Source organism: Bos indicus, chromosome 17 (genome assembly GCF_029378745.1).
Source record: "Bos indicus isolate NIAB-ARS_2022 breed Sahiwal x Tharparkar chromosome 17, NIAB-ARS_B.indTharparkar_mat_pri_1.0, whole genome shotgun sequence".
NCBI lineage: Eukaryota > Metazoa > Chordata > Mammalia > Artiodactyla > Bovidae > Bos > Bos indicus.
In genome coordinates, this window is record NC_091776.1 from 56,787,791 (window position 1) to 56,859,879 (window position 72,089).

Below are 72,089 nucleotides of genomic sequence, written 5' to 3' on the forward strand. Positions count from 1 at the left end.
TTTATATTTCCAGATATTAAAAAATGTGATGAAGTTACAGTAATTAAGACAGTGAGGTAATGGTGCAAGGTTAGATGAATAGATCAGTAGACGAGAATACAGTCCGGAAACAGAGCTATTAATACATAGTTACTTAATTTATGACCAAGTGACCACTGTAGTGTGGCAGAGAAAGATAAGATTTTTCAAAACTGGGGCTCAGTCAATGGAAATCCACATGGAAAAAAGAAAGTATCTTGCTTCACACTATATATAAAATCAATTCAAGGGGGATGGTAGACCTTAAACATAAGGATATAAAAATAAATAAATAAATAAAGCTTCTGAAAGACAAATATAGAATAAGCAAAGATATGTTTCAATAGGACCTAGAAAACACTCACTAATTGAAACAATTATAGATTTCATTAAAATTGAGAACTTCTATTGTTAAATTCATCCATAAGATACTAAGGAACTGCCAAACTGTTTTCTACAATATTTGCACCATTTTATATCCCGGCCAGCAATGTAAAAGGGTTCCAGTTTCTCAACATCCTCTCCAATACTTGTTACTTTTCTTTCTTATTTTTAAAATATGACCATACTAATGGACATGAAGTGGTATATCATTGTGGTTTTGATTTGCATTTTTCTAATGATTCATAAAAACAAATAAAATACTAATATATACTACAACTTAGATAAACCTTGAAAGCAGTGAGCTAAGTGAAAGAAGCCAGGCACAAAAGGCCATTTATTGTATGACTCTCTTTACATGAAATGTCCAAAATAGGCAATTCTATAGAGAAAGCAAGGGAATTCCAGAAAAACACCTACTTCTGCTTCATTGATGGTGTGGATCACAACGAACTGTGAAGAATTCTAAAAGAGAAAGGAGTAAGAGACCACCTTACTTGTCTCCTAAGAGACCTGTATGTGGTTCAAGAAGCAACAGTTAGAACTGGACATGGAACAACAGACTCGTTAAAAATTGGGAAAGAAGTACAACAAGGCTGTGTACTCTCACCTTGCTTATTTAACTTCTATGCAGAGTACATCATGCAAAATACCAGGCTAGATGAATTACAAACTGAAATCAACATTTCTGGGAGAAATACCAACAACCTCAGATATGAACTGTGCTATTGGAGAAGACTCTTGAGAGTCCCTTGGATGGCAAGGAGATCAAACCAGTCAATCCTAAAGGAAACCAGTCCTGAATATTCATTAGGAGGACTAATGCTGAAGCTGAAATTCCAATACTTTGGCCACCTGATGCGAAGAACTGACTTGTGGGAAAAGACCCTGATGCTGGGAAAGATTGAAAGCAGTAGGAGAAGGGGATGACAGAGGATGAGATGGTTGGATGACATCACCAACTTGATGGACATGAGTTTGAGCAATCTCCAGGAATTGGTGATGGACAGGGAACCCTGGTGTGCTGCAGTCCTTGGGGTAGCAAAGAGTCGGACATGACTGAGCGACTGAACTGAACTGAACAGAACCACTCAAATGGTAAAAAGTCAAGAGGAACTAAAGAGCTTCTTGATGAGGATGAAAGAGGAGAGTGAAAAAGCTGGCTTAAAACTCAACATTCAAAAAACTAAGATCATGGCATCTGGTCCCAGCACTTCGTGGCAAATAAAAGACAAAAAGTGGAAACAGTGACAGAGTTTATTTTCTTGGGCTCCAAAATCACTGTAGACGGTGACAGCAGCCATGAAATTAAAACACACTTGCTCCTTGGAAGGAAAGCTATGATAAACCTAGATAGTATATTAAAAAGCAGAGACATCATTTTGCCAACAAATATCTATTTAGTCAAAGCTGTGGCTTTTTCAGTAGTCATATACGGATGTGAGAGTTGGACCATACAGAAGGCAGTGCAGTACTCAGTCAAGTCCGACTCTGCAACCCCAAGGATTGCAGCCCACCAGGCTCCTCTATTCATGGGGATTCTCCAGGCAAGAGTACTGAAGTGGGTTGCCATGCCCTCCTCCAGGAGATCGTCCCAACCCAGGGATCGAACCCAGGTCTACTGCATTGCAGGTGAATTCCTTACCTACTGAACCACCAGGGAATCCCAAAGAAGGCAGAGTGCTGAAGAACTGATACTTTTGAATTGTGGAGCTGGAGAAGACTCTTGAGAGTCCCTTGGACTTTAAATAGATCAAACCAGTCAATCCTAAAGGAAATCACCCCTAAATATTCACTGGAAGGACTGTTGCTGAAGCTGAAGCTCCAATACTTTGCCCACCTGATGCAAAGAGCCAACTCACTGGAAAAGACCCTGATGCTGGGAAAGACTGAAGGCAAAATGAGAAGGGGGAGGCAGAAGATGAGATGGTTAGATAGCATCACCAACTCAATGGACATGAATTTGAGTAAACTCTGGGAGATAGTGGAGGACAAAGGAGCCTGGCACGCTGCAGCCCATGGGGTCCCAAAGAGTTGGACATCACCACCAACAACAAATATGAGCTCACTGTTCAGTCAATTTTGTCTGCTTGCTCTCACCTGATATTCATTGTCTGTAGAATCCTTAAAGATATTTTGGTTATTTTACTCCTTAATAAATTACACGTGTTTATTCTTCTATAATAAATCAGTTTGCAAATGACCAAAGGGATTTAAAAAATATATAGGTCTTGCCTTTAAGAGAATTTTGTAAGTGTCCATTGATGTTTTAAATAATTGAAAATAGTTTTAAAATAATATTAACCAAAAATATGTATGACAAAACCATTTCAGTTCAGTTCAGTTCAGTCACTCAGTTGTGTCTGATACTTTGCAACCCCATGAACCACAGCACACCAGGCCTCCCTGTCCATCACCAACTCCCAGAACCTACCCAAGCTCATGTTCATTGAGTCGGTGATGCCATCCAACCATCTCATCCTCTGTCTTCCCCTTCTTCTCCTGCCCTCAATCTTTCCCAGCATCAGGGTCTTTTCAAGTGAGTCAGCTCTTCGCATCAGTGGTCCAAGTATTGGAGTGTCAGCTTCAACTTCAGTTCTTCGAATGAACACCCAGGACTGATCTCCTTTAGGATGGACTTGTTGGATCTATTTGCAGTCCAAGGGACTCTCAAGTGTCTTCTCCAAAACCACAGTTCAAAAGCATTAATTTCTCTGTGCTCAGCTTTCTTTATAGTCCAACTCTCGTGTCTATACATGACTACTGGAAAAACCACAGCCTTGACTAGACGGATCTTTGTTGGCAAAGTAATGTTTCTGCTTTCTAATATGCTGTCTAGGTTGGTCATAACTTTCCTTCCAAGGAGTAAGTGTCTTTTAATTTCATGGCTGCAGTCACCATCTGCAGTGATTTTAGAGCCCCAAAAAATAAAGTCAGCCACTGTTTCCACTGTTTCCCCATCTATTTGCCATGAAGTGATGGGACCAGATGCCATGATCTTAGTTTTCTGAATGTTGAGCTTTAAGCCAACTCTTTCACTCTCCTCTTTCACTTTCATCAAGAGGCTCTGTAGTTCTTCTTCACTTTCTGCCAAAAAAAAAAAAAACCATTTAGTGGTGGTTAATCTGAAAAAAAAAAAAAAGATTTAAAATCATATAATGGGACTTCCCTGGTGGTACAGCGGATAGGAATCTACCTGCCAAATGCAGAGGACAGGGGTTCAATCCTGGTCTAAGAAGATTCCACATACCTCGGGCAACTAAAGTCCCTAAGCCACAACTACTGAGCTCCAGAACCCGAGAGCCTCAACTACTGAGCCTTTGTGCTGCAACTGCTGAAGCCCTGTGTGCCTAGACTGTTCCACAAGAAGAGAAGCCACCACAGTGAGAAGCCCATGCACCGCAAGGAAGAGTAGCCCCTGCTCACCACAACTAGAGAAAGCCCACACACAGCAATGAAGACAGAGGACAACCAAAAATAAATTATTTTTTAAAAAATCATAAAGTGGCACTTAATTGACCTGCAATAACTGGCTTGTCGGATCCAAATTAAATCATTATCTGAGGCTCTTATCTGGAGCTCTTTTTTTTTGTTTTTTTTAAAGTAGAGTTCCTAAAGATTATCAGGAAAAAAATATTAGTAAAGTCCAAGAAACAGCAATGAGAGTTGGATACTGAGCCCATTGTTGAAGAAGCCTAAAAGCTTTTTCATGACTCACATGCCCAGTGTGGTTTAATGAAAACTTACTGAGCACTTTTTATGTACTAGGCATTGTGGTGAATGCTGGAAGCACAGCATGAAGTAAGGAGACAGGTGTCTCCCCTCCTGGACCACACAGTCTAGCCACTGGCACTACCCAACAGAAGAGAATATTACCCACATCTGTAATTTTAAATTTTCCACTGGCCACCTTAAAGAATCAAGAAGAAATAGTTGAACTTCATTTCAATGTATATGTATGGCTGAATCCCTTCACTGTTCACTTGAAACTATCACAGCATTTTTTGTTAATCAGCTATACCCCAATACAAAACAAAAGGTTCAAAAAATTTTAAAAAGAATACTGGGGTGGGTAACCTATCCCTTCTCCAGCGGATCTTCCCAACCCAGGAATCAAACCAATGTCTCCCAAATTGCAGGTGGATTCTTTACCAACTGAGCTATCAGAGAAGCCCAAAAAATGTCTTAAATAATAATTTATTTCATTTACCCCACTATGTCCCAAATGTAATTCCATCAAGTTACAATATAAAGAATTATAAATGAAGTATTTCACAGTCTTTTCTTCATGCTAAATCTTTGAAAACCAGTGTGTAATTTACAAGTAAGGCACATTTCAGGTCAGACTGGTCACATTTCATGGGTTCAACAGCACATGAAATGTGACTAGTGGCTAACGCGTTAGTACAGTTCTAGGTGTATTACCAAATCATTTTTGTTTTTTTCCTTTTTCATCCTATTTTCTCTAGTTTTCTCAGTATGTCATTTGGACCTGGCTTTGAGTTAGAATTAATATGGAAAATAGGGCCTAGCATATGAAAAAGTCCATACTGTCATTAAAACTTTTTAAGAAAAATACTGTAGCAGTATTGTCACAAAATATACTCATTTAATTGCCCTATCTTTGGTATCTGGTTGGCTGCTTCATTTTTGGTACCAGGCACACAACAGGTGTTATGTAAAAAAAAATGCTTATTGAATGGGTACTGGCCTAGTAAGTGTTGTGAGTTCCCAAGTAGGAGGAATCTTTGGAGCTAGAAGGGACTGAGAAGACTTCTTGAAGCGTTTATTCATTCATTCAACAAATATTTTTTTGAGCAGTCACCACGATGGGTTTGAAATGGGTCCTGATATACCAACAGGACTGGAACAATATAAGTCATACTGACTAGTTGGTTCACCATGTTGACCCAACCATTGCTTCATAGAATTCAGTCCTTTTTTAAGAACCTTAACAATTTTCACCAAAACCCAAGGCACTATTGTGTATCTTCTTAAACTGCCTCACATCATTTGAATTAGGAAAATTCTCACATATGAACTCTAGCATATAACATAAATGTAAAACCACCCTCCCTTGTCAAACAGACAACAGTAAAACAAAACAAAACAAAAAAACATAACCAGTGCTACTTAATTTGCTAAAGGTACCGTTGCATGCTAGAGACTCTCAGGCAATGGCCTTGTTTTTCTTGTTCAAAGGTAGATTAGCCAACACTAGAGAGGTGTTAGAAACGTATTAGTACCAAGTGAATACTGTCTCCCTGCCATAATCAGTGGAGAAGGCAATGGCAACCCACTCCAGTACTCTTACCTGGAAAATCCCATGGACGGAGGGGTCTGGTGGGCTTCTGTCTAGGGGGTCGCACAGAGTTGGACACGACTGAAGCGACTTAGCAGCAGCAGCCATAATCAATAGGAAGACATTTGAAAAAAGAATAGCAATGTGATTCAACTGTATGCAATGTTCAGTGCTGCCTAAAGTCATCTTGTGCGTAACCAGTGGTACCCGTACCAGACTCTGTTCAAAGAACACGAGTGGCTTCCAGAAGGAGGCCAGGCAGGGGGCCTGTTTTATGAGTCAGTGAAAATGCCACACTTGCTTGTAAACCAGACTCTCGATGACATCCTGTTTCCAAAGATGGAACATCCTGTTTCCAAAGTGAGCACACTCTCCTCTCTTCCTCTGCAGTTGGAGGATATGCCAATATTCACAGTGCAGAATATCCATAAACCATATTCCTAATGTGAAGTCTTGCTAGAGCTTGTTGTTTAAGGGAAGCAATACCGTGTGATGGTTTAAAGTTCAGGCTTTAGAGTCAGATAGACGCAGGCTGGCATCAGGCTCTGCATCTCTATGATGGCAGTCAAGTGACTTAACTTCATTAAGCCTGTGCACCTCCTATGTAAAAGGGGAATAATAGCCCTTGCTTATAGAATTATTGTGGGAGGATTAAATAAGTTGGTATGCCTAAAGTACTTGGCACAGTCCTGACAGTTAAAAAATATTCCATGTTTCTTACTGTTGCTGCAATTGCTGCTGTTATTGAGATGGAAATTCTTTTGTATCAACCAGAGAAGCAAAACCACTAGCACACAGATAGATGGATTTGTTGCTGTTGTTGTTCAGTCACTAAGTTGAGTCCAACTCTTTTGTGACCCCATGGACTGTAGCCCACCAAGCTCTTCTGTCCGTAGAGTTTCCCAGGCAAGAATACTGGAATGGATTGCCATTTCCTTCTCCGTGGGATCTTCCTGACCCAGGGATCAAACCCGTGTCTCCTACATTTGCAGGCGGATTTTTTATCCACATATCCAGATATGTGGATAGATACATACAAATATACATACACACATATATACATACATTTTCATATATTTAAAACACATGTTATTTTACATATAACATTTTAAATATATATTCTATATCTCTATGAAGCTATATATAAATATATGCAAAACAAAAGGAATTTGTTACAGTAAATTGGCTTTATGCAACTGTGGGAGCTCATTAAGCAGTCTCTGAAGGGCTGTTGTCTTCACATCTGATGCTGCAGCTTGACTGACGTCCTTGGGACAGGCAGTTGAAAAGGAAAGGGGGGCACAAGGTGGGGAGAATGTGCTGGAACACCACAAAACCCATGACCATTCCCACTGTCCCTGTTATTAGTGCTCTGACTGTTCTGAGGAAGCTGGGCCCTTAGTCACAGAGCTGCACATAGACACACACCCAGCCTGAGAGTCAGAGGTACTGAAAGGGGAGCCATCCACTGCTCACCATGTCCCCAAGATGATCAAGCAGATTAGCAAGAACACGCGTAAGCTACAAATTGGCTGCTGTTCCCCTGTGCCCTCCAGATCTCCCAAGAACTGCCCTGGTGGCTCACCCTAATTGGAAACACACAAGAAAATGATTGCGGGGATTGCAGTTCATACGAGCCACGTTGATGGGATGCATTACAAGGCCACTCCGCCGTCCAAAAACAAAAGAATTCCCATGAATGAATTTTCATGCTAGAAGGGGTTTTCACAGGGGAGTGCCAAGGAATGTTATTTACACCGCTATGGAACACTCTTTATGGGCATAACTGACAAGAATCTTTCTCTCCCTCTCCTTCTCTCTCTGTCATGTATCATTCATGAATCTCTATGCACTGACATGGAAAGATCTCTGAGACCCCTTGTTAAGTGAAAACAGCTTGTCATAAAGCAATATGCATAAGAAAATCCCCCAGAGGTTAAACATACACGTGCACACATACACACACCAAAAAACAAAGCCGTGTATGTGTGCTTAGTGTCTGTAAGTTCACAGAAAATGAAAGGTCCAGAATGATACATATGTGACTTACAGTGTTCATTTCTGGACAGGAGAGGAAAATTGAGTTGGTGGTGAAGGGGAAATTTCCCTTTCCCAAACGATTGATCCACAAACATTTTATTTGTACTAAACAGGTTGGGTTATTTTTTAAATTAGTTTACAACATTTAGAAATTACAAGACTTCACATAAAAATCTCCAGTTCTGGGTTTTTTCTAAAATTACAAGTCTTGGGATTTCCCTGGTGGTCTAGTGGTTAAGAATCTGCCTGCCAATGCAGGGGCACAGGGTTTGATCCTTGGTCTGGGAAGACTCTACATGCCTTGGAGCTACTAAGCCTACGTGTCACAACTACTGAAGCCCGAGCACCTAGAGCCCATGCTCCACAACAAGAGAAGTCACAGCAGTGAGAACCCGTGCACCACAACAAAGAGCAACCCCCCACCCCCCACCACCACTCCGCCTGCACCTGCGCAACTAGAGAAGGCCCGTGCTCAGCAACGAAGACCCAGCACGGCCAATACATGAATAAGTGAAAGATCTCATCTCTGTTGGCTCACTGTCCGCTGTCCAAATACATGCAACGTTTTTTCAAAATAAAATTACAAGTTCTGGTAACACTAGGCCCCTCCCATATGGCAACACTGGGCTGGAGCTGAGCTGATACCCTGGACAGAGCCCAGGTGCTCCAGGTCCCCACGGTGGCCAAAATTTGCTGCCTAACCCATTGCCCTCCCATCTCTTGTTACCAGAACCCTGATTTTGTTCATCTGTTGAACAGTCATGGGCCCCAGGAGAGCTTCTCCAGTCCTGGATGCAGGTGTAAATCTTGACTGGCCTACATCAATTGCAGAGTGCACATGTCTCTGGCTGGGACTTAGCTCAGGCTTAGACATGTGATATAATCCTGGCCAACAGGCTTGGGTGTGGAGCTTCTGGGAAATATTTCCCTTACTGATTACAAAAAATAAATCAATGGAAGAAGGAGACTTCACTGGCAGTCCAGTGGTTAAGACTCCATGCTTCCAATTCAGGGTGCACAGGTTCAATTCCTAGTCAGGGAACTAAGAGCCTACATGCCACATAGTGTAGCAAAAAAAAAAAAAAAATTAAATTAAAAAAAAAGAAGAAGAAGACACAACCGCATATTCATTCACTGGAAAGGCAATGTGAGGAAAAGCTGACTTTTTTTCTTGCTGCTGAATTAGCCATTCTGGAGTTACTTCCCTCCAGAGTTCTCATGATGCAACATAATTTTTTCCTGACATTTGAACCTCTTTTGGTATGGCTTTCTTTTACTCATAAGCCAAAACACCCTAACTGATATAAACTTAGTCTCAACCTCACCTGAATCACTGGGTACACAACTCATGTCCCTCTAGACATGCCACCAACATCCTCATCTTTGTGTTCTTATTCTACTTTAAATATCCTTCCCTCCAGGCCCCCATCTCAGATTCCTGGCTGGCAGGTTCTTGGTCACCCCTAAAAGCCCAAGTTAATTACTACTCTTTCTCCTATAGCTTCTTCAATCCTTGACTTCAGATGAACTTAATTTCTCCTCTTCCATGTTCCCAAAAACCGCTCCCCAAATCTCCATTTTTAGCTCTATCTTCCTGGAACTTCATTTGTGAGTCTATCTTCCCAGCTGTATGCTCCACACACACAAACTGTATCCTAGTTCCTAGATTCCCAGGGATCTCTGATTTTCCAGCAGAGGTTTGCAGAAGTCAATCAGTGTCTTGGTCATTGTCCATGACCTCCAGCCTCCCCACCTGTTAAAGAATCCTGAGTAGAATTCAGTCTAGAGACAGAAAGAGGGATTTAAGGACCTTTTGAACCTCCTTCTAGCTCTGTGAAAATTTTAAGACTCCCAGATCATAGGAAGCAAAATAATAAAAACTGTCTGAAGATTGTTTGCTAATGATCCAGAGAGCTACATTCACTTATTTATTCATTTATCTCTATAGCAACTTACTGTGTATTTACTACTCTGTGCCAGGCATTGTGCTAAGCATTAGGATTATCATGGAAAACAAGACAATTGGCCAAACCTTCATGAAACTCAACCACTGATGGGGAAGAGAGATCCCCCAAAAACATGTGATAAATACTATGAAAAGCTAGGAGCATATACTCAGAAGTGGAATTGCTAGATCATAAGGTAGTTCTATTCTTAATTTTTTGAGGAACCTCTATACTGTTTTTCTTAGTGGCTGTACTAATTCACATTCCCACCAACAGCACACAAGGAAATGTTCCTTTTCACCCACATCCTCCCCAACGCTTGTTCTCCTTGTCTTTATGATAACAGTCATCTTAACAGGTATGAGGCGTTATCTCATTGTGGTTTGGATTTGCATTTCCCTGATGATTAGTGACACTGAGCAGCATTTCATATACCTGTTGGCCATTTGTATGTCTTCTTTTAATAAATATCTATTCAGGTCCCTTGGCCATTTTTTAAATTGGACTATTTGGGGTTTTGCTACTGAGTTGTATGAGTTCCTTATATATTGTGAAATACATGGTTGGCAAATAGTTTCTCCCATTCTGTAGGTTGCCTTTCACTCTTTCACTCTGCTGACTATTTTCTTTGCTGTGCAGGAGTTTCTTAGTTGAATGCAATCTCACTTGTCTATTTTGGTTTTTGTTGCCTGAGCTTCTGGTATCACATCGAAAATATCATTGCTTAGACCTGAGCTTGATTGTAGTGATTATTTCACAATGTACCATATATCAGAATATCAAGTTGTAGGGAATTTCCTGGCAGTCCAGTGGTTAAGACTCTGCGCTTTCACTGCCAAGGACATGGGTTCAATCCCTGGTGGGGAAACTAAAATCCCACAAGCTGTGAGGCACAGTCCAAAAAAAAAAAAAAATCTAATCAAATTGTACAACTATATATATACAATTTCTATTTGTCAACTATATGTCAATAAAGCTGGAGGGAAAAGAAGCTACGGGGACCATGAGCACAAATAGAGTTGCCTAGCCCAAGCATAAGAAGTCAAGAGATTGCTCACAAAGGGATACTATACGAGATAATACTCAAAGGTTGTAGAAAGCAGCTTAGGAAGTATTCCAGGTAGAAGGAAGAGAGTGTGCAAAAGCACAGAGGTGAAAGAGCATAAGAAGCTTTAAAAAGTTCGGTTTAACTAGAACACAGAGCTCAAAGGTGGCTGGGAAGGTAGCAGAAAGTCACATTACAAAGCATATGGTGAAGCCATAGCAAAGCATTTGGTATTCATCCTGAAGGCAATGGGGAGCCATTTAAAGTTCCAGGCAGGAGAGTGCTACCGATTTTCCTATTAGCTCTCTCTAACTTGGTGTAGGGATAAGCTTCGGTTAGCCTGGAGGCAGGAATACTAGCTAGATGGAAGAGGATGGTGGTGAAGTATTTGAAGGTGGAAAGAACAGAAGCCCACAGCACATCCACCAGAATTTAGAACACTGCAAAAACACTTATAAGTCACTTTCCATACCTGGGCAGACATAAGCACACACACGAGATTCTATACTCTAACTAACGATAGTCTTACTCAAAGAAAGTTTCAAGAACCTTGCCACATGTTCCAAGGGGCAGTTAGAATTATTGTACTTGATCAAATACATTTAGAAATACTGGGTTAGCCAAAATGAAGCAGATCTCTTTACTGCAGGCCATCTGAAAACCTTTGATATGCGACTGTGAATTTGCTAAAAAGAAGATACAATACATGACATTTTTCACACGTAGTTGAATATGAACTGCTTCTTCTTCAATCTTTCCCACCTCAGGAGATGGTGCCTTAATCCATTCAGACCAAAATTCCTCTTTTCCTCATCCAACACCACAAGTCCTGTAGGCTCAACTTTCAAAACAGATGCCAAATGCAACCACTTCTAGCCACCTTCATTGCAACCCTCTGGTTCAAACCACCATCATATCTCCCCTGGATTCTTTCAACACTTTGTAAGTCAGCTCCAGGCTCCCACTCCTGCTCCCTACAGTCTATTCTACCCACAGCAACCAGAGTGATCCTTCTGAAATGTAAGTTGGATCATGTCATTTTCCTGATTAAAACCACCCAACAGCTTCTTATCTCATTCAAATGAACATTCCGATGCTTTATTGTGGCTCCTGAACACTGTGAGATCCGGCCCTGCCACTTCGCTGACCCTCTCTCTCTGCTTAAGCCACTGGGAACCACATTCCCCACTCCTGCTCCATGAATCCACCAAGCGCATTCCCATCTCAGGGTTCACTTGCTGGTGCCTCTGCATGGCAGACTCTTTCTCCAGATATACACAGGACTTGTTTCTTCTCATCATTCAGGTCACCACAGACAGAGGGAATTTGCCTCATTTTTTACTGGGTCCTCATCATTTAGAATAGTGCCAGGCACATGACAGGAGCTCAGAAAGTACTGAATTGAATGAGTAAATTTATATTTGAATAGCATGGCACCCAACGACTCACGATTTCAGGAACATATTTGGCTAGTTAATGTGATAAAATTTCTTTCCTCTTGACATTTCCCAGGTAAGAAGAAAAAAGAACCCAAATAAATAAAAACAAGTCACCATTCTTCCCTTTGATGTGCTGAAACTATTTCTTCACAACAGCTTCAGTTCATTTTACAGGGAGAAAAGAGAACAGCCTGACTTCTGCAGGTTAATTCAAAGCTCCAATATTGGATGACAAATGATGGATGCTACATAACAGCCCTTGTCTGGCTTGTGTCTTTGGCACAAAGCTCAATAAATATTGGCGGGAAGGGACAGGAAGGGAGGGAGAGCTGATCTTTCAGTAAAAAGGTCTTGGTTATTGGCTGTAAAGTCCACTCCTTGGTCCCAGCTGCTTCATCCCAACCCTCAGTAGATCAGATTGGTCAGTCCTAAAGGAAATCAAGAGTACTGGAGTGGGTTGCCATTTCCTTCTCCAGAGGATCTTCCCAACCCAGGGATCGAACCTGGGTCTCCTGCACTGTAGACAGACACTTTACCATCTGAGCCACCAGATAAGTCCAAAAGGAAATCAACTCTGAATATTCATTGGAAGGACAGATGCTGAAGCTGAAGCTCCAATACCTTGGCCACCTGATTCGAAGAGCCGACTCACTGGAAAAGACCCTGATGCTGGGAAAGATTAAAGGCAGGAGGAGAAGGGGATGACAGAGCATGACATGGTTGGATGGCATCACCAACTCAATGGACATGAGTTTGAGCAAACTCCAGATGGTGAAGGAGAGGGAGCCTGGTGAGCTGCAGTCCATGGGGTCACAAAAAGTCAGACATGACTTATCGACTGGACAGCAATAACAACCCTCAGTATTTTCCAGGTGCCTGTGAAGATTCCAGCACCATGCTAAGCCCAAAAGAACACAGGAAAATACAAAGAGAAGATCCTCAAGGAACATACAAGTTGGATCAGGCATCAGGCAGAGGTTAGAAGCAAAATTCAAATCCCAACACAGTCTGATCCTAATCTAAGCACAGTCATCTCTCTCCTGTGAATGATATCTTGTTAGTTTGGAAGGCTTTGGGCTAATTAGAATCTTTTTGAGCTTTGTTTGTTTATCTGTAAGAGGAAAATACTAACCTTTGGCTCAAAAACTCATTGCAAAAATTTAATACGCACAAATATCACTGTGCTTAGCATAATTTGGCACATAATAAGTTTCAAAATGATCAGCTATTAACATTAATAACAGTATGGATGTCCAAAGCCTCAGTTTTACCTTTAACATGGGGGTAGTGGGTTGTTCATGGGTTTTTTATGGATATTAAGTAAGTAGTTCTCAATCTTTGCTACATCTTAGAATCATCTTTGGTTTTGTTCAGTCACTAAGTTGTGTCTGATTCTGCAACGCCATGGATCTACAGCATGCCAGGCTCTCTTGTCCTCCACTATCTCCAGGAGTTTGCTCAAATTCATGTCCATTGAGTCAGTGATGCCATTTAACCATCTCATCCTCTGCCGCCCTCTTCTCCTTTTGCCTTCAATCTTTCCCAGCATCAGGGTCTTTTCCAATGAGACAGATGTTCAGCTTCAGCAAAGCTCCTGACCCACTAGGCTGCCACCCCTACCCCCATTACCCCTAATTGTATCATAATGTCTGAGGGTGGGGATCAGGCATCAGTATTGTTTAGTTCCCTATGCAATTACAGTGTGCAGCCAAATATGAGAACCAGTGGACTAAATTAGCAAAATCACATTTGTAAGCACATGGTAGATGTTAAATGTCTCTTTCTTCTACTCCAATGACTCTGGGAGAATGAGTTCCTCACGAGATCTGAAATCTTTGCCACTTCTATGATAATATAAACAGAAATGACAAAGCTTTTAGAAATCAAATAAGATATAAATGCATAAACCAAGATAGGTTATGTAAATTATATTCAAATCAACAGCTAGTTATGCAAATGCTCTTGTGGCCCTTCTAACTATGTTATAAGCCCAGATGAAGCCCCAGGAAGACTGTGGTGGAAATACACGCCTTAAATGACAGATACAAAGAAAGAAAGCTACTGTCTCAATAGCAGATGTTCCCAAAACAAGGCAGCTTGCCTGAGAACGAAGAAAACAGCCTTGGGAAAGAGAAGAAAGGGTAGGTTTTGGCTCTAATCAAGTAGATGATCTTTAGTAGTTGTGTTAGTCGTGTCCGACACTTTGCGACCCCATGGACTGTAGCCCACCAGGCTCCTCTGTCCACAGGATTCTCCAGGCAAGAATACTGGAGTGGATTGCCATTCCTTTCTCCAGGGGATCTTCCTGACCCAGGGCTTGAAACCATGTCTCCTGCATTGCAGCAGATTCTTTACCATCAGAACTATAGGCAAGTCCAGATGATCTTTATTGGGGTTTAATGATCTTAAAACTAGACACTATCTCTTCCTGTTTCAAGAAACACATTTGCAAGGTCAGCTGCAGGGGGAAAGTAATTGAGCAATACCAATAATACAGGTATTTTTACCTTGCTTTTCTTATGTGGCTTTAGAGGTACTTTATAAATATTAGTTAATTAGGCCACCAACAGATTTACAAAGAATATACTATCATCCTCATCCTTCAGATGGATGAAACCATCCTTAATGAAAGACAGGGCTAATCCATTATCCCAGGGCTAGTCTTGGCAATTCTCACAGTTGAATGGATGCAGTTGGTAAGGGGGCTCACTTCCTCTGCTTTCATTTATTCAGTCATTCATCCTGCAGGCATTCCTTGAGGGCCTACTAAGGGAAATGGTGGGGTGGAGATAAAACCACCTACTGGGCTTAGTGGGGAAATACTAGACTCTGAAGACAAGGATCCTGTCTTAAGATCTAGAGCAGTGCCAAGCACATAGTAAGTGTTCACTGCACATGGGTTTAAAAATGAAATGAACAAAAATGAGTGAGATACAAGTCCTGCTAAACACACACAGTCTGAGGAAGGATGGAAGGGGGGGATCCATGTTTCATGCCTTACTCCCCCTCCCTTAATAATAACAACTGCTAGTTATTCTATGCCAGGGACCAGGATAAGTGTTTTAGACACAACAGCTCAATGAACCCTAAGAAAAACCCTAAAAGGCCAGAACTGTTAGTCCCATTGGAGAGAAGAAGGAATTGAGACCTAAAGAGGTATTGATGGAAGACAGTAGGGAATCATAATTTCAAACCATGGGCTCTAGAATCCCAGCTCTGCTCCAAATACTAAGCCCTGATACCAGTGACTGTGAACTTACTTGGAAATAGAGTCTTTGCTTGGAAATAGAGTCTTTTAATTTAAAAAAATTAAATTAAGGATCTCCAGATGACATCATCCCGGAGTTAGGCTGTGACTGAAATCCTCGTAAGAGATCGGAGAGGGAGACTGGAGACACAGAGAAGAAGTCATGTGAAGACAGGGACGGAGCCTGGAGTGATAAGCCCCCCACCCCACCCCCACACCAAAGGAAAGGCAAGGAATACTAGCAGTCATAAGAAGCTAGAGAGAGGCTCAGAGCCTTCAGGAAGAACAAACCCTAAGGACACCTTGATTTCATCCTGTGTGTGTGCTCAGTCACTCACTTGTATCTGACAGTTGTATCTGTCCATAGGGCAACCCTATGGACTGTAGTCCACCAGTCTCCTCTGTCCATCAGATTTCTCCAGCCAAGAATATTGGAGTGGGTTGCCATTTCCTCCTCCAGGGGATCTTCCCAACCCGGAGATCGAACTTGCATCACCTGCACCTCCTGCACTGGCAGGCAGATTCTTTACCACTGAGCCACGTGGGAAGCCCCTCGATTTCAGACTTCTGGCCTAAGCAACTGTGCAAGAATAAATTTCTGTTGTCCTCAGCCACCAAGTTTTTAGTAATGTGTTATTACAGCAGCCCTGAGAAACTAACAAAAATCCCCACAAACTTCAACTCAAGCACTTTCTCCTTTCTTTTTCTTTTTAAGATTTTAATTATTACAAAATGCCTCTAGCCTATTAAAAGAAAAAAAGAAAAAACGACAGACACCAAAATAATGAGCACCATGGACTCATCACCCACCTTGGGAAATGAAGCTGTACATATACTAATGAAGCCCCAAAGGCACCTCCACCCAAGTCCACTCTCTCCCAACAGGAAATCAGTCCCCTGAATTTGGAGTTAATCATTCCTTTATGCACTTTTATACCTTTACTACATATGTATGAATTCCTAAATAACAAATGGAATTATTTTGCCTGTTTCTAAACAGTCTCTAAAATGGTGTCCTAGAACACATATACTTCAACTTGAATTTTAACTCAACCTTGTTTTTGAGATACATGTTGATTCATGTGGTTCAAATTCACTTATTTTCACCGCTCCACTGTATGCATATATCATAAATGCACTGATACATTCTCATGTGGATAGGTCTTTAGAGTTGCTATTTTTGCTTTTGTTCTGTTTTTTCCAAAAAAAATTTTTTTGTTGTTATTACAAACAATGCATCAGTGAGCCTTCCTGCTTCCTTGTGTGTAAGAATTTCTCCAGGGTTCTGTTTCTCAAAGTGTGGCTGGAGACCCACCAGTGAATAATGAAATCATTTCAGTGGCTTTGTGGTCAACACAGCTATTTTTTTTTCTTTTTTGGCAGAAAACAAAATATTAAAGTGCATCATATGGCAAGAATAAGTATTGCTTCATAAAACTTCTGCTTCAATTATAGATAACTGTATACTGGGTTGCCATTTGAAATGTGTTATTTTACTGGCAGAGCCTAGAAAGTTCAGAAAGCCGTTCCCTTGGGCCTTGCTACTCAAAGTGTGGCCTAAGCATCAGTACCACCTGGGGGCCAGCCAGGTTAAAAGAACCACAGGCCCCATTCAGGATCCTTTGAGCTCTGCATTTTGATAAGATCCCCAGGTTCTTCATTGCTCCAGTAAAGTCTGAGGAGCAATTCTCTAGGGATAGACCAACAAGGACAGCAGTCCCCAACCTTTTGGGCACCAGGGACCGGAAGACAATTTTTTCATGGACTGGTAGGAGGTGTGGTTCAGGCAGTAATTCCAGTGGGGAGCAGCAAACGAAGCTTCACTAGCTCACTCCCCCTACCCTCAGAGCCACTCACCTCCTGCTGTGCAGTCCAGTTCCTAACAGGCCATGAGACCAGTACAGGTCCTCGGCCCGAGGGTTGGGGACCTCTGAACAAGGGGACCAGATGAATCATAGACTGTGCCATGTTTATTTAGCTTTACTAGATATTGCAAAAACGCTATCCAAAGCATTGATATTAAGAAGCACCTTTAAAGATCTGCTTTCTGTGGTAGAGTTCCTAGTAAGTCTTCATTTGATCAAAGCATTCTTCAGCTACAAATTTTTATTTCCTAAATCACAATCCGTTGCTGCTTTCCTGCAACTTCCTTCTTCTCCATCCCTCCTGGCTGCCTACAGAGGACTGAGGGAAGTCTGGATAAACAAGGCCCCCTTCTGGGAGAACAGGGCTTCACTTGAAGACAGAGCAAGAGGGACAGCTGCCAACACATGGAACCACCTGAGATGTTTACACGTCACATCCTGGAGGGACACCAGCCCCAGGAGAACACTACAGGCCCCACCTTGGCAGCTTCCAGCTTTCCTGAGGCTAAGGGAAGGCTGCAGCATTTTTCAGTGAAGCTGACACTGTTCCCTGGCTACAGCAGCCCTGCTCCCGGATGCAAAGTTTAATATGATTTTTTCACTCGAGTAACCAAAGCATTTCTGATGCATTGCTTTTCATGAGGTGCTGGCAGTGTTATCAGCTGAGCCATTTCCTGAGGCCTCTCCTACTTTCTGCTCCGGTTCACACTTCCTTTTCCTGGGGTTTCAATGCCTCACTCACTACCCAGCATCCGCTTCCTTATGCAGAGTAGATATAATAATATACCTCTGTGCTGACAGCCATGCTCACTGAGGGTCCATCATAAGCCTGGAGCTGTGCTGGGGACCTCCCCCACCCCACGGAGACAAAATTATCCCCATTTTACGCCTGAGATCATCATTCCAAGATGTACATTGTCAGACTGATGGAACTGGAGTGGGTTCTGGAATCGATGGCATCTCAGTGCCATGTGACAGATGGCAGTGATGGGCATCCCCTGAGAATGAGAGAACTTGGTCGGTTTTCCTAACGGTCTGAACAGACAACTGCAGCTTCTCAGTATTGCAGTCAGCCTGTCCCATCGGAATGACACGTATATAAGCAAGGAATATGAGTCCTGGCTGTCATCTGAGGATCTTCCTTTGGTACTTTCTGGTAAGACCAAGAAAGCACCAGAACTAAAACTTGCAGAATGGGGTTCAGGGTCTTGAATGAAAACCATGGAGTCCTCCTTAAGAACTGCTCTTGACAGAAGGACCTGGTTACTATTGAGCATAACAAAGCCCCCCAAGCAGTACTTAAAACAGCAGCAATCTTTTACTTTGCTCCTGAATCTGTGGGTGGGCTGGGCTCGTCCAGGCAGCTTTCTCTTGGGAATATTTCATGCCCTTGTATTCATTGTAGCTGACACCTGGTCAGCTCAGAGGTTTCTTCACTCACACATCAAGCACCTAGGCTGGAAGACTCAGACAACTGAGGGCAGAAACACCTCTTCTTCTAGATGTGGTCCCTCTACATGGTACCTGCAGGATGGCCATACTTGGGGAAGAAAGTTCCCAGACTGAGTATCCCAAGAGAAACCAGCAGAGGTTGCCTTTCTGTTCTAACCTAACCTTGGAAGTCTCAGTGTCACCTCCACTGCATTCTGCTTACCCAGCAACCACAAAGGCCCACCCAGAAGAAAGGGCAGGAAACAGAGTGCTCCTCTTGAAAGAAGGTGTCAAATCATGTGTGGACATGTTTTAAAACCCCTACAGTCTGCTTGCATGGCACAAATTATACACATACAGCACAAACCTACCCACTCCTAATGACTCCTGAAAGTCTCTCCTAGAAGCATTAAACTCAGCTCAGGATCCTGTCGGGCTTCCCCAATGGCTCAGAGGTAAAGAACCACCTGCAATGCAGGACACAGGTTCAATCCTTGGTTAGGACGATCCCCTGGAGTAGAAAATGGCACCCTACTCCAGTACTCTTGCCTGGAAAATTCCATGGATAGAGAAGCCTGGCAGGCTACAGTCCATGGGGTCACAAAGAGTCAGACATGACTGAGCATGCATGCACGTGTTCACGCAGGATGCTGTCATCTAAATTAAGTCTAAGTGTGGGTCCAACTTCTTGCATGAAATTCAACAAGTATACTTTCTCTTTATCTGAAGACCTGTGGACTAAAAAGACAGAGTATCTTCCCTCAACACACCCAACCCACCACAGTGAGCCAAGCAGACTGCTATAGACCGTACCACTAAAGGAAGTGGGAGCCACTCAATAGTCCACAGAAATTCTGAAACCCAATAGGGTGTATGTTGCCAGTGCCTTGATTAGGGCTCAGTCCAACTGCCTGGAATGTACCCAGTCAGGATCATGTGTTTTACTGGGGCTCCCAGAAACTCTGCCCCCCAAAACTGCCCAAGTCAGCAAGTTCCATAGGAGTCTATCAGTGAGATCACCTTCCTGCCCAAGCACAGTCTTTAGTGATAATTATCATTCTCCTTTTCATTTCTAATGTTTTTTAGTACATTTTCCCTAAAATCCACATTGTGATTTTTTTTCAGTTGTATCACAAAGGTTGGGACACACCCCTAGTGGTTGGTTAACAGTAGCAAGAAGCAGAATGAATGAGATCATTGAGGGATCATTCACTGGTGAATTGGGAGGGTGACAGGAAGATTGAGGGTAACAAAATTTTGCACAGTACCTACTATGGGCCAGGCGAATGAACCAGTACACAGCACAATGTTTAGCATGTAATAGGTATTCAAAAATTTTTATTAAAAGAAGGAAGAAAGGGAGGGAGGGAATGAGGAAGGAAGAGAGGGAGAGAGGGAGTTGGGAGGGAGCCCATGCCCTCAGGGAAAAACAGACTTATAAATATATCTTTGCAATAGCATAGAGGAGGGGGCACCTAATTTAGCATGAAAGAAAAGTTACAACAAACAGAAGGAACAGCAGATGCGGAGGCATTTTCACATCCAGTTATCCACCCTATGAGGTAAGCAGAGGGCATGTCATTCTGCTCCATACATAGATGAGGAAACTGGGGTTCAGAGTCACTTCTTGCTCAAGGACACATATCCAACAACTGGCAGCCCAGAAGTAGGATTCATGCCTCTTGACTTCTAATCCAAGGCTTGCTCCCAATAAATGAATCAATATTTATTGCTACAAGCAATGCCACAACCCGTCAGAGATCCCAAGAACTCTGAGATCCCAAGAGGAGCCATCTCCTCTCTCATCAAAGCAGCACCCAAGGATAGTAGTCAAGAGCTCAGACCCCAGAATCAGACTGTCACTTACGAGATGTGTGGTGTTGAGATCATTATTTCATCTGTCTGAACCTCAGTTTTAAATGTATGAAACAGGACAGTAATAACATAAACCCGTAGTAGACCTCTCACCTTTTATTTCTCCTTTCCAGGACTCAGTCCCCCTCTTCTGGTACGAATATGTACTTTTTTCTTTTGGAAAATCACTTCCCCATTCTCAGTCTCTATGTTTCAGATGAAGTTAAACACACTCCCAGCTCCAGATGTGGGCACACGACCAAGGTCTGGCCAATCAGAGTAGTTCACCCCTGAGCACATGAATCAGAACCAGGCCACAGTGATTGGTTTAGAAACTAACATAGGACCTCAGTTGGTCTAACCAGACACGATTACAGTATGGACCACTGGAAAAGAGAACCTCTCTTCCAAATGGGTTTGCTGAGCTGATCACTGGCACCTCTGTAACTTTTAGAAGGTCAATCGGCCATCGCTGAAGGAAAAGGAACAGAGAAGCTGCTTGAGAGTGAAGCCAACACAGAAGAAAACAGTGGAAAAGATGGACAGAAACCACTGACATTATATAAACTCCTAGATCCACGCTGTGCCTGATTCCCCCTCAACTTTGTCATTTCCTGAGCCAAAAAGTTATTTTCCCCTCAAGTTGTGTTGCCTTGGTTTTTCTGTTACTTGTTTAAAAAAAAAAAAAAAAGGAATCTTAGGATATGATAACAGAAGACAATCTTCATGGGCACTTAGCACAGAGTCTTGCACATAGCAAGTGCTCAATAAATAACTCATTATTTTATTATTCCCGGACTGAATAAATCCATCACCCTCAAAATAATTAGCAGAGCAGTGGCCATGACCCTGAGGATGGAGCTACTGACTTAGCCTGTGCCTTCACTTCCTTCTCCCTCACTGCCTCTCAGCTCCCTGTGCAGAAAGCCCCAGTGCCAGATGGCTTGGGAAGATAGTGACAGATGCAAGCTGGTGCAGCAAAGGTGGGTAGCAGCTCCTGATGAATAGAGAGGCCATCGGAGGGGTGAGAGATGGGTAGAGAGGAGGCAGTTAGAGACTAAATGAGCCCAAGGGACTTCTGAACCTCCAGACCTCCAGCTGCTGGCGAGTCATTCTTGGCATGGGCATGTATCCAGGACTCTCTGGAACCAGTGACCTCATGCCAACCTCATCCATCTAGCAGGAGCCTGAGGCAGCCCCTTTGGCATCCCTGCTGCTTGTGCTCTGTGCCGAATCACCTCCTCACTTGTTTCTGCACAGTGAAGTTTCAGAACATTGCTGAGGGCTGTAAGGACATTGCCATGATAGCTACTGTCTGGGCGGAAAAACACAGAAGGTGTGGAAGACTGCATCTTGGTTTCTCCTCCTCAATCCTGACCAGGATAAGAACAGGTGCCCATGCTTGCCCTTGCCCTTGCTCCCTCTCCTTCACACCTCCTTCACCTCCTTTTGCTCCAGACAGCTGTTATTGTCCCCCACTATAATGGGCCCTAGATCCCCTTGCATCCCTTTTACCACTCCTGTACATCCCTGAGCTTCTGTGCTGCCAGAGCCCCACACACATGACCTTCAGAGCTCTGTCCTTGAGCAACTGTTGCTGTGTTCCCCATTTAGAGATCCAGAAGTCCCTGGGGATTCACACCCATGGAAGCCCATGGCCAGTGGCTGGTTCATGGGTACAAACATCCAATTCCTGTGCCCGAGGTAGGATATACCCCACAGTGTAATTTACATCCAGAGTTTCCCATAGGATCAGGTTAAGGCTAGGACCTCACCTCAAATCCCACCCGTAGCTGACTTCGTTCCTCTTTCCTTAGCCTGATTTCCTCACTCCCTCACCAGTTTCTCCTATAAGCATTTCTTAATAAATTACTCACACACAAATCCTCATCTCTAGGCTGCTCATGGGAGAACACATCTGTCCAGCACTCATTCCCCTTCTTCTAATAAAAGGACATAGATTTTCCTTTAGAGAAATCACCCTTTCCCACTCTTAGTTCCTATAGTTTGTTTAAAGCTGATGACCTCGCCTCCCAGCTTAATGGACAGACATGCCCCAGACTGGGAAATTCAAGTTATTTCATTCTCTCATGACCTCAGTGATTGTTTCAAGGACGGGCACGTAACCCAAGTTGGTTCAGTGGGACTCAAGACCATAGATTTTGCTGTAACTATAAAGGAAAAAGATCTTGTTCTACTAGGTTTGTGAGTAGTATATGAGTTTTGAGCTACTGGGGACTATCTTGTCATCAGGAGAAGTGGGCCCTCATGGGAGTGAAGTCAACATGAAAGAAAGCAGAGATGAGAGGAGTACAGAATGGGACCAGGTCATGAGCTCATACAAACACCTGGATCCAGCTGTACCTGAGGACCTAACTGATGGATTTTAAGTTTCTGAGGTTTCAGAGTCTTAATCTGTACCCTATACTGCTTTGGGAATAACCTTCATTTACTGAGCACCAAGAGGTACCAGGCACCATGCTAAGTACTTTCCACACATCATTTCTAATTCTCACAAGACCACTCCAGAGATTATTTCCCATCTACAGAAGCAGAAACTGAGGATATTATTATTTCCTGCAGATATTATTATTTCAGATATTATTATTTCCCATCTACAGAAGCAGTTGCACTTCAGAAAAGTGCAACATCTGTCCCAAAGTCACATGCCTATCATGTGGCAGAGCTCGGACTTGAATCCAGGTCTGCGCAGTCTACCAAGTCAATATTCAATCAATGCTCTTTGATTTAAATCAACTTAATTTTCCAACCTCTCCAAAACAAACATGTAGGACATGGATAGAGTAAGTTTGGTCCACCCGACAGTGAAGGTTATCATCTCCTCAGAATTACGTCAGCAACACTGACCTAAGCACACCCTTCTGCTCCGAAAACACCTTCTACCTCATTCCTCGCAGCGCCCATATATCTGCCCTGGAGGCTGATCCTTTCCTTGACTCTCAAATGCTTTTTGCTCTCCACACAATCCCTATGAAATAGGAGCCATTATCATCCCAATCATTCAGATGAGGACACTAGGGTTCAGGGAGGGGAAGTCACTTGTTCCAGATCACACAGGTGCTTTAACAAAAATCAAGATCCTGGAGAAAAGAAACTGACTGGGACTGTGTCTTCATCCCCTTCAGACTTACAGCAAAGGAAACAGTAAATGCTTGCATATGTGTGCATGCACGAGTGAATGGGACGGAAGGAAGAGCAAACATGTAGTTTCCTACTTTCAGTACTTTTTAGAAGGTGAGAGATGGTCTTGACTGATGAGCAATAAGCCTTTTAATCAATAGTTTCTTTACATGAAGCTCTAAGGAAAGGGACGGGGGACTGACTTGGTCTGTGAGCCAAGAGAATTAGGATCTGACTGTGCCTTTATTTCCACAACAGCGCATTTAGTGATGCAATGGAGAAAACAAAGACTGTGGAGATAAATCCAGAGTCAAATCCATAGTCTACCAATTATTAACTGTGACCTTGAACAAGTCACTTAGCCTCTCTGAGCCCATTTTTCTCATCCATAAAAAAAGGACAATTCACAGATGCCCCTCCCAGGGTTGATAAGATGCACAGAGTAGAAATTCATTAAATACCATCTCCCTTTAGCATTTCTCTTTATTCTCCCATAATTCAGTACTCCTACATTTAAGACAGAGATGACTGTAGTCCTTACTATCTGAAGAGAATTGAATAGTTGCCAAAGCCCTTTCACATAATAGCCAGCAGCTGCCTCCTTGGGGAACTGGAGGCTTAAATGGGACATTGCGTATGAAATGCTTTGCAGGCCTTGGAAGAAAAGGGACAAGAGAAACCGGAGGGTTATTATTAGACATGGAAACGGGAGAGCAGGAGCCCACACATGCCTCTCGTATAATCAAACTGACATTGAGGTTTACAGTGCATTGAACACTGCGTTCCAGTCCGGGGAGCTAAAAATGGAAACCTGTGAAAACAGCAGCTGGGTTAAAAAGAGAGCAGGCCTGGAGCGGAGGGCGCTGAGCGGGCTCCCACCAGCCAGAGAGCAGAAAGGACACCGGTCTTCGCCACCTGAGCTGAGACAGCAGCGGACCGTGTGCTGGCTGGAACATGTGCTTCACTTGTCACGGACCTCCAAATGGGCCATGACCTTGCAGGACTCCTGAAAATAGCCAAGTCAGGGCTATAGCCTGTCCTTGGGTAAGACAGCTCACTGCTTGGGGCCTTGGTTTCCCCAGCTGCACAATGGAGATATTACAAGGGCTGTTATCAGGATTTAGTTAATACACAAAAGAGCTTCTCAGAGTGACATGGTGCAGAGTAAACTTCATCAGCCATTAGCTTATATTCTGTGGGCCTTGTCTGTCCTGCCTCTTAGCCTTTACTTATGCCATGTCCCCCACCTGAATCATCCCCTCCTTCTAATCTCACTTATTTCTTCCTAACTAAATCCTGTCCATCCTATAAACCTAAGTTCAAATTCCATTTTCTGGTTAAAAACTACCCATGTGCCAGAAATTCATTTATTCATTCATTATATACCTACTGTGTGCCAGTAGCTGTCCAAGGTGCTGAGTCTACAGCCCTGAACTGGGCAAAAGTCACTGCATTCGTGAATCTCCATTTTGTGTATATATAGTTATATTTTGTTCTTCCAATTATTTTACTATAACTACATAACAATGAACATTTTTGTGTCCTTGAACATTTCAGAATCAACTCATGTACTGTGGGGCTTCCCAGGTGGCTCAGTGGTAAAGAATCCACCTGCCAAGCAGGAGATGCAGAAGACACAGGTTCAATCCTTGGGTTGCGAAGATCCCCTGAAGGAGGAAATGGCAACCCACTCCAGTATTCTTGCCTGGAAAATCCCATGGACAGAGGAGCCTGGTGGGCCACAGTCCGTAGGGCTGCAGAGTCAGATGTGACTTAGCAACTAAATCACCATGTACTACGAGAATCAATGCACTGATGCTTCAGATACACAAACCTTCCCACAAAACAGACAGCTGAGCTGCTGCAGAGCAAGGTGGGCCCAGCTGTCTCCCTGGAACACTCAGCTGGTCACTTTTCTGGAGGAAAAAAAAAAGTCTGGCTGCCTTGAGTCGAGAAGTCAGGCATGCATACCTCACATTTCTCTCCCCATTTATCCCAAATAACACCAGATTATGCTAAAATAATCCTTTGTACAAACTAGCCTCTCTGCCTGCATTTCCCGTTACTCCACACCTCAGATGACCTTTCAGCAGCCTGCTCAGCTGTGTCCAGATCTCTCCCCAGAGAGCAAGAGCAAGAGGCTGCTCTCAGAGTCTGGCAGCACCTGGCTCGGGTACGTGTCCTCAGACAGAACTGGCCTTGGGGACCCGAGGGCAGATGTTCTAATTGAACGGCACCCAACTGCCTGCAGTCATCTTGGTCTTTTCTAACCCAGAGACCCTCTAATCCCTGGCGGGAAGGAGTCCACAGCAAGCCTCTCAGCCCTGCAGGAAGGGAGGCTGGGAGGCCCCAGATCTGCTGACAGATGCAAAGAGTGTCAGAGCCAGTGACCCTCAAACCTTCTCAAGGGGACATTCTTCATCCTCCCACACAGCATAGCAGAAGCCATGTAACAGCCTCGGGTGGGGTTGGTGGGGCACAGGGTCAGAAGATAAGATCTTCCATCTAATACACTGACCACCAACCACAGGAAAGTCATTAGCCTTTCTGAACCTTGCTCTACCCATCTATAAAGTGGGAACCAAAAACATCCCCCCGACTAATCTTACAGCTTTCCCTGAGAGGAATTGAGATAATGGTTTTAGTATTTTGTGACCACTGTCTAACTGTGACTAATACTTCCTGTGCCTCAGTTTCGTCACCTGCAACATGGGTTTATCAGGAGAAAGTTACTTGGAGTTTTGTTGTAAAATAAATGAATGAGGTCAATAAGGAACAAAAGTTTAGAGCACGTTACACAGAGTGAGGTAAAGCAGAAAGAGAAAAACATATATCATATTTTAACACACATATATGGAATCTAGAAAAATGGTACTGATGAATAGAGATACTGTCAGAGAGAACAGACCTGTGGACACAGCGGTGGGTGGAGAGGGCAGGACAAACTGAGAGAGCAGCCCTGACATATACACATTACCACGTGTATTAATAAAGCAGACAGCTAGTGGGAAGGCACTGTGTAACACAGGAAGCTCCGCTAGGTGCTTCGTGATGACCTAGAGGGGAGGGCTGCGGGAGGAGGCAAGGAAAGTTCAAGAGGGAGGGGATATATGTATACTATGGCTGATTCGTTTTGTTGTATGGTAGAAACCAACAACATCTTAAAGCAATTATCTTCCAATTAAAAATAAATTTTAAAAAAGAAACAAAAATTTAGGGATGGATTAAGAAGGGTGATCAATCATCTCGGTTTGCCCACAACTGACCTGAGGTGTTAGTTCTTCAAATGGAAAACCCCCAGCAAACTGGTCACTGCAGGATTCAATGAGTTAATGCCATGTCTGGCATCCAGTAAGGTCCAATGGGCATTAGTTAGCTCAGTGAGTAAGGTTGATGTTTAAACCAACAAGCTCAGAATCTAGAAGGTTCCAGATGGTTTTAAAGAGCAGCCAGTGCCTGGAGGGGAGTAAAATCCTTCTAAACCCCTGTCTCAATCCTGCCCTACAGATGGGAGTCACCCCAGGTGCCTTGGGAAACTCCCCATGCACAGTCCCCATTCCCCAAACTAATGGAATCATAAGCTCCTAAGAAGGGGCTTAGCATCATTATTTTTTTATTGAAGTATAGTTGATTTATAATATTATGTTTGTTTCAGGAGTATAACATAGTGATTTAATATTTTTATAGGCTATACTTCATTTAAAGTTATTATAAAATATTGGCTCTATTCCTGCACTGCATATTACATCATTGTACCTTATTTATTTTATGCCTAGTGGTTTGTACCTATTAATCCCTTTCCCTCTATATTGCTTCTCCCCCCACCCCATCTCCACTTGTAACCACTGATTCAAAGAGATACATGTACCCTACCCTTCATAGCAGCATTTTTCACAATGGCCAAGACATGAAAACAACCTAAGTGCCCATCAACAGATGATTGGATAAAGAATATGTGATACACGCATACACACACACGCGCTGGAATATTACTCAGCTATAGAAAAAGAATGAAATTTTACCACCTGCAACAACATAAATGTCTCTGGAGGGTATTGGGCTTAGTGAAGAGAGTCAGGGGGAGAAAGACAGATACTGTATGTTTTCACTAATATATGGAATATAAAAAATTAAACAAAGAAATGAATATAATAAAGCAGAAGTAGCACACAGATACTGGCATTGTTTGTTTTGACGAGTTCTGTGAATGAACCTAATGAGCAGGCAGCAACAAAGACCCCTGCTCTAAAGCAAAGGAGGCTCCCACCCAAAGGCTGTGTGTCCTTGCACACCTCCTGGGTGACTTTCAGGGGCCAGTCATTTCATCAAGGTTCTTATGAGGATTAAAGAAGAGAAGGTAACTAAGAAGAAGTGGTAGGCTTATTAGTATTCATTTAATCAGCACAATGAGTTGGGTAACAGCCCAGACTCTAGAGTCTGCCTCAATTCCAATCCCAGCCCTTCCACCTTCTGAGGGTGTGGATATGAGAATGTGACAACCCTCTCAGTGCCCCAGTATCCTCCTCTGTAAAATAAGGAAGTGAATTTCTGTCTCATGGGTTTGTTATGAGAATTAAGGGAGTGAAGATGGGAGCATTGAATAAAAGCTGAATAATCGAGCTCTTACTCCTCAGCACATGTTAATGAACCCATTTCGCAGATGAAAAAAAAAAATTTGGCTTAAATAGTTTGTCCAAGTTCACCCAGCCACTAAGTACTGGGACAGCAGCTGCCAGATCAGAAATCACTTGTTTCTGTCACCTGCCACAGAACTCCACACCCTGGCTGTGTGCCTTCCCTTCCCTGGTCCCATGTCCATCCCCTGTGTTCATTTAATCATCTACACAATTTCAGTTCCTAGGCCCTGCAGCCACAGGCAGGCATGCGATGCTAATCACGAAAATGAGTTCTGACTCAAAGACACAAACAGGGTCTCAAAGACACAAAAACATAAACAGGGTTCCTGCACCCAGGTGAATTTCCAAGTAGAATCTCAGAGCCTGACTATCTCGCCACCTTCCTTTTTTCTGTAGAGAATCCAGATTCTATGGATACCTGACAGCAGCACATGCCAGGCCTGGTCTAAAGGTCTATTAAATGGCCCATGACTCCTTTAATTCCCTACAGCAACCAATGAAGTATGTACTGTTATGATTGCCATTTCACAGATGAGGAAACTGAGGCTCACAGAGAATTAAAATCCTTGCCCAAGGAACCCAGGGGGTCTGGCTACACTGCTGTGCTCTTAACCAGGTCCTGCCTCCACATCAGCTAAAGATCAGTCCTTGGTGGCGAAGGAGGTCAACATGCAAGTCAAAAAGACACTAGGGCTTGTCTGTTTGGGGTTTTGTTTGCTTTTTTGTTTATTTTATTTTTGTTTCCCTAGCTCCATAAAGAAAGCCTGGGGTCAAGAGTAGAAGATACAAAAAGCAGTTTTCAACACAACATAAAGAAGAGCTTTCCAACCATTAGAACTTCCTTAAAAAGAAAGACTGCTATGGCCATTAAAAAGCATGTTGGAATTATTAAGCATGGTTAGCCCCAGGAGGTGGTGACAGAGTGGGATGGAGTAACTCCAAAGAGCCAGTTAAAACCTCTAGATGCCCTGAGCCCTGGGAAGATTATATGATCCAATTTTTTAAAACCAGAAAATAAGCATAAGGAATGCCAACAAATGCTTTCCTTGAAATATCAAATTCCTTATCCCAACAAGATAAATGAGGAAACCCCTTTAGACTGCTCTGGATAATCTAGCACGAGAGAGTTGGGAGAGTTTTATTTTCTATTCTACAAATTTCACCACTGTTTAATGTTGGTACCACTTTTATAGATGAAATAATACTAAAATTATTTTAAATGGTCTGAAAGAGTATTTATAATAGGATAATATTTATGATGTCATGCTAGGTCAAAAATGACATAAAAAATATTTCACAATGTAAGCTTTCATCTCTGTTTATTTTTATATACCTAAACATTAACAGTGGGTCTTCCCTGGTGGCTCAGATGGTAAAGAATCTGCCTGCAATGCAGGAGACCCAGGTTTGATCCCTGGGTTGGGAATATCCCCTGGAGAAGGGAATGGCTACCCACTCCAGTATTCTTGCCTATAGAATTCCATGGACAGGGAAGCCTGGTGAGCTACAGTCCATGGGGTCACAAAGAGTCGGACATGACTGAGCAACTTTCACTCACTCACTCACTCAAACATTAACAGTAGTTGATGTGTGATAGTATTATGGATGGTTTTTATTTTCTCCTTTATGCTTTCCAATAGTAATTTATATTTTTTTTCTACAATTCACAAGTATCAGCTGTATGATAAGGGGGAAAAGGGTGGTTTTGAAAAGGAAATGATCTTTGCACAGGATTGAGCTTCCATTAGAAAGTTTCAAGCGGAGGCAATGAACAGGGGTTCAGGGGTTCAGGGAATAGGGGTTCGGCTTGGGGTAAAGGTCAGAGATTTAAACTTAAAGAATCTTTCATGTTGGGATTCTGAGGTTCGTAAAACCTGAATGAATAGCCAAACTAATGGTTGGTGCACCGATCAAAAACCAGGATAATTAGAAGAGGAGTCTGGAAAATGAATAAGGTGTTGAGTTTGATATGATCTCAGACACATTCAAACAAGTGGAGGTTGTAAGCTTGGGAATCAAGGAAAAGATCAGAGGCGGTAAGTTAAATGTGGGAATTTTGTGTTTCAAAGTGAGCACTAAGCCTGACAGAAAGAAAGATTCTCAGGAAAAGTCTTATTACAGATTTTTCAGCCCTGTTGCACCTTATAATCACCAGATCCAAATAAGTCAGAATCGCTGGTCACGGGGCCTGGAAATCTGCATTTTAACTAGACTTCATTTTTAAGAGCAGTTTTAAGTTCATAGCAAAATCAGGCAAAAAGTACAGTGAGTTTCCACGTACCTCCTTTCCCACCACACACAGAGAACCATACCATCTTCAACATCCTCCGCAAGAGTGGTTCATCATTACAGTTGATGAACCTACACTGACAAGTCATTTTCACCCAAAGCCCACAGTTTACATTAGGGTTCATTCTTGGTGTTGTACATTCTACAGTTTTGACAAATGTACAACGACAGGTATCCATCACTGTGTCATCATTTAGGATAGTTTCTCTGCCCTAAAAACCTTCTGACACCAGCATTTCTGGAAACTCCCCATGTGAGTCTAAGTTACAGCCAAGCTTGAGAACCACTGCTGTAGCTAGCAAGAAGAAAGTTAATATGCATTTAAATCTTGAAGAGGGACTTCCCTAGTGGTGCAGTGGATAAAATCTGTCTGCTAATGCAGGGGACACAGGTTCAATCCCTGGTCCAGGAAGATTCCATATGCCACAGAGCAACTAAGCCCATGCACCACAACTACTGAGCGGCTCTCTAGAGCCCTTGAGCACAACTAATGAACCCTCGGGCTGCAACTACTCAAGCCCGTGCGCCCGGAGCCTGTGCTCCACAATGAGAGGAGCCACCACAGTGAGAAGCCTGTGCACCACAACTGAAGAACGCCCATATCCAACAGCAAAGACCCAATGCAGCCAAACAGAAGTTAATTTTTTAAAAAATCTTGAAGAGAATTTGCTCTTGGAAGAATGGAACAAGTGAGTTTTGAAGAGTAAGATAAGGAAGGTTGTAGAGAGAACAGTGTTGTGAAAACTAGAGAAAGGATGGATTTTTTAAAGAAGATGAAACATGCTGCAGGAGTGAAGAAAACTGAGAAATGAGAAAGAAAATGGAGAATTGTTTCTGCAAGATCTTTGTTGGCCTCTGAAAGTTCAGCTTCGACAGACCATGTGGGCAGGAAAGGTGTGTGAAAGCAAACTTGCAGGGGGTCGTCATTGAGTGGGTGGTGAAATTTACCTGATAAAGAGTTCAAAGTAATGGTCACAAAGATGCTTATATGAGTGACCTTGAGCTGCTGATATAACTCCTCAGAGCTCCAGTTTCCTCATCTTTACCAAACAATTGGACATGACAGTCTCTCCAAATAGCCCTGAGAGGTTACTCAATAGCCCTGCAAATTAAAATATGCAGAGCTGCACTTTTTCTGAAAGTACTAAAGAAGAATGCATTTTCTCCAGAGTTTCTAGAAGCTGCCTGTATTCCTTGGCTCATGGCCTTTTCCTCCATCTTCAAAGACAGCAGCATAGCACAACTCTCTCTCTCTCTCACCTCTGCTTCTGTCCTCACATCTCCTTCTCTGACTTCCCTAACTGCTCTCATAAGAACCCTTTAGATTACACTGGGCCCACCCAGATCCTCCAGTATAATCCTCCCATCTCAAGATCCTTAACTTTACCTTATCTGCAAAGTCACTTTTGCCATGTAGCGTATTCACAGGTTTCAGGCTTTGTGGCTCATTATGCTTACCTACCACTAAGGACAACTAAGGAGTCCGTTCTTATAATCAAATAGCCACAGTGACTCATAATACTGGGAACACTCAGCCGACTTGAGAGCTGGAAGTAACCTTAGATGGGCCAATGGTTTTATTGAGTGTTTACCACATGCCAGGCCTCCCAGGGGAGTCCCAGGAGATGGGAAAATGTGGGGCTGAGGTTTGGGGATCCTCCTCAGGCTACTGTCCACTCGTACCTCCTTTATATATTGAACTGCATTTTTAAATTGATTTTGTTTTTAAATTAGTTATATACATACGTATGTATTTATATACGTATAATCATTAAATTAAAATGGATTTTATTTTTTAAATGTTCCACTACATTAAAACATTTTTTAAAAGCTCTGGTCTAGCCAAATGCTCTTGTTTTAATGATGAACCAAGGCCTGGGGAGATTCAGTAACTTATCAGAGAGGCAGAGGAAGAACAGCTCAGTCACTGAACTCGGAGCTAACTAACTCAGTGACTAACTCACTCAGTCACCAGGCTGTCCCCACAGAGGGGGCAGCGCATAGTGGTGAAGAGCGTGAACCTCAGGCCCACACGAGTTCAAGTCCTCACCAGATACTTGCTGGACAGTATGTTTCTAAACCTATTGTGAGGGTGAATTAAGTGAGCCAATGCACCAAAAGCACTTAACCATGCCATCTATCATTGTTGGCTAACTGGTATTGTCCTTTTCCATATATTTCTTACCTCTCAAGCTATACTCTTCATTTCTTTGAGAGGAGTACTTAGGGTGATCTGTATGTTGTGACACAGCTGGGTGCCACACTCACTCTCTCCACCTCACCAGCCCTAGTTCACCTCTCAGGCTTCAGCTGAAATAACCCTTCCCTAGGAATCTGTCCCGACCACCTAGAAGGCAACAGATCTCCTGGTTTACACTCTTGTAGCATCCCGAATTCTCTCGTAGCCTTCATCCCAATTATTGTTAAACAATTATTTATGCAATAATTTGTTTGATCCCTGCAACACAAGCTGCAATGCAATCTCTCTGAAGACCATTAAACATACCAAATATTCCATGTGCTCGCTCCACATTTCTCAGCCTCCTTTGAAGTTAATTGGGGCCATGTGACTAATATGTGGCTCATGGGCTGAGTAGAGAAGTGATACATGTCACCTCTGGGCTGAAGCATAGAAAAGCTGGCACAGTAATTCTCCAGTTATCAATTCTCCTACCACAATGAGGCAATGTTTCATCAGCCTGGGTCCCTGAGTGAATTAGTAGAAGAGTGCCCACTGTTGATTCACAGTAGATGTGTAGCTTAATGAGAAAAAACAACAAAAAAAAAACTTTTGTTTTAAACTTCTAGGATTTCAAAGGTACCTTGTTACATCAGCACAACCTAGCCTATCCTGACCAATACAGCACTATATTCCCAGCATTCACATAGCACTGGGCATATAGAAAGTGCTCCATAAATAATCTGATGAATGAATGAGCCTCAGAAACAACAGGTAGAAGTCAGAATAAAAGATGTTTCTTAAGTCAGTGGAAAAGGACAGCTCACCACTACCAAAAATGAAAGAATGAACCACTAAAAAGTGAAATACCAGGATCCCTGTCACTCAGGACGGAAGCTAGAAACACAAGCTCTCTGACCTTGAAACTGCTGGGCTCTGAGTCATTGTCGCTTCGTTGCAGGTCACAGAAACACTCAGTGAGGCCAAGGACGATTAGGTGCTCAACAACGTGATAAAATCCACTACAACCAAAGCCATTAGTCACAGGGCATTTAGAAACTGTTGCAATTTATAATACTTATGAATTGATCTGCAGGAACCCATAAACACTGCTCATCAATATAACTAATTGGCATTTATGAGTTTGTTTGGTTGGCTGGTACAGTCAGGTTGGCGTCATTGTGGTCTTGAAGGGAAAGTGGAAGCCATGCAAGCTGGGGCCTTTGGCTGGGGTGCTGGCATTCTGACCATCCCAGTGGATTGGACAAGGAATTGAGTGAAACTGGTATATTTAAGAAGTGGAGGATATGTTTACGTATGGCTGATTCATTTTGCTCTATAGTAAAAGCTAACACAACATTGTAAAACAATTATACTGCAATAAAAATCAATTAAAGGAAAAAAAAGTAGAGGAAACACAGTATGGAAATAAGGAAGATATAGCAAATAATGGGTGTGCTATACTAAGTGAGCTACCACAGAGGGAATAGGAGCTCAAGGAAACTGGAGAAAGGTGCAAAACATACCTGTGTCCTCCTACTCACCACTCATACCTACCTTCCCCTCCCACCCTCCTCCCCCACCCTTCTACTAACCCTTCCTTGCTCACCCTTCTCCATCCCTTCTGCCCTCCCTCCCTCTCTCTCTCTCCTCTATGCTGACCAGTTTTCTCTCCCTTTCTTCAAGGGAGAGAAACAGGTACGTGCCATTTTCTACATGTTATCATTTCAGCCACTACAGGCTGCCCTTTCTCTCTATTCTCAGTCGAGGGAAGCCTTCGAACAGGCTCAGCTTGGGTCTGGAGAATATACCTGAAGCTATTATCTAAGGTCGAAGGCAAGTCTCATCGTGGTAAAAACAATAACTCCCTTGGTGTCTCTGTGCTTAGAGTGCTGAATTGGGGTACAGGTGGGCTTTACCCAGAAGAAAACAGGAATTTTCCAGAATTAAATATTCATTAAATGACTGATCCTTAGGATCCCTCTACATTCTAGAAATCTTAAAACCTGAACTCCAGATTTTTGGTTAAAATGGCTAATAGAGTGATTTTTAACAATAAGCGATATGTTCTTGAGCTGCAAGTACAGCACAGCAGCATTTTGTACCCTGCAGGGCCCAGCTGAAGAGTGGGACTTGGGGACAAAGGAGACCTCTATCCACAGCATGTCATCTCGAGGCCTGGCTTCCCAGCCCCACTCTCAGAGACAGTGACCCCACAGGACATCAAATGGGCCTGCAGATGGAGTCCTGTTGCCCACTCAGTAGAGATGCATTTCTCTGGATCACACAGAGACTAAGGCCCTGGATCCCATCAGCACAGCTCTCGCTTGAGTCGCAGATGGCAGACGGAATGCTCCTCCCCGCCCCCTGCTCCCTGGCCCGTCTGCTTCCACATTCCTAGACAATAATGCTGCTTCAGAAGCTGGAACTGTAGCCAGCGCTCGCCAGGCACAGCAGGGCGGGCAAGGCAGAAGGGAAGCTGGCAAGGTGGGACACAGGGGCTATTTATTTTATGCTGGCCCCAGCATCCTGGAGAATACTGTGAAGAGTGGGCAGAAAGACTGCAGCAGATGACAGGTAAGGGGTGGCGGGTGGAGGCTCAGGAGAATGACAGCCCCACTTGCCAAGTCTCAGAGACACCTGCATCTAATTCAGCATAAGGAAGAGACTATGGAAAAGGGCTGCCACCTTCCCCGGATGCAGATGCTCATGAAATCTAGTCTATTCCATCTCCACCCCTCTCCAACTTGCTCTCCATCCCCACCCTACCTACTCTAATCCACCATCATCTTGCCTGGAGAGCTGAGGCTGGCTCACAAACTCTCTCTCCCTGTATCTGCTCCTCAGGCCACAACAGTCCGTTCTCCACCCAAGGACTAGAGTGATCAAAGTTAAGATCAGCTTAAAACTTAAGATCAACACTGCTTCCCCAAAGGGTGGAGCCTGAGACCTCTCACAACAGCTCACGAGGGCCCCCACAAGCTGATCCTGGCTGACCCCAACAGCTCCAAGCCTCAAAGCGGGTTGGAGTACACAGCAGATGCACTGGTGCCCTGCCAGGTCCCCTGGCCTTTACCCTACTGGTCCAACTTTCAAAGGCCAGCACCTGCTATCATTTGCCTGATGGCTTCTCTGGCAATTGGGACCCACTTTGACTCACACACATGGCAGAATGGAGGTGCCAGGGAATTAATTTTGCCCAACCCCAAGAGCAATCCTCAAACAATCACTGATGGGAGATGTTGTGTAAGTACCCCAACTTGGGAGGAATGTTTGACCATAGCCCCCAAAGCTCTCCACTTGCTCACAGAGATAACTGATGTGATGATATATCTGGGTCCTTCCCTTCCCTGTCTCACCAGACCCCCCATCCCTTTTCTCAACTCGAACTCAGAACTGCCTCTCAAAATGCAAATGTCTTATATTCAAATCTCTATGTCAGGGTCTCCTTTGGGAAGATCCCTGAAAAAGCTATTATTTTCCATGAGCAGGTTTTCCAGCTACATACCTATTTGTACACATTAGTTATGTGCCATATCTTCTGCAGCCTCAGGACCTCTGCACAACCTATTCCTTCTGCTTAGTATTCTCTCCCCTCACTTGACCCCCCATCACCACTGTGATGGACTAAAGTCCATCTCCTGGATGGACTTTAGCTTAGATCTATGTTCTCAGGTAGGACTTCTCTGACCCCACTCCACACACTGATGCTTCAATTCCCTTAGAATTTGTTCTCCTCACCCTCTATTTCTTTCATTTCACTCATACCACCTATAATTATTTTTGAATCCTGTATTCCCCACTGAAATGTAAGCCTCGTGAGTACAGGGACTCTGTTTATGGGATCATTTCTGTATCCCCAGAGTGGAACATAAAGTAGATGCTCAGTGTGAAGTCAAATAAGTGGCACTTTGACCTAAAAAATAAAAAAGTAGAAAAAGAAAGGTATAAAATCACCCAGAAATGGAAATGTTCAATACACACCAATTAGATAACCACAGTCACCATCACTGAGCAAACATGATGTACCAGACACCATGCCAGAGGTTTCACAAATGTCAATTAGCCCTCATAGGTAGATTCTGATATTAATTCCATTTGACAAAGGGGGAAACAGTCAAAGACAGGTTAAGTAGTTTGCTAAATTACACATAGGTAAAAGAGGCAGAGCTGAGATTTGAACCTGGAGAGCCTGGCACCAGAATACACATGTTTAACCACTAAGTTCTCCTGCCTCTCAGCACTCCGGAGGGAGACTCCAGTTGTAGAGACCTTCATGGCACCTTTACGCAGAGCCTTTCCATGCTCAGAAGACACAAAATGAAGAAAAACAAACAGAATCACTGACCTGAGGACATTCACTCTTTGTACCAGATATTAATAAAGTACCTACTATGGACCAGGCCCTGGTGGCTCAGGCAGTAAAGAATCTGCTTGCAATGCAGGAGACCTGGGTTTGATCCCTGGGTTGGGAAGATCCCCTGGAGAAGGGAATGGCAACACACTCCAGTACTCTTGCCTGGAGAATTCCATGGACAGAGGAGCCTGGTATACTACAGTTCACGGGGTTGCAAAGAGCTGCACATGACCAAGTGACTAACACAAGTGTACAATGGGCCAGGCACTGTGCCAGACACAAGGATGGAGTGACAACCAAGCCAGACACTGTCCCTGCCTTCCCGAGGCTTACAATCCAGCAGGAAAGACAGACACTGAATGAATAAACACACAAAGAGGTATACAAATACAAGCTGTTGTCAATACTATAAATACAACAGAGCATGGAAAGCACTTAACTGGAATCAGCCAGAGACAACATTTAAATGAAGACCTGAAATGGGAAAAGAATTCAGCCACCTTAAGGGAATGAGCAGACCATTTCCCACCAGAAATGCTAAATGTTACTCTAGGTGCAGGGGGAGCCACTGCAGGGGTGAAGGAGCCAGCATGTGGTCTGTTTACATTTTCAGATATCCCCTCCAGCTGTTGAGGGGATAGGGGCAGCAGGGAGCAGGAGCAGAGAAACCAGTTTAGAGGTTGCTACAGTGGTTTAAGGGAGAGACGATGCAGCTCCACTGAGGCTCTCCACCACGGGAGATGGGGAAACAGGCTCCATTCAGGATACCTTTGGTAAAAATCAGCTACAGAACTTAGCAGTGAGCTGAGTGGAAGGGTCAAAGCAGGAAGAACATCCAAGCTGACTCTCAGGAGCAGGTGATGGGATGTCTCAAGCTTGGTCCAAGGGGACCAGCTTTCGCAAAGTTTTATCCAGGCAGGTCCACTCTCCTCAAGGCCACATCTTTCTCAATCCGTCCCTTCACCATAACAACCTCATTCCATGATTAGTTGTCAAAGCGTTTTAGGAAAGATGGAAGAAAGCTTCAAAGCTAGCAGTTTTTGCATGCTTGTTTTGTGTCAAGCATATATTTCATGCAATCCTCTCAAATATTCATGGTAAAAGGTCTATTATTATCACCATTTTACCAGTGAAGCCTAGGAAGGTTAACTTTTGCCCAAGGTTCACACAGCTAATCAATGACTTAAGGGGCTTCAAACTTGGGAGTGGCAGAGTACACAGCTGTCTTTGCCCCCCATTTGGACAGATTTGTCCTTGGAGAGACCACTTGGCAATCTTGTCTTCTTGCTGTGGGCCCTGAGTACCGTGGGACTGCCTGTGTTTGTCTGTGGGTCCAGGACAACTGACCAGAGGTACCCCTGATGCCTAACTCTGAGACAACTGCACAGAGCCATCCATCCTCACCAATATCCAGGAAACCCCTCAATTTTGCACAACCCGCTAATCTCGGCTCAGACTAAGGAAACTTCAATCACAACAGAAAAATACCCAGTGTACAAAAAGAATTAGGATTTAAGGTAGAAAAATATATTTTATATATAAATGCTGCTGCTGCTGCTGCTAAGTCGCTTCAGTCGTCTCCGACTCTATGCGACCCCATAGACGTCTGGCAGCCCACCAGGCTCCCCCGTCCCTGGGATTCTCCAGGCAAGAACACTGGAGTGGGTTGCCATTTCCTTCTCCAGTGTATGAAAGTGAAAAGTGAAAGTGAAGTCACTCAGTCATGTCCGACACTTAGTGACCCCATGGACTGCAGCCTACCAGGCTCCTCCATCCATGGGATTTTCCAGGCAAGAGTACTGGAGTGGGGTGCCATTGCCTTTTCCGTTACATATATAAATAAATCACAATGAAAGCAAGTACCACAATGCCCAGATCCTCAATGTTGACAATGCATTGCCTCTTACAATATTCATTCTTTTGACACTTTCTGAGTGTCTACTATAGTATGCCAAGTACCAACCAGCCCAAATAATGGGATACACAGGTGGGTAAATCATCTGCCTTTGAAATTCTGGCTCTGGTGTTGTTCAGGAAGACAGAATTACGAACCAAAAGAAATTGGGATTTTTTTTTTTTTTGGTGGTTCCTTTCAGTACCACCAAGAGAGATGGGGGGAAAAATGCAGGCCTGAAATACCCACTTGTCACACCCATGGCCTGTTCAAGGGCCTCTCCTCCAATCTCCTGACTCATTAAATTCTTTCACATACATTATTTCATTCAATCTATGGGTGCAGATCATTCTATCCATTCTTACAAGATGAGTAAACTGAGGTTCAACAAATGAAATCACCCATGAGCTGAGCCAAGTTCTGAAGCCAGGGCCTCTCCAATAGCCTTTCCAACATCATTTGCTGGTTTGCTGTGGAAACCTTCTTAGAAGTTTGCTCTTTATTGATTTTTGCTCTAAATGCATTTTCCCACTTTAGCATCAACCAAGAATTAGAGAGAAGGGGTGGTGATGGGGGAGTGGGGGATGGGGAGACCAGGTGGCTGGAATACAGCAGGGGCATGATCCTAAGAGAAGCTGTGATTTGAACTGAGTAGAAATTGGTTTTCTGTTACCTTTGTAGCCCCGACATTTGCAGTTCAGGACCTGATACCCTTGTATTGGGCCAAGCACTGCCACAGTTTTCTGATCAAATCTCCTTCCCAGGAAGACACCATTTAAAAAATTCTCTGTAACCAATCAGGCAATATAAGCTCCTCTGAAAGACCCATATCACTGAACATGTTCACAGAGGACTCAACCCCAGTACATCCAGAAAAAGAGTCATGCTCCACCACATTTGCAGGGCCAGGTGGTAAGATAAATTCACAAAAGCCTGTGTGGAGCCAAGAGGACACGTGAAAGTACTGAGACACCAATCAATGCCCCCCTACCCACATCCTTGCTAAGAGAATCTACACCCATCATAGCCCTGATGGCCTGTTTGCCTCATGACTGATATCCAGCCACTGAATACAAATACAGACATACCAGAGTTTAAAATATTAAACTCCTTCTGTGTGCATGCGTGCTAAGTCACTTCAGTTGTGTCCAACTCTTTGTGATCCTATAGACTGCAGTCCGCCAGGCCCCTCTGTCCATGAGGATTCTCCAGGCAAGAATACTGAAGTGGCTTGCCATGACCTTCTCCAGGGGATCTTACTGGGCCAGGGATTGAACCTGAGTCTCTTATGTCTCCTGCATTGGCAAACAGGTTCTTTACCACTAGCACCACCAGAGAAGCCCAAACTCCTTCTGTACACATTGGTCAATTACCCCCCTGAACACCCCTGAGAAACTCCATCTAAAACAATAAGGAAATGTGTCATCTCGTGCAATAGGAAGTCCATAGGTAAGAAGGGTCTCAGGTCTGGTTGATTCAGCTGCTCAGCAAGGACCCAGGTTCTGGTCCCTCTCCTCTGCCATCTATGGCACTAAGGCTTTCTTATTTCAGTCTAAGAGGAGACAGAACCTCTCCCCAAATCACGGACTATGAGCTCTTCCCATTATTAGTGTATTTGGACCAACTTGAGCCACATGATTATCTGGACCAGTAATAGTCACCAGGGAAATGCCTCCAGGGACTTTTGGCAATGTCTGGAAACATTTGTAGTCGTCACACTGGGGTATGGGATGCTACTGTCATTTAGTGGGTAGAGGCCAGGGATGCTGTTAAACATCCTATAGCACACAGGTCAGTCCCCACAAAAAGGAACTGTCTATTCCAAAATGTCAACAGTGCTGAGCTTGGGAAACCCAAGCTTAGATTAATCTAGATCAGGGTTGGCAAACTACAACCCATGCGCCATATTTAACCAACTGCCTAATGTTATAAAATTTTATTGGAACATAGCCACACTCATTCATTTACACATTGTCTATAACAGAGAGCTGTCACACAGCTAGTTGTGACAGTGATCATATGCCCCTCTAAAGCTTAAAATATTTACTCTCTGGCCTTTTTCTGCAAAACCTTGTTGATCCTTGATCTGGAGCTACCCTTAAAGCTGGGATTGGGAGAACACATAAATAGAATTAGGGTTTGGTTAGGAAGAAGGAGAAGGATTGATATTGGGAAGTAATAAACAGTAATGATTATCAAGATAAATGTCTGTTTCTGGAGGTCACACTGTAGGGCATAGCTCTCAGCAGGAATTTTCCCAGTGAAAATTTATGTCCACATAAAGGACTTAGACCTTATGCAATTTTTTAAATCATTTGGCTGTGCCTCGCATCATGTGTAATCTTAGTTCCCCAACCAGGGATCAAACCCATATCTCCTGTGTTGGAAACATGGAGTCTTAACCACTGGATTGCCAGGGAAGTCCCAGACTTTATGCAGTTTTTAAGTTGGTGGGAGGTGTGAACACTCTAATGCACCCCCATCCCCCCAAAATCAAAAGTTTCCCCTTCAACACCTACCAGAGGAACAGAAATGATCATCAGAGAGTGGTGAGTTCTGAGCCCACAAAATCTCAGTGTCAGGCCTGGCATGAGCTCTGTGACAGGCCAAAGTCACACTAAAATCAAGGGAGGGGAACACACAGGGGTGCCTTAGAATCCTGGGAGAGGAAGTTACTCAGCAGAGTGAATCACAGGACAGACCAGAAGCATCTCCAGAAACATGACTATCTGACAACAAGCCTGTCTCATAATGCCGTGGGGCCCTATCGATAAGTCCTTTTTTCTCTACACATTTAAGTGGGCATTTTCTGGATTCCCGAGGAAGACAAGACCCCCTGAGTCACTGAACACCCTTTCCAGGACCCTCCCCTCATTGCCTCAGGGGCAGGGTAAACATTCACAATTGGGTTGTCTGGCTCCTCCTCTCTCCTTCTATCCCAGTCATCCAGGGAGATTCCTGACCCACTTGGCAGGAAATCAGACAGACCCAGAGGCCTGACAGAACAGTCAAGACTTAAAAACTAAGAAATCCAGGAGGGAAAATGGTACCTGACTTTTCATAGTTATTTTAAAGGTTACTCTCAATGGCAACTATAAATGGTTACTGCACTTGTCAGACTTGAATCAATATCAACTCTTAAAAAGGACTAAGAAGGGGGGGAAAAAAAAAAACACTTTAAGTGGAAAAAATCCCCAGCCATTTCTTTTCCACATGAGATAATAATGTAACTTTGATCTTCCTGCTTGTTCAGTCTGGTCTTTAAGTTATCAGAAGCCCCCCACTAAACGCTCTGTTCCCATTACTTCCCTATTTGATATTTTAATTGAATGAGAACCATCGTATCCTGGCCAATATTCATTCCCCATCTGTTGCTTCTCCGGTTTTCTCTGGGAGCGCCTGGGGCGACACTCCTTCCTGGAACAAAATCTACTCTCTCTGACTTCCTCTGGAAGAGATTCTTTTTCCTGAAGCCAGAATCATTTGCTTCCTGGAGGCAAATCTGTCCTGGAGGAGTCCCCCTGGGGGCCACCATCTGGGTTTCCGGGCTGCCCTTACGCAGTAAAAAAATGATGGTACCATTGAATGTGTTGCCACCACTGGCTCCAGCCCACTTTCTTTGGGCTGAGACTTTGGAAAAGGGGTCCCTCCCCTGAACCACAACCAAGGCAAAATTAAACAAATGAGGATTCTGAGTTACACAAACTGACTTCTTCCCAACATCACCACAGTGAAGACAAAAAGCTCATGTGAACATATTCAGTACACGCACTCCAACTAAGTGGTGAATTCTACAGACAGAGATGAAGAAAATGTAATCTAAAGCCTCCAAGAAGCCAGGCTTAAACAATACCGTTCAGTAGAAAAATAGCCAAAAAAGCCACATTTGTAATGTGGGGGTTTCTAGTAACTATATTAAAATAAGTACAAAAAGGAAATTTCCTGGTGGTCCAATGGTTAAGCACCTTGCAAGCAGGGGATGCAAGTTCGATCCCTAGTCTGGGAACTAAGATCCCACATGCCATGGAGCAAGTAAGCCCCCATGCCACAACTAATGAGCCTATGTACCACAGCTAGAGAGTCCATGGGCCACAAGAAAAATCTCACATACTGCAACTAAGACCTGAGGCAGCCAAAAAAATGAGTGCAAAGAAACAGGTTCTTCCAGGCACTTCACATACATTATTTTCTAATTTAATCCTCACAGCAAGTGTAAAAACCATGAACTTTTATTCCCTCATTTTGCAGATGGTAACACTGAGGACCAGAGAGGTTGAAACTGCTCGGGATCTGACACTGGTAAATGGCATGAGGGGAACTTAAACCAGACATTTTAGTTGCAAACTCGATGTTCTTGGCACACTCGATTGTTATAGAAAAGTTGTTATTTAGAAAGGCCAAGCGGGTGGGTCCCTTCCAAAGCAAGAAGTCTTTTTTCTTTCATCCTTTAATCTATTTCTAACTTATAAATTTAGATTCAGAAAAATCTAGGATTCCCGCCCCCCACGGCAAACATGTCAAGCCAAGAGATTAAATTCTGACCTAACCAAATATGTTTTTTGTCAGTGCTATAAACTCTCTGCTGGTTTGGCCATGTCTGCAAATTACCTTCCTTCCTACTTTGTATCTGTTGCTGCCACCTAGCAAAGGCACAGAGAGGTTGAGTAACCAGCTACGGGTCACAAAGATCATGGTAGGTCATAATTAGAGGCCCTTCTTGGGGTTCCCAGTCCATGTTGAATCACAAGGAAACTCCTCTTGGATCTAAACAGCCTCCCAAAGAAGGAGATTCTCCTCAGAGAGACAAAGGATTAAAACAGACTGTCATCAGGCATGGCATTCATTTGTTGTCAGTCAGTCAGTCAGTTTAGTCGCTCAGTCATGTCCGACTTTGTGACCTCTTGGACTGCAGCACACCAGGCTTCCCAGTCCATCACCAACTCCCAGAGATTGTCCAAACTCATGTCCATTAAGTGGGTGCTGCCATCCAACCATCTCATCCCCTGTCATCACCTTCTCCTCCTGCCCTCAATCTTTCCCAGCATCAGTCTTTTCAAATGAGTCGGCTTGTCTCATCAGGTGGCCAAAGTATTGGAGTTTCAGCTTCAACATCAGTCCCTCCAATGAACACCCAGGACTGATCTCCTTTAGGATGGACTGCTTGGATCTCCTTGCAGTCCAAGGGACTCTCAAGAGTCTTCTCCAACACAACAGTTCAAAAGCATCAATTCCTCTGTGCTCAGCTTTCTTTATAGTCCAACTCTCACATCCATACATGACTACTGGAAAAACCATAGCCTTGACTAGACGGACCTTTGTTGGCAAAGTAATGTCTCTGCTTTTTAGTATGCTGTCTAGGTTGGTCATAACTTTCCTTCCAAGGAGCAAGTGTCTTTTAATTTCATGGCTGCAGTCACTATCCACAGTGATTTAACCTCAATTACCTCTATAAGATGCTGTCTCAAGTACAGTCACATTCTGAGGTACTGGGTGTTAGAACTGCAACATACAGATTTGGGAGGAGACCTAATTCAGCCCCTGACACCCAAAGAATGAACAATTGCACTCATCTCACATGCTAGCAAAGTAATGCTCAAAATTCTCCAAGTCAAGCTTCAACAGTACATGAACTGAGAACTTCTAGATGTTCAAGGTGGATTTAGAAAAGGCAGAGGAACCAGATATCAAATTGCCAACACCCATTGGATCATAGAAAAAGCAAGAGAGTTCCAGAAAAACATATACTTCTGGTTTATTGACTACACCAAAGCCTTTGACTGTGTACATCACAACAAACTGTGGAAAATTCTTAAAGAGGTGGGGATACCAGACCACCTGACCTACCTCCTGAGAAATCTGTATGCAAATCAAGAAGCAACAGTTAGAACCAGACATGGAACAACAGAATGGTTCCAAATTGGGAAAGGAGTACATCAAGGCTGTATATTGTCACCCTGCTTATTTAACTTATATGCAGAGTACATCATGCGAAATGCTGGGCTGGATGAAGTACAAGCTGGCATCAAGACTGCTGAAAGAAATATCAATAACTTCAGATATGCAGATGATACCACCCTTAATGGCAGAAAGGGGAATTAAAGAGCCTCTTGATGAAAGTGAAAGAGGAGAGTGAAAAAGTTGGCTTAAAACTCAGCATTCAGAAAACTAAGATCATGGCATCCGGTCCCATCTCTTCATGGCAAATAGATGGGGAAACAGTGGTAACAGTGACAGACTTTATTTTCTTGGGCTCCAAAATCACTGCAGATGGTGACTGCAGCTATGAAATTAAAAGATGCTTGCTCCTTGGAAGAAAAGCTATGACCAACCTAGACAGTATATTAAAAAGCAGAGACATTACTTTACCAACAAAGGTCCGTCTAGTCAAAGCTATGGTTTTTCCAGTAGTCATGTATGGATGTGACAGTTGGACTATCAGGAAAGCTGAGCACTGAAGAATTGATGCTTTTGAACTGTTGTGTTGGAGAAGACTCTTAAGAGTCCCTTGGACTGCAAGGAGGTCAAACCAGTCCATCCTAAAGGAAATCTATCCTGAATATTCAATGGAAGGACTTATGCTGAAGATGAAACTCCAATACTTTGGCCACCTGATACAAAGAACTGACTCACTGGAAGTGACCCTGATGCTGGGAAAGACTGAAGGCAGGAGGAGAAGGTGATGACAAAGGATGAGATGGTTGGATGGCATCACCCACTTGATGGACATGAGTTTGAGCAAGCTCTGGGAGTTGGTGATGGACAGGGAAGCCTGGCGTGCTGCAGTCCATGAGGTCGCAAAGAGTCAGACATGACTGAGCAACTGAAGTGAACTGAAGGTAATTTAAGAAGGGTAGTAGAGAAGTCTTACCTGTAGATGGACCTTACTTTAAGAGAGAACTCAACTTAAAAGAAAAAAAAAAAATTTACCTGAGTAGAGAAATGAGAGGGCGATTATTTGAATGACAAATCTTTCCTTTTACAAAATGGCTCGCCACGGAGACCCTTTAGATTGAGAGCTCCCCTACTGAATAAGTGCCTAGTACGATCATTAACTATTTGACAGAGCACCTGGGAGTAGCTGGGGAGGAAGGAAGGGGTGGAGAGGAATCTTAAAGCCAAGTTCTAGCCCATTTAAGACCAATTTGAAATGAAGATTTCAGAAAGTCTGAAAGTATAATTTAAGTGAATGGGCTAAGTTGGCTTCCTTGAATAACTCTTCCACTTAGACTATGTTACTCAAGAACACACTACTCGGAAGCCATTAAAAAGTGTGTTTTAGGAGGACATTTAATGACATTGGAAACATCTCAAAAGCAGGTGGCAAATCAGCATGTACAGCATGATTCCAATTTCAGATTTAAAAAAGAAATTCTATACATGGGTAAAAAAAAGACTAGGAGTCTACATTAAAATGTTAACAGTAGTTATATTTAGATGGTGGGATAGATGGATGATATATATTTTTTCTCTTATTCTTGTCTGAATTTACTCAAGTCTCTGATAATTTTTTGAGCAGAGAAGAGTGGTTTTTCAAGAAGAATTCAATGACAGTCTATTATAAATTATACTAATTTCTTATTGACTAAAAACATAAAATAGGAAAACTCTTAGCAGAAGGGCCGAATCTCATATTTCAAATATGATGATATAATGATAGATAACACTTGTAACCACTTATTACATGTCAGGCACGGAGCTCCGAAACATGTATAATTATGTCATTGACAATGATTCCGTACAACCTCTCTATGAGATGGGTATTTTTATACCCCCCGACACACACAATTTTCCAAACAAAGAAACTGGGGCAGAGAGCAAAGACATAAGCCATTCAAGGTCACTAGCTAGCAGGTGACAGAGAATCCAGGTCTCCTTATTTCTAATTCAGGGCTCTTTCTCCACCATAGCATTGGGTTTCTACAGATGCCCTAGTTTATGGGCTGAAAATATCCCATAATTACCCCATAAATAAGCCATCAAACTTATTTATTCCTTGCATTTAACTTATTATTTAGCATTTAAAGGACACATTACATTGAGCAAGAATCATCAATCTTTCACATAATGCTCTGGTTAATAACTTGGTAATTATAATCCGCAGTCACAAAGCTGAACACACTTGTTTCCATGGCACCAGAACCCCTTTTAAAGAAGAGAACTCATCAATTATTTCCGGCCTGCTCACTTGGTGAATTTACACCCTCCCAAACACCAGCACTTACCCTGGTGGTTGGAGAGTTCAACAGTAATTGCAGAGGCCCTAAACCTAAGGATTTGAAAGCTGGGTATCCATAATCCCCTTTAATATGGTATCAGAATATCATTTAGCAATGAAGAGCAGAGCAGCCAAAAAGAAAATAAATAAATAAACTTTAAAAAAAAAAAAAAAAAACAAAGAATATCATTTAGGCATTCTATTGAAAAGCATTCACTCTGTGTGTTCCAAGACTTAAAGTAACTGCTTTGTATACAGGAAAACAGTAGAACACATTGCTTATCAATCTTATCAGACTCAACATCTCTTTGTATCAGTCAGTTTCTGGTGCATAACAATCTCGAAATCTCAGTGATTTACAAGAAGTGAAGTCATTCAGTCGTGTCCGACTCTTTGAGACCCCATGGACAGTAGGCTCTTCCGTCCATGGGATTTTCCAGGCAAGAATACTGGAGTAGGTTGCCATTTGAAAAACCTTATTTTTATACTCATAAGTTTGTGGTTGGCTGTCATTCTGTTGAGCTCACTGCCGCACCATGATCTTGGCTCCAGGTGGGGCTCAAATCTGTTTCAAGTGTTTCCCCATTCTCCACAGAGCAGTGGACACACATTTTTCTTATAGCAAGTGTCAAAAGAACAAGAGGATGAGGGAAACCATGATGATGCCTTTTGCGGACCAGGTTCAAGACTGGCACATTTCCATTTCTCTCCAGGTATCACTGGCCAAAGAAAATTTCATATCTAAGCCCCAAATCAATGAGGCACATAAATACTCTCCACCTACTCTACTGAGAAGTACTACAAAGTCACATGACAAAATGTGATGATGTGCAATTCCATTATGGGAAAGAAGGAAGAAGTGGGAGCAATGATCCATTTTATCCACCCTTTTATAACAAACATATTGTAATGTGCTCTTTACAGTATCGCAAACTGAAATTCAGAGATAATATAACCTGCATACATGTATATAATTTCCAAAAATCCATTTCATATGTAAATGCTAGAAGACATAGTTAGGTAGCCTGATGATGGCACATAAGCAAAGAGCCACTGTGTGTATAACAGATAAAATGCAAGCTAACTCGGGGGTGTGATGCTGGCCCCTCAAATACCTTGAACAATGTTGCCATTGGTGATGTGATTTTTTTTTTTTTTGAAATGGTACACACAACGGATAACATTTTGAGCAAAATAAACTAAAACCATCCCTTGAGGCACACTGTAAGCTGCATTCCTAGAAAAATCAGAACCTGTAGTTTTAACTACACAAAATATACTCTGTATATAAGACAAGCTCAGACGATAATAAATGAGTTGTTTACCTACACGAAGGTCTGGCAGGGCACTAAAAGGTTAAGCAGGACACATAACAGATCTTCCCCACACATTGCTAAATGTTTAGCTTGCCTTGTCCCCTAAAGCAAATCACCCAATGCCATGTTTTGTAACTTCCCATCACCATCATCACCAAAACTGTCCCCACAAATTTCTGAAAAGAGCCCTAAGAGGCAGTATTATCTCAGTGAGAACTGCTGGAGTTGCATTAGAGTGAGATCTTTGATGTTCTATAGCTTGATTCTGAATCCAGGCTCTGCTGCCTACCTACTACCTCCTACCTACTGTGTGACTTTGGACAAGTTACAGAACTACTCTGAGTCTGCCTTACTCATAATGTTGCTTTAAGAATTAAATGAGAGCATGCAAATGGCAAAGCATTTAGCATAAGCCTTACACACACGAAGCACTTAATAAAAGTCAGCATACATGTTATTTTCTTGGGCTTGAAAAACACTGTAGATGTTGACTGCAGCCATGAAATTAAAAGATGCTTGCTCCTTGGAAGAAAAGTTATGACCAACCTAGACAACATATTAAAAAGCAGAGACATTACTTTCCCAACAAAGGTCCATCTAGTCAAAGCTATGGTTTTTCCAGTGGTCATGGATGGATGTGAGAGTTGAACTATAAAGAGATGCTTTTGAACTATGGTGTTGGAGAAGACTCTTGAGGGTGCCTTGGACTGTAAGAAGATCCAACCAGTCCATCCTAAAGGAAATCAGTCCTGAATATTCATTGGAAGTACTCATGCTGAAGCTGAAACTCCAATACTTTGGCCACCTGATGTGAAGAACTGACTCATTTGAAAAGACCCTGATGCAGGGAAAGACTGAAGGCAGGAGGAGAAAGGGATGACAGAGGATGAGATGGTTGGATGGCATCACCAACTCAATGGACGTGAGTTTGAGTAAACTCTGGGAGTTGGCGATGGACAGGGAAGCCTGGCATGCTGCAGTCCATGGGGCTGCAGAGACTTGGACACACCTGAGCGAATGAACTGAACTGAACTGAACCGACATGTTACATTATTCAATTAACTTATTCCCATTTTGCAGATGAGGAAACTGGGGCTCAACTGAGATGTCTTTGGAGGTCATTCTTCCTCCTCTCCCTGCTGTCTTTTAGTCTGAAGATGGACACTCACTGATGTTCTGCTGAGGGTCAGTTTCAGAAGAAAGGTAAGACTAGAAAGGTTGTGGGATTGACAGGTGAGTCCATGAGTGGAGGGGATCCAGATTCAAATTCCATGCTAGGATGTGTAATTAGTGGTTTTACTCTGGAAAAATAAAAGCACTTACCAGACTTCCCTGATGGTCAAATGGTTAGAACTCCATGCTTTCACTGCTATGGGCCTATGTTCAATCCCTGCTTAGGGAACTAAGATCTTGCAAGCTGAGCAGCGTGGCCAAATATGCCTATGCATAAGCAGACAGATAGATAGATAGACACGGAATGAAGAAAGCACTTCCCTTATAACCACATCAGTGTCACCACTTAGTACACTCAAGAGTTGTGGCAGGTTAGAAGCACCCAACAGTGGTCCAGAGAAGGATATGGTCTTCAGTAGTAACATCAGGAGAGGTTAGAGAGGCAGAATCAAAGACAGGCTCTGGATCCAGATGCCAGAGTGCAAATCCCAGGTCTCTCACTTACCATTCAGGCATCCACATGACCTTTGGGTAAAAACACCCCCGTGCCTTAGTTTCCTCATCTGTATAAGGGGGAATATTAGTACATACTTCACTGGATTGTTGTGAAGACCAATGAGTTAACATATGTAAAGCACATAGGGCAATGTCGGCATTTGATAACCTCTATATAAGTGTGCACTACTGCACAACCGGTGTCCACTTGTAGGTTTAGTGCAGTCACACAGAGCCTGACCCATGGTGGATGATAAAAAGTGGTAAAAAGAAGAGATGAGTGGGTGGACATGGGTTGGAAATAACTGTGAACTTTGGAAGCATGTAATTTTCAGCATCCTATTTGGGCATCCTATCTGGGAAGCTGCAGCGGAGTATTTATGTTTATGGGCATGCTCTCAGCCACTAGACCGTATGGTCTTTCAAAAATGCAGAACAAAACTGAGGTGTGGCAAGTTGTGCTCACGGCAGTTAACATTGTAAATGAACTAAAACCATCAGCATCAATCTTATACAGACTTGCCCTAACAAGTAATTAGTTGTTTCGTTTTTTTTTTTTTAACTCATACTTGTCCACATTCACAAAGGAGAACAAAGGAAGGAGGAGGTATTGGTGAGAAGAAGAATGAGACAACAGGATGAAGGAACACAGACAGAAGCAGAATGCCAAGTGCAGTCCTGAAGCAAAGCGTGACCTCGGGCATTATTTGATTTTTTTAAAAATTTTACTTATTTATTTTTAGCTATGCTGCATCTTCATCGCTCTGTGTGGGCTTTCTCTAGTTGTGGTAACCAGGGGCTACTCTTCCTTGTGGTACACGGACTTCTCATTGTGGTGGCTTCTCTTGTTGAGGAGCACACTCTAGGGTGTGCGGGCTTCAGTAGTTGCAGCTCTTGGGCCTTAGAGCCCAGGCTCAGTGGTTGTGGCACATGAGTTTAGCTGTTCCTCAGCATGTGGGATCTTCCTGGACCAGGGATCGAACCCATGTCCCCTGCACTGGCAGGTTGATTCTTATCCACTGCGCCACCAGGGAAGTCTGGTCATTATTTGTGGAATGAGTGGATAACTGAATGAAATGATGAATGGATGGATGCCTAATCTCCCCTTTTGTCCTCATTTCAAACCTCACACAAAGATAGAAGATTTCCAGAGATGAATGATCAACTCTATTCATTTTTTAAAGTCAACAGCTTCCTCAGGAAGAGATAATGAAAATACCATGCTTTCCTGTGTTAGACCAATCATAAATATCTCCAGTTCTGGTGAAGCTCTGCCACCTACTACCTATGTGACCTGCAGTGAGTCGATTTGATTCTCTGAGTATCATTTTTCTCACAAGGTGGTCTCTAAGAATCACATAATGCAGACATTGTATCATATCATGAATGGTTTATGTACATGAATGTAGGCTCATATTATAGATTATAACCAGGGCCCAATTCATTAGTTTTATTCATGCCAACTCTCTTATCATTATTATTACACAGCATGTCATTGTATATTGACGACTCTTTACTTCTACACAGTATTCAAGCATTTATAAAGCACTGTGATGCCAAAGCCTTTGACTGTGTGGATCACAATAAACTGTGGAAAATTCTGAAAGAGATGGGAATACCAGACTACCTGACCTGCCTCTTGAGAAACCTATATGCAGGTCAGGAAGCAACAGTTAGAACTGGACATGGAACAACAGACTGGTTCCAAAAATACATCAAGGCTGTATATTGTCACCCTGCTTATTTAACTTATATGCAGAGTACATCATGAGAAATGCTGGTCTGGAGGAAGCACAAGCTGGAATCAAGATTGCCGGGAGAAACATCAATAACCTCAGACGACACCACTCTTATGGCAGAAAAGTGAAGAAGAACTAAAGAGTCTCTTGATGAAAGTGAAAGAGGAGAGTGAAAAAGTTGGCTTAAAGCTCAACATTCAGAAAACTAAGATCATGGCATACAGTCCCATCACTTCATGGCAAATAGATGGGGAAACAGTGGACACAGTGGCTGAGTTTATTTTTCTGGACTCCAAAATCACTGCAGATGGTGACTGCAGCCATGAAATTAAAAGACGCTTACTCCTTGGAAGGAAAGTTATGACCAACCTAGACAACATATTAAAAAGCAGAGACATTACTTTGCCAACAAAGGTCTGTCTAGTCAAGGCTATGGTTTTTCCAGTAGTCGTGTATGCTGTGAGAGTTGGACTATAAAGAAATCTTAGTGCCGAAGAATTGATGCTTTTGAACTGTGGTGTTGGAAAAGACTCTTGAGAGTCCCTTGGACTGCAAGATCAACCAGTCCATCCTAAAGGTGATCAGTCTTGGGTGTTCAGTGGAGTGACTGATGTTGAAGCTGAAACTCCAATATTTTGACCACCTGATGAGAAGAGCTGACTCATTTGAAAAGACCCTGATGCTGGGAAAGATTGAGGGCAGGAGGAGAAGGGGACGACAGAGGATGAGATGGTTGAATGGCATCACTGATTCGATGGACATGGGTTTGGGTGGACTCTGGGAGTTGGTGATAGACAGGGAAGCCTGGCGTGCTGCGGTTCATGGGGTCGCAAAGAGTCGGACATGACTGAGCAACTGAACTGAACTGTGATGCCATGGCCACCATTTATTTAACATTTATGTGCTCTCACACAGGTCCTCACAACTCAGGGAATGAATATTTCTAACCCCGTATCAGTTACATATTTCCCCAGTGATGCTGAGTAACAAGCAAGCACAAAACCCCCAGAACATTTAGCAATAAACATGTGGGGTTCAGCCATCCCAGGCAAGGTTCATCTGATTTTGCTGCCTCCCTCATGAGCCTATGGGTAACTGCAAGTTATCTTCACAGCTCTGCTGATTTTGGCTGGACTCACTGACATATTTGATGTTGGTTGATTTAGGATAGCCTCTGCTGGGATGCCTGGGAAAACACGGGCCTCTCCTTCTCTAGCAGGCTTGCCTGGAAATTTTCGAATAGCAATAGTACAAACACTTTTGCAGACTTTTGCTTGCATCGCCTCTAACACTCCTTTGGCCAAAGCAAATCATGAGGCCAGTACAGATCATTTAAAAGATGGGAGGGGAGGGCTTCCCTGGTGGTGTAGTGGTTAAGTCTCCATGCTTCTTGGTCAGGGAACTAAGATCCCATATGCCATGCAGTATATTCAAAAAAAAATTTTAATAAATAAATAAAAGATGGGAAATACACTCTAACTTTTTCATAAAATGAACTGCAAAGGTTGTGGGTACAGGAAGGGTGTTATCACTTGAACTGTATATCCTCAAAGTTCATTTATCAAAGTACTGACTTCAGAATGCGCTATTCAGTCCTATCTCAGAACGTGACATTATTTGGAGATAGGATGTTTACAGCGCTAATGTTTTATGATAGGCCCTACTCCAATATGACTAATGTCCCTATAAGAAAGAGAAGTTTAGGGACTTCCCTGGTGGCCCAGCAGTTAAGAATCTGCCTTCCAGTGCAGGAGACGCAGGTCCAATTCCTGGTCAGAGAACTAAGATTCCCACATTCTGTGGAGCAACTAAGCCTACATGCCACAGTGAAGACTCAGTGAAGCCAAAAAAAAAAAAAAAAAAAGAGAGAGAGAGAGAAAGAGAAATTTAAACACAGACAAACACACAGGGAAAGAAGTCTGGAAAATGCCATCTAGAAGCCAGGAAGAGAGGCCTGGAACAGATGCTTCCTCACAGCCCTCGTGGGTACATGCCCAGTTGCTCAGTCATGTCTGACTCTCTGGACCCTTTGGACTGCAGCACACCAGGCTCCTCCATCCATAGAATTTTCCAGGCAAGAATACTGGGGTGTATTTGCTGTATGACTCAGGGAACTCAAACCGGGGCTCTGTGGCAACCTAGAGGGAGGGGTGGGATGAGGTGGGAGGGAGGTTCAAGAAGGAGGGGACACATGTATACCTATGGCTGATTCATGTTGATGCATGGCAGAAATGAACACAATATTGTAAAGCAATTATGCTTCAATTAAAAATAAATAAAAACAAATCAAAGAAAAAATACTGGAATGGGTTGCCATTTCCTCCTCCAGGGGAGCTTCCCAACCCAGGGACCGAACCCACGTCTCCTGTGTCTCCTGCATCACAGGTGTATTCTTTACCTGCTGCACCATTGGGAAAGCCCCTCACAGCCCTCAGAAGGAACCGACTCTGCCAACACCTTGATCATGGACTTCTGGCCTCTAGATGTAAGATTATAAATGTCTGTTGTTTAAGCCACCTGGTCTGTGGTACTGTGTTAAAGCAGTCTTAGCAAACTAACACAAGAGGTAAAAAATCAGGGCATTAATGCAATCAATCCCCAATACCTTAGTTAACAGTGGGGACATTGAGGCTCAGAGTCTGGTTAAGGTACCACCCAAGATGCACCAGAATTGTGAGTGGAACCCAGGTCTTCTTTGCCAGACCTAAATCCTTACACCTGCCGTAGAGACACTTCAGGTCCCAATCCTTCGTCATTTCCTAGGTGGTTTCCAACAGGGAGGCACTGGCACATGCAGGACACTGTTCATGCCCAACTAGGCAATGCTGTGCATGTTGCTTCAAAGCTTCTGTTTTACTATCCTTAATGATCTAGTAATTGTGTTTATGGCTTTCCAATGAAGTGTGCAGAGCTCTGATAGCCATCACTGGTTTCTTGAGGGCCTTTATTTGATCTGAGACTAAACAGAGCTTCTGATAGATTTAAAAAAAAATGGTGTATGAGGCAAAGAGGAGAAAATTCTAGTCAAATATTTTTCAAAATGGTTTTTGACTGATCATTCTACACACCTAGGCCACCAACTATATCTGCACTGAATATAATACTCAATTATCTGAGATAACTCTGAAGCCATTGGAATTATTTCTTTGGACAGAATAAAATTAAAGGAAAAGAATTGGGTTATTAATGCATATGTCAGTCAGGTTTCTCCAGACAAAAAGAACCAATAAGGTGGGATGGGATGGGAGGTGGGAAGGAGATTTAAGAGGGAGGGGACATGTGTATGGCTGCTACAGCTGCTAAGTCACTTCAGTCGTGTCCAACTCTGTGCGACCCCATAGACAGCAGCCCACCAGGCTCCCCCATCCCTGGGATTCTCCAGGCAAGAACACTGGAGTGGGTTGCCATTTCCTTCTCCAATGCGTGAAAGTGAAGTTGCTCAGTCATGTCCAACTCTTCGCAACCCCATGGACTGCAGCCTACCAGGCTCCTCCATCCATGGGAGTTTCCAGGCCAGAGTACTAGAGTGGGGTGCCATTGCCTTCTCCGTGACGTATGGCAGAAACCAGTAAAACATTGTAAAGCAATTATCCTCCAATTAAAAATAAATTTAAAAAGAAATAGCTTTAACAAAGAAAGAACCAAAAGGAGAGAGAAAGATAGATAGGTAGATAGATATGATATTTATTATGGGTATTGGTTCACATGATTATGGGAGGCTGAGAAGTCTGCCATCTGCAAGCTAAAAACCCAGGAAAGCCAGTGGTGTAGATCAAAGGCCCTGGAGCCAGATAGCTGATGGTACAGATTCCAGTTCAGGTCCAAAGGCCTGAGAACTAGGAGCACCAAGAGCAGAAGATCAATGTCCCAGTTCAAATAGTCAGAGTCAATTCAACCTTCATCCACCTTCATATTCTATTCAAGTCCTCAATGAATTGGATGAAGCTGCACCACATTGGGCTGTTTTCTTTACTCAGTTCGCCAATTTGAAAGCTAATCTCTTTCAGAAGCACCCCCATAGACACAATTGGAAATAATATTTAACCAGCAATCTAGGCATCCCATGGCCCAGTCAAGTTGACACATAAAACTGATATTTATTGGATACCTACTATGCACCAAGCACTATTACAGGTCTTAGAATACAGACATGAGTGAGGTACAATCCACACATACACAAGAAGCTTCACTGCCTCATTCAGTGTTCACTCATCAAATACTAACTATGAGCATCTACTGAGATGAACCAGATACACACAGTCGCTGCTCTCACAGGGATCCACAGGTGAGCTGGTGAGACAGGCACTAGATAACTCATGGCACAATTAAGCAATGACAATTGTGATGAGTGTCACAAAGAAGAAGCTGAAGTTGTTAATGACTGTGGAACAGGAAGGCCTGACCTGTTTATTTTGTTGAGGACACAGTTGGCGGTGGGGAGGGATGGGTAAGGAAAGACTATCATTAGGAAATGAGGTTTGAGCTGAGATCTTGAGATCTGAAGGATCAGTAGGGTTTATCCAGGCAAAGACAGTGAAAACTTCCTTCTGAGAAGGAGAAGAGAAACTGCCCCGACATCCACAAGCTGACACTTAGATCAGCTTGGCCCCAGTGCTGCTCTGAGCTGATCTGCTGGCAATCCTGGCTAGGGGTTGGTGTTCTCCTGCTGAAGATAAACAACTGCACAGAACATCAATATCAGACAAGGCTACTCTGATACCACAAAGGAGCAAGACAACAGAACACAGACCAAACAGGAACACTGTCTAAACCACAAAAATGACCCAAATTCCCTACCCTAATATGAGAGGCTGCTGCTTCTTTACCAATTTCCCCCAAATTAGCTCAATCTAATCTTTTCTCCCTTTGGATAAAATTTATTAAGATGCCCAATGATAGAATTATTTCCACTTCCTGCCAGTATCCAGTCTAGAGCAAAGCCCTAGTTCTTTAAACCCTCCCTGAATCACCCAACCTAAGCCCAAATCCCATACTAATCTCATCCTTTTTAATACCTTCCTACTGAGATGCCTCATGGCTCCTAGTGCATTTCCCCCCTCAGTGCAGTGAATACTAATCCTAACTCATTCCACTGCAAGTGTGTTCCTGGTGGTCTTTAGCTGAAGGGCACTGACATTTGATAAATGCTTTTAAGGTGTCTGAGGAATCCAAACCATGCTCCAAAGACACTTCTAAATGTAAAGAGATTTTTGAGGAAGATTATTATTTGGATGCTTAATTAATATTTATCATAGCAAATGTATTAGTTTTATGGTAAATTTAAGGTGGAATTATTTTTATGTGCTGTATATACACTTTCACAGTACATTGAGAACCTTTTTATAATTGATGTGTCTAATATATCTTTATTTAGATTTGAAGGTTAGTTTATTATCTTACATTATTAGTTTATTATCTTAAATTGTGTGTGTTCAGTTGCTCAGTCATGCCTGACTCTTTGCAACCCCATGGACTGTATGCAGCCGGCCAGGCTCCTCTGTCCATGAGAATTTACCAAGCAAGAATACTGGAGTGGGCTGCCATTTCTAGGGTATCTTTCTGACCCAGGGATCGTCTCCTGCATTTGCAGGTGGATTCCTTACCTCTAGCATCACCTGGGAAGCCCATTTTAAATCATAATGAAGGCTTACAATTCTCACAGCTCTGCTTTTGACAACCTCTAGGTGTCACTTTTTTTCAAGTCCTAGCCTGTGTCACTAATGATCAGAGGGGCATCCACAATAAGCTTTAGCCTTTGGCACCTTGTCTTAAGCTGACCAAATCAGAACTCATCAATCACTTCTAAAAACCTGGCTGTCTGGAAATTTAGAAGAACTATCCAATCTTTTTAATGTGTTTAACCTTTGACCCAGAAATTCTACTCTGAAAAATGTATCCCACAAATTCACTAGCACAAAAATCCAAAGACATACAAAGACATACATCCCTTTGTTGGTAACAAAAACAACAAAAAGACAAAAAAAGAAACCCTGAAAACAACCCACATTTCCATCAATACTCAGTTGGCTATCATGCACACCTCCACAGTGGAATACTATGTAGCCATTAATAATAACATTGTAAATATGCATTAACTGGTTTGAAAAGATGCACAGAACATACTGTGGGGAAAAAGTTGTATAACAGTATAAACTGAGATTAAAATACACACATTTTAAAATCATAGGTAAAAGTGGGTTACTTCTGGGGACTGGGATTGAAGACTTATACCATCTACATGTTCAAAAGTCATATTGCATTGCTTTTACTTTTTAAAAAAATAAATTTTTTTCCTTATTTTTTTTTTGACCTCTTCTCAGGTGGCTCATACAGTAAAGAGTCTGCCTGAAATTCAGTAGACCTGGGTTTGACCACTGGGTGAGGAAGATCCCTTGGAGAAGGAAATGGCAACCCAGTATTCTTGCATGGAAAATCCCATGGACAGAGGAGTCTGGTGGGCTACATTCCAAAGGACATAAAGAGTCAGACATGACTGAGCGACTCACACACACACACACACACACACACACACACACACACACAGCATGCAGTATCTTCCCCAACCAGCAGTTGAACCTGTGACCCCTGCAGTGGAAACATAGAGTCTTAACCACTGGACCACCAGGGAAGTCCTAAAAATATATATTTTTCATTTGTCCTATTTGCTATATTCCTTGATCAGATTTACCAACCACCCAGTCCCCATCTAGGATCTCTTCATTTCCTGTTCCTAAACCTAGACATATGCTGAGCCAAACATTTCTACCTCTGAAACACTTCTCAAAGCTTCACCATGCCCTTCCCTCTGGTGTGTCCTCAGTCTGACCGGGCAGTTCTCCCTGCCTCTTGCTTCCTCACTGTCCCATCGCATGCTCTCTGCTGCTCCAAGGGACTCCTTCTAGCATACATAACCATAACCTTCATTCCTCTGCCCCAAAACCTTTGGCTCTCCTGGACCAACAGAATAAGCCTCAAACTTTCACTGTGGACTCTAAGACTCCACTTTAGCTCCACTTTGCCATTTCAGGCTTAGGTCAAGCATCCAAGGCATCCTTCACTCACATCCCAGTCACAGCAGCACTAATGGATCCCCTAAATTTGAATTGCACTAACATACCTTCAAATCTTTGCACACATTGTTCCCTCTTTCCGCATGCCTCTTCTTTTACATTTGACACTGTAAATGATTCTTCTTGCTTGTACTAAGAGATAACCTAGCATGACTGGGAAAAGGCACAGATTTTGAGTCAAACATCTGGGATGAAATCTCAGGGGTCATTTACTAGCTCTGTGACATTTACTTTATGACTCTGTACTTTGGTTTCCTCATCTGTAAAACAGGGATAATAATAAAGTCAGTCTCCTAAGCCCATATTCACAAAACACAGGAAGCACTGCATATAGTAAATACTTGAAAGTGGTAATTATTTTGAGTATTGGATTCTAAAGTGATGTTATTTTCTGTTGCTCTTGAGGCATGTGGTTTTTTGCTCCTAAATTAAATTCTCCCAGGAATTCACTGGAAGTCTAGTGATTAGGAATCTGTGCTTTCACTGTGAGGGCCTGGGTTCTATCCCTGGTTGAGCAACTAAGATCCCACAAGCTGTGCCACAGCCAAAACTTAAAAAAAAAAAATTTTTTTTTTAATTAAAAAATAAAAAACAAGGGCATCCCTGATGGTCCAGTGGTTAAGAATCTGTCCTTGCAATGCAGGGGCCACTGGTTCCATCCTTGGTCAGGGAACTAAGATCCCACATGCCTTGGGGCAACTAAGCCTGTGGGCCACAACTACTGAAGCCTGCATGCCCTAGAGCCCATGCTCCGCAACAGGAGAAGCCATGGCAATCAGAAGACAGTGCATCACAACTAGAGTAGCCCCAGAGCAGCATCAAAGGCCCAGTGCTGCAGGAAACAAATTTACAAACAAATAATTTAAAAAAAAATTAAATGCTCCCCTCCTAAAGCTACTGAGCCATTTGAGTTCTTATAATTGCTTTTTGTTTATAGCTTCTTTGGGCCCAAGTCTCTATACATAATTAGTTAAGAGCTTAAGATCTGAAACCAAACTTTCTGGATTCATGATCTCGACTGGAGATCAAATCCCTTCAGTACTGTCTGACTCTTTGCAGTACTATGGACTGCAGCCCACCAGTCTCCTCTGTCCATGGGATTCTCCATCCAAGAACTCTGAGGTGGGTTTCCATGCCCTCCTCCAGGGGACCTTGCTAACCCAGGTATCGAACCCATGTCTCATTATGTTTCCTGCATTGGCAGGCAGAGTAATGTCTCTGCTTTTTAGTATGCTGTCTAGGTTGGTCATAGCTTTTCTTCCAAGGAGCAAGCATCTTTTAATTTTATGGCTGAAGTTACTGTCCGTAGTGACAGAGTCGTTGAGGAGATGACAAAGACTAGTTAGAACCTGTTAGGTTCAAGATGGTGGAAGACTCAACTTCCACCATCTTGTGCTCAATTGTGTCCGACACTTTGTCACCCCATGGATCATAACCTGCCAGGCTCCTCTGTTCTTGAAATTTTCCAGGCAAGAATAATAGGATGGGTTGCCATTTCCTTCTCCATGACAATTCAAGGCTGACCATAAAAGGCCAAGTGTGCGGTACCCAATTCCTAGAAATCTCTGCCCCTTTCCCAAAATAGTTGGAATAATCCTCCCACTTGTTAGCCTATTAAATTATACAACCAATAAAAACTAATCACCCCGTATGTTGGGGCCTCTCACATTCTGAGATGGCCCACAATCTGTGGAGTCATTCCAAGGCCAATCTCGCCTTTTGGGATGGACAGCATTCTGTCTATGGAATGTGCATCTCTCTTAATAAAACTACTTTTTACCTATCACTTGGTCTCTCACTGAATTTTTTCTGCAATAAGACATAAAGAACTTGAGCTTCATTAAGTCCTGAGACCAGATATGTGACCTCAATTAAAGGGCTGTGGGTTCCACACTTCCCTGGTGGTGCAGTGGATAAGAATCCACCTGCCAACGTGAGGGACACAGGTTTGAGCCCTAGTCTAGGAAGGTCCCACGGCCTCAGAGCAACTAAGCTCCTGCTTTACAACACCTGAGCCCGTGTGCTGTGCTGCCACTACTGAAGCCTGCACACCTAGAGCTCATGATCTACAAGAGAAGCCACGGCAATGAGAAGCCCTCACATCACAATGAAGAGTAGCCCCTGCTCAGCACAACTAGAGAAAGACTGAGTGCAATGAAGACCCAATGCAGCCAAAAATAAATACTTTTTTTTTTTTTTTAAAGATGGTAGGTTCAGGACTTTCCTGGTGGTCTGGTGGCTAAGATTCTGTGTTTCCATTGCAGAGGGCGCAGGTACAGTCCTTGTTTGGAGAACTAAGATCTCCCATGCTACATGCTACAGCTTAAAAAAAAAACAAAAAACCTGGGTTCAAGTGCCAGTTGGGGTTTTGGCTGGGTTCACATCCTGGTCCACGGGTTCAAGTCTTAATGTCTTAATCTGAGTTGTGCAGTTTCACCATGATACCAATCCTGGCCCATGCACGCCCATGCCTTTAATCATGCCTTCTATTTCTCCTTATGCATATTCTCAAGAAACAAAGACTCTGACTGGCTAATCTATACCCAAGTGTCTACCTTTAGTCCAATCAGCTGCAACCAGGTGAGGAAAAGCACCTGGAATCAATATGGGAGCCCTGGGTTCCACACTTTGCAGAGGGCCTATGGTGTGGGGGAATGGGGTGTGGCCACATCAGGAATCCCCAGATCAGTTCCCATCAGATCAGATCAGTTCCCATAACATCTATCTTTTCCATTTTCCTCAGATAGTTTTCAAATATGGCTCCCACTGCCAAGGAGTCAGCTACTATCCAAAAACTTCTATCCAGTTTTTGCTTCTGGTCAGTTACACAGGCTTTTTAGCACTGTTTGGCAGCTTCCTATGTAGCAAAGTGGTAAAGAATCCACCTGCCAATGCAGGATACATAGGAAATGCAGTAGTATGGCAAAGAATCATGACATGACTGCATCGACTTAGCATGCACACATATATGTATATATACATATATAGAGAGAGAGCTTCTTTGGTGGCCAGCGGGTAAAGAATCGACCAGCAATGCAAGAGAAAGGAAACATGGATTCGATCCCTGGGTCAAGGAAGATCCCCTGGGAAAGGAGACCGCAACCCACTCCAGTATTCTTGCCTAAAAACTCCCATGAACAAAGGAGCCTGGTGGGCTATAGTTCAAAGGGTGGAAAAGAATCAGACATGACTGAGCCACTAAACACACATATAGATATATCAGTTAAAACATATATTGTATCCAGGGTGTTTTCAATATGCACACATTTACCTTATTTGAATTCAATTATGAGAAAGAAAGAAAAATGTATCCTGCAGCTCTTAAAACAAATCACATTAGAATTTGGCCTCAGTGCCTCATAGACAGGAAGGTCACAAGCAAAACACAAAAAGAAACAAGTTCATTCTTGCCTTTTGCCCTTGTAAAGACCCAGGGCAGTTTAAGGTAATTTTTACCCTCACCATTAATACTAGAGCCTATCCCTTCAGCCTCTCAATCAAGATGTCACTCTACAGGCTTCTCCTATCAATGTTTTCAAACTTCAGGCATCCACAAATAGGTGGTCATAAAAACAATTTATGACCAGTGGGTTATGACCTGCATGTTTTTTAACTAAACAGAACTGAACAGAAAATATCAGAGTGCAAAATTCACAGTATGATTATTTCATAAAAACTTGGCTTAATTTGTATAGTGTGTGTATGTGTTTCTTACTCTATTCAAAAATGTTTACAAGTCACTGTTTTATAGTCTGTTCTGTCCAATGCTGGTAGCCAGTAGGTGCATGTGGCTACTCAGCACCCAAAATGTGGTTAGCGGGAAGAGACACGTGCTGTCAATGTAAAATACACATGGAATTTCAGACTAAATTAAAAAAAAAAAATGACTGAAGCCTGGTCGCAATACTTACTCTTGAACAAGTCTCAGTAATTAATGATTTTTTAAAGTTTTTAAATATACTTATTCATATTATTTATTTGGCTGCACTAGGTTTTAGTTGTGACAAACAGGATTTTTAGTTGCAGCATGTGTGATCTAATTCCCTAACCAGAGATCAAACCTGGGCCCCCGGCATTGGGAGCTTAGCCACTGGACCATTACAGAAGTCCCCTTAATGACCTTAAGGGGACAAAAGAACGCAAAAACAAGTAACTGTTATCAGGCAAGAGATGTAATAACAGCCAAGATAACATACATCAATTGAAAGGACTCCTAGTTGTGTTTGAGTGGTAAAGATCAGCCTAAAGCACTCAACCACCAGATCAACTGGAACTTAAGGGATGATGGTGTCAACCTTTACTGACTCCTTTAGTGACTTCAATCAACTAAAACTTGGACTATGCGGACCACCCAAGCCCTTCATGAATATACATGTGCCCTTAGCTTAAAACATCCCCAATTTTGCTGTTCCAAAAGACACTGCTTTGGGAAAGATCCCCAATGTTCTTACTTGCTGCAAGAAATGATGAATCCTTCCTTCTCCCATTCTTTGGTTTGGTTGTATCTTTTGACTCTACACCTATCAAGAGGCAAACTCAGTTTGAGGGTAACAGAATTATTTTCACATAGTGTTTTTTTTTTTTACTATTCTAATGTGGTTACTAGAAAACTTTTAATTACATATATGGTTGTCATTATGTGCCTATTGGACAGCATTGCTCTATATGTTTTGGTTGTTGTTATTTTTCAGTCATTCAGTCGTGTCCGACTCTTTGCAACCCCATGAACCATAGTACACTAGGCTTCCCTGTCCTTCACCATCTCCCAGAGCTTTCTCAAACTTATGTCCATTGAGTCGGTGATGCCATTCAACCATCTCATCCTTGTCGTCCCCTTTTCCTCCTGCCTTCAGTCTTTCCCAGTATCAGCATTCTAATGACTCGGCGCTTCCCATCAGGTGGCCAAAATACCGGAGCTTCAGTTTCAGCATCAGTCCTTCTAATGAATATTCAGGATTGATTTCCTTTAGTATTATTATGTATATACATATGTGTGCACACGATATATCTATAATCTGACTTATAATACATCATGTTTACACAACATCTATCACCGTATTACCAAACACTTTGATCTGTTCAATGTCAAAATGAATTCCATCCTTTCAAAATCAGCTAAAAGGGCTGCACCACTTGAAGCACCCACTTCTAAAACAGAGAGTACCTGTTGACTCACCCTGACTCATCTACCTGACTGACCTTAGTCCCTGGCAGAGTAGAACAGACCTCTTGGTAATGTTTTCCTTTCTTTCTCTCAACTTTATTAGTTCGGAAAGGATTATAACCATCCTGCCAATGGGTATGCACGCTGAATGACCACACACCCTGGATTGGTCAGGAAATGACTGGTTATCTATTGTATTTCCTATGCTCTTCCTATGGGCTCCAAAATCACTGCAGATGGTGACTGCAGCCATGAAGTTAAAAGACGTTTGCTCCTTGGAAGAAAAGCTATGACCAACCTAGACAACATACTAAAAAGCAGAGACATTACTTTGCCAACAAAGGTCTGTTTAGTCAAAGCTATGGTTTTTCCAGTAGTCATGTATGGATGTGAGAGTTGGACTATAAAGAAAGCTGAGTGACAAAGAACTGATGCTTGTGAATTGTGGTGTTGGAGAAGACTCTTGAGAGTCCCTTGGACAGCAAGCAGATCCAACCAGTCCATCCTAAAGGAAATCAGTCCTGAAGATTCATTGGAAGGACTGATGCTGAAGCTGAAACTCCAATACTTTGGCCACCTGATATGAAGAACTGACTCACAGAAAAAGACCCTGATTCTGGGAAAGATTGAAGGCAGGAGGAGAAGGGGTTGACAGAGGATGAGATGGTTGGATGGCATCACCAACTCAATGGACATGAGTTTGAGTAAAACTCCAGGAGGTGGTGATGGACCAGGAGGCCTGGCGAACTGCAGTCCATGGGGTCGCAAAGAGTTGGTCAGAACTGAGCAAATGAACTGAACTGAACTGATGCTCTCTATAAATCTCTGTAGCATCAGTTTTGGAGAAGGCAATGGCAACCCACTCCAGTACTCTTGCCTGGAAACTCCCATGGACGGAGGAGCCTGGTGGGCTGCAGTCCATGGGGTCGCACAGAGTCGGACACGACTGAAGTGACTTAGCAGCAGCAGCAGCAGTTTTACCATACCTCATGTTCTCCTTCCCTCTCCTAGCCCACAGAGGGTCTTGTTATCTGTCCATCACAAGCTTGATCTTTCTATTTGTCAAAGTGTGTTATAATGACCCTCTCACCACACACACACACACACACACACACACACACCTCTGCCACTCTTGAATAGTTCTAGTCTCTATGGAGCCACTCATTTTCCTCAAGCTTGACTCCTTACTTGACTCCAAGCTTGACTCCAATACTTCACATCATGTTGATCTTAGAAATTCTTCCTTCATGTTAATAACAGTGATAATAACAAGCTGTCTTTTATAGAGTAGTTATCTTCAGACATTATGCTAAGCACTTTCTCTCATGTAAACATCACAGTAATTTTGTTGTGTTGCGAATACTTCTGTCACTTCAAAAATAAGGAAACTTTGCCTTATGGGGTGACCTAAACTGTAATATCCATGATGTCTTGTTCACTATATACCCCATATATACAACAAGTGCCTGGCACATACGTGTGAGTGTTTAATAAATGTCTACTGAATAAATAAGTGATTGAATAAATGGTGGCATACACCACCTTCTACTTTAACTTATAGTTGTGTCCATGTGGTAACAACTTTATTAAGTTAAACTATGAGTTCCTTGAGGACAGGGCATAGTTTTGCATTTCCTGTGCTTGTAAGCACAATACCTTCCACAGAGTGGATACTCAGAGATGTGTTGAATAAACCCATAAAAAATGATTAAATGAATGTCACATTCCTACAACTTTGGAATATGACATTCCCTTGCTAAATATCATTCAATGGCTCCCTATTACCCTTGGGCTAAGGCCCAAGCTATTCTTCAAAGCCTATGAGGACTCCCACACCACTTGAACCACTCATTATCTCTTAAGAGCTCCAGTTACAAGCTCCTCAAACTTCTTTCAGCTCCGAGATTTTGCGTTAGGCAAAGGTCACAGTCTCTACTTCCCCTGTCAGGGCCTTTCACCTGGCCATCTCACCTGCACCTGACCCCCCTGCTACCGCCCTCACCTGGCCAGTTCCCCTCAGAGAGCTCTCATTGTACCCTGTGTTTTGGCTTTGTAGTACTTATTGCAAGGATAACTCAGAAATAACGTTTATGTTTCTTTTATCTAGTGTTCATTTCCTGAAACACCCCATGAAGTAAAGAGCATGTCTGTCCTGTACATCATAATGTATCTGTGTCTAACTACAAGATAGGAAACCACTGGCCTACACACGTTTTTTGACCCACCCTCCCAATGTTTCATATATATACACAGGCTTCCCAGGTGACGTAGGGGCAGAGAATCCGCCTGCCAATGCAGGAGACGCAGGAGACTTGGGTTCGATTTCTGGGTCAGGAAGATCCCCTGGAGTAGGAAATGGCAACTGGCTCCAGTATTCTTGCCTGGAAAATTCCACAGACAGAGGAGCCTGGTGGGCTACAGTCCAGAGGGTCACAGAGTCGGACACAACTGAGCACACACACACACATGCACACACATACACATACACATACATACATATGTATGATTTGAATTCATTACAAACTTTTTAAAGTATTTCACAACAAAATCTGGATTTATAATGTGGGGAAAAAAATCCAAGTGGTACTGCACATAAGAGTCAGAATAGGAGAGCAGTACTGCAGTAACAACCCCAGAGGACTGGTTTCTCACTCACACCGCAAGTCTGATGTGCGAGCTCCATCTGGAACACTGACAGTCATTTTGGCCAAAGGAAAAGGAGACCCGCAAACCACACTCATCACTCTCACCCTAAAGTGACACCTATCTCTTCCACCCACATTTCACTGGCCAAAGCCGGTCAACAGCATGGAGATACATAATCCCCCTGCAGGGAGGGCCTTGCCTCCCGAAGTGACAAGAGTCGCTTTGCTCTGCTGATGGAGTCAGGGATGTGGAGGGTAGATTTCCTATTTCCTTCATGCTTGCTTTCTCCACACTGTAAAGATATAAGCAACCCCAGTTTTTCTCTAAACTTTTATCTCTAAGAGATCTTAAGATGCCATGATAAGGCATCTATAATCATCTGCAAAACAGTCTCCTATCCCTATCTGCATCACTTCAACTAATTTCCTTTCACTAGGCTACTAGATTTCAGGCTATCTCTTCCTACCCACAAACACCAGTGATCCCATGTGGACACTTGACCTGACATCATTCCATTTTTAGCCACGTTCCAGATTATCCCCCTTTTCCGAGTCCCATCTGTTGACTCTTTCATGTGTGTATGTGAGTAAACAGACACACACATATGCATTTATGAATGCATAAATTTCATCACTTCTTCCAATAACGTTTAATACAACGCTAGACACTTGGGGTGAAATGATGAGCAAGATAAGTATGAACACTAGCCTTCTGGTATTCAGAGTCCTAATGGGAAGACACCAGCAATCACAGGAAATGGTTATGATGAGTTCTACTATAAAAGAAGTTCAAAGAGCTACAGGAAGCCTGAGCCCAGATCAGGAGAAATGACATTCAACCTAAGACCTGAAGGTCGGCAGTAATTAGCAAGGCAACTCCCAGCAGAGGGGACAACTCTGAGAAGACCCAGAGTCCAAAGAGAGCACAGGATTCATAAGGAACAAACAAGTTTATCTCAGCCAGGATATGGGTAGTAGAAGGCCTGATGGAAGCAGGTGGGGAGATAGAGAAGAAGCTAATGAGGGATGCAAGCGCCAGACCTTATAAGGTCCTGGGTGATCTGTGAGGCAGCTGGAATTTAATTCTGAGGGAAACAGGGAGCCAAGACAATGAAGGCTTTTAAGCAAGAGGGTGATGAGATCTGATTTACATTTACTCTACCAGGATATTTAGAACGGGCTTCGAGTCTTGGCACCATCCATCAGAATGGATTTAGAGGTTCCTGGAGGTACCCTGCTCTTCTCGGCATTCACCCATTGGCCTCTTGGAGATCTGAAGTGTCCTGGGGGAGAGGCTGGACTTCCTGGGGGACAGGGGACTCAGGACAGTGGCTTTTTATTACTATATAGTGTTAATTTACCACTGCATTAATTGTATTCATAAATATCTAAAAATACACATATGAGAAAGATGAAGAAAACAGACACCAGCCAAAGTTATCTTTTAGGATAACAGGATTAGCAGTCTAGTTCATAAGTATTTTAATATTTAAACAACCAGCATGGCCATCCTGAGGCATAACAGCTAAATACATGTGCTAATGTCGACACAGAACAAATAAGCTGGGATAATATTTAGAAAGATTAACTGATGTTCATTTCCTACAGCACGAGTATGTCCTCCTATCCTATGGCCGTTCTCTGCTTAAGGGGTCAGACCATGGCTCAACCAGGAAAGCATTAAAAAGGCTTCTAAGTTTCAAAAGATTGAACCTTGAAGGGACTCATGCCAAAGGAAACAAAGAAGCAGACCAGGGAGTTCTTGCCTTCAGAATGAGAAAACATAGGAAGGGAAGCTCAAAGAGCTTGGGCATTGGGGTGTACCTGTCCCCCGCCCCCACGAGGGGGCGCTATCAACAGAAACACTCGACTGGAATCTGAATGCTGGAAATCCGTGCTCTGAGCAGTTCACCCGAAAAGCCAGCAGAATCTGGCAAGACCCAAAAGGGGAAATAGGATCCAGGCATGGTGAAGCAGTCTTCCAGATTCCTCCCATAAAGGACTCCACGCATCACTCTTACCCCACCCCCAACACTGACATTATTTAAGCCTCCAGGAACCTAAAAAAGAGGCTCTCAGAATCTAGCTATGAGAGATGTTTTGGGAACAATTGGGGAATTTTGAACATGTACTAGATTTTAGATGATATTATGAAATTATTGTGAATTTTCTTAACTGTGGTAATGGTATTGCAATTATGTAGCAGAAAGTCCTTTTACTTAGGAAAATAACACTGAACTATTAAGAGATTAAAATACCATAACTTCTGCAACTTCTCAAATAATTCAGTGGGGGGAACATACAGGTACATTTAGGAGAGACAGAGAAAGCAAATCCAGAAAGTTGTTAAGAACTAAAATAGAAGGGGCGGCATATAGGTGTTCACTGTACTAGTGTTTCAACTCTCATAGGTTTTAATTTTTCAACAATATACAAACTTCTAAAATAAAATTTTATAATAAAATTCATAACTGTATTATGAATGCCCAGAAGTCACAAGGAAAATATCGATCCAATAATATTAGTTTAAAATGTGTTAAGAAGTGTAAAGAATTGTGTTAAATCTGTAAAAAACTTATACACATGAAAAAGATAAAGAAGGTGCAAATAACAGTAGTTAAATTAGAATGGTGGGATTATCTATGGCATTTTTCTCTATTTCTCACTCTTCTGTGTTTTTATAACATTAAAAACTAATTTTAGATGTTAGTTTAAAAAAAGACTGGTGAGGAGATGAGATCCTGAGTTGACTGAGATGAAGTATCTACCACCCAACATAATGGGAGTTCAGAATATAAATTAAAAGGAATTCCCTGGTGGTCCAGTGGCTGGGACTCTGCATTCTCACTGCCAAGGGAGCTGGTTCATTTCTGGTCAGGGAACTAGGATCCCACAAGCCAGGGTGGTGCAGCCCAAAAAACCCACACCAGAGTCTAAGTTAAATTTAATCATGGAAAAGTAAGAAAGGCACTGGTATTCTGGGGTTGGTGAGCCAAGAGTTTACACAAATCAGGTGTCCCAGGTGCAAGCAACAGCAAACAGCTCTGGCTCCTTCAAGCATTCTGGGGCTTGAGGAGCTCAAGGAACCATCTGGAAGGTTGGAGAGCCAGGCCTGGCGAGTGGGCAGGCATAAAGGCCTCTGCCAAATTCAGGTGACAAGAAGAGTTCAGAGAGGACGAGAGTGCAGCAGCCAGTGAGCCAAGGTGTGCCGCAGCTCAGACCTCCGCCTCTGCTGGCCCTGGGCAATGGTGCTGCCTTTGGTACCAACACTGGCCTCCAGAAGCCTACTGCCGCTTGTGCCATCCCCCAAACACATCCTCCACAGCCCCGGCTTCTGCATAATGTGGCTCCCTGGTAAAACTCTCATACACGTGCATTTAATTGGTCAAGTCTAGATCACAGGCTCACACCTGAGCTGCAAACAACCTGGGAAGGCAATTACTTTATCTCTGAAGCTCCTGAAGCACCAGGAGGGCCCTATCTCTCCCTAAGACACATATAATGGGAAAATTTCCAAAGATTGGATGAAGAGTCTAACACTGGGCACCAAAAAGTGACAAATGCCACCATACCTGCTACAAAAACTGGACCAGGCACTGTGTAAAGAAAAAACAAGACCGAGACATGGCCTTTGTCCTCAAGGAATGACTTTGAGAGTGGATATATCTTAGTATTGTTAGCCCTGATGTTTGAGAGAGTAAACATTCAGCAAATGTTTGCTAAATAAATAAAAACAAGTGAACAATCTGCCTTGGACAAATCAAATGACCCTTTGCAGGCAGGAGACTGGACAAAATAATACTCCAGGACCTTCAAGCAAGAGGATTCTTAGAACGGATGATCTTGCCTGAGAATCACTGAGAACCACAGTGGTCTTACAGAGACTATGAACCAGAAGCTAGAGTAAAACTGCACTGATGCACACAACCTTAACAAAAGCCAAATATTAGATTTTGTAAATGGCTCCACCTAGAAAACCAGTTCAAATCAACTCAAAATCCAAACATCTAAAACAAATGAACGGGAATGAAATTTGTTCTGAGTCCCTACTTACAGCTGAACTTTCTTATCTTTTAGGCCAAAAGCCCAATGTCATTAGTTTTGGTCATACACTGGCCTCTGGGGCCATGCTGGGCTCTGTCACAGCATACATCAGCAATAATTTTTTAAATGTGTTCTCCCCAGCTGCCTACCTCTGAGCTTGAATCAATTTCCAGTCACAGTTTGCACATTTCATGCCAAAAGACTGCAATGGGAGTACTGATGTTTAGTGTGAAATTATTTGTTCTGCAGAGCTTTAAACATAGGTAAGAATCATCTCTCCTTTCAGTGGTTTTAGTCTTGGTTTTCCTAGATGCAAAGCTGCCAGTTCTATGCAGTGTCTGAACTTTTCATTAATCCATTCACTCAACAATTTGCATTCACTGCCTACTGTGGGTCAAGAAATGTGCTAGATGGTGGGGATATGACAGTGACCAGAGAAGATATGGTCCTTGAATTCATGTCATTTAAATTCCATGTGGAGACCCATAGATGAATATGTAATTACAAAATGGAAAAGGATTTGGAGGTGAAAAAGTGCTATATGTAAGAATATAGGATTAGGAAGTGAAACAGCACAGCCAAAAAAAAAAAGAAGAAATTATATATTCATTTATAAGTTTCCTACTAGAATGTAGGGGCAATGAATTCAATGCTAAATCCATGTTGCTAAATCCAGTGAACTCTTTTGACTTTTATCTTGACCTGACTTCACCACAGAATTTGATACTGTGGATACCACTCTTTTCTCTCTCTTTTCTTCAACATTTGACTCCGAAACTTTTCTATAGAAGACGAAGTTATAAGAATAGTACAATAAATGCCCACATCTTATTTCCAGAAATAGCTGACACTGGAAAATGGTAGCCATTTCTAATCAGACTCTCAGTGTCCTCATCTCTAAGGTAGAAATAATAATGGTAACCTCACAGGGGTTGGGTGAGCATCAAAGGAGATCATATATGAGCCAGTCCTTTGTAAACACTGTATCTATCCCCTGACTAACTCAAAACGTTCAGTAGCAGTAGCCTCACTTAGAAGTTTGTTAGTAATATGCATCTTGGGCCCCACTCCAGGATTCACACACCTGCTGAATCAGAATCTGCATTCATAAGATTCCCAGGTGATTTGTATACGCAGTAAAGTTTAAGAAGGACTGCTTAATC